The sequence below is a fragment of the Lactuca virosa genome, chromosome 6 (genome assembly GCF_052849685.1).
Source record: "Lactuca virosa cultivar CGN04683 chromosome 6, Lactuca_virosa_CGN04683_v6, whole genome shotgun sequence".
Taxonomy (NCBI): Eukaryota; Viridiplantae; Streptophyta; class Magnoliopsida; order Asterales; family Asteraceae; genus Lactuca; species Lactuca virosa.
The window spans coordinates 28,229,815-28,301,903 of NC_136431.1; the positions used below are offsets into that span (position 1 = coordinate 28,229,815).

Sequence of the window (72,089 nt, forward strand, 5' to 3'; positions counted from 1 at the left end):
TTCTTATTACTTGATGTGACTGGGTCACATGTTGAAGTTTTAAGAATCAAAGAAAGAGAGGAAGCTTAAAGAAGAGTATGTTGATTCTGATCGCGAAGATGGATTTCGATCGTATGGTTCGGTGATCAGAATTTTTGAGCTGCTGCTTAAGAGTTGTGATAGATTGCATAGGAATAGATAACAACACAGTTTTTCATATGCTTTTGCATTGTAAGGATAAGTTTTTCCGCAAGTTTTAAATAAAAGAAAAGTTTTGTTTTATTTATTTTAAGTATCCTTACAAGGACATTTGTGAAAAATTGTTGTTTATATGATTCCATTGATAGCAACATTGGAAAATGGATTTGATTCTGTCGTTTGTGGAAGTGTCATAATTTACCAAATAAGGAAAGATTCTCATCACCCAAGTTTCAGTTGGATAGAAACTTGGAATTATGCAAGTTGTATAGTATGATGAATGAGAATTTTCATCTTTGGAAAATTAAGACTAAATTCCTTGTTCACATGTATATGTGAGTCAAGTGAAGGACTAAGGGATCGAGTACACATTCTTGTGCACTGGTCAAGTCCACCACAAAGATCGATAAGACTATTCGTCATGATTTACAAAAGTTTAGTAAATATGGTTATACTTACAAGTTTAAGTATAATTCTGTAACATTGGAAAAGTTTCAGTGTATGGCAGAACGAATGAGAAGAATCAAATTAGGCAGAAAGATAAAAGTTTCTCAAATCTGAAAAGATGGGAGAGTACTTTAGTATAATGTTTTGTGATCATCTTAATGGTTTAGAAATCATATCACAATTAGTCCTCAAAGGACATCTTAGTGCATTCCCATGGCTAAGAAGAGGAGTCATGAATTGTTGAAGTGGTTAAATCAAGAAGATGAGTCATACTTCGTTCCAGAACAATTCTTAGAGTCATACTCCAAGATTGTAACTTGAGTGACATATCTTAAAGAAAGGTTCATAACACTTGTCAAATGTAAGAGTAAAATGTGTCCTACTCTCGTACATTTGAAGTTGGAAAGTTGTGATGTTTTGGATAAAACAAAGACCAACCAAGGCCAATTGTGTGAAGTGTTTGTCTTGATAAAGAATCCGCACTATCTCTTGAATATTTGGCAAGTGAGTCTTATATGTCAAGAGGACAGTGGGAGTCTTAAAGATCTTGAAAAAGCTTCTAGATCTAATCAAGAAGAAAAAAACTTGTAGTTTATCACTAGCACACGACTTGAGGTTTATAACCTATCGTGTTGACATATTCCTATTTATGTGCCCATTCCAGTTAAAGTTAGCTTTGCATATGAGTTCTGAGAGTTCTCAATTGGTTGCATAACAACTTGGAAGCAATGGCAGGCCCTTGTGCTGCCAGGTGGCAAGAAATTGAGACTACACAAGTTCAATCCATATGAGTTTGGATTTGTCACTAACCTTGTCTGGTGATTATGGTTTTGACAAATTCACATGAATAGGAACACATAAACCATAAAATCTAAGTGTCATAAGGTTTCTCTCCGATTCATGAAAATGGTGGTGAAGAAACACTTTCACTAAGTAGATTTTAAGTAGATAGCACTTGTGATATTTGCATTCTCAAAGTCGTTAGTGGAGCGTGTGTGGTTAACCGGCACACTAACAAGGACTTGTGAGAAATGGAAAAAGTCCAAACAATTGAGATTATGATTATGACATCCCTTTTCATAGTTCTGAAATTGTTTAGACACACATGTGTGCTATCTAAGGAAAGGTGTATGATTTTGATTAAGTTTTATCAAAGCATCTCGTATCAGAAATATGAACTTTGGTAAGAAGGTCAATATAGTATTGATTTCTAGAAGTCCAGCTGATTTCTGAGTACATGTCAAAGCTAGTGGGAGCATAAGTGTTATGCTAATAATCATCATGCAAGTGGGAGCCTGAAAATTATAATAAGTGTTGCAAGTTAGCAATGTTAATTATAGAAAACAAAAGGTTTCAATTGGGAAAAAGTTGTTTTGCTATAATTAAGGGAGAGGAAATTATACTTCATTTTAATTCTAAAAGCTTAGATTGAGGTTTTAATCATCTTTAGTCAAGGATATATATATATATATATATATATATATATATATATATATATATATATATATATGAATTTTATGTTGGAATGGCTCAACACAAGGAAATTCTATATATGGGTCCATCATTTGCGTTCTAAAATTCGATTATGATTACGACATCCATTTTCATAATCTGAATTATGAGAACTTGGCAATAGAAATAGAAATATTATAGCAAAAGACTGGTCCAATATCATGTCTTTATGTGAGACATCATGAATCATGTCCCATATGCTTCGGATATAGGATCGATTGCATGTGCTATAATATTCATCTGTTCTAAATTTTTCCAAATGCCCAGAGCATTAAGAGGGAAAAAGTACTAGAACTAGATATGACTAATTTGATTAAGCAATTGTTGAGGACAATCTAAGGTTTACCAAAGATTGGTTGCTCAGGGACAGTTGGAAGTATAGTGTTAATTCTGGAAGGGCCATATTGACATATTCTGAAAAGAGGCAACTCTTGTTCAGGAGTGATAGTCAAAATGGGAATATGGAAATGTTCCCGTAGGTGGAAGTTATTCATTAAATCTGTGTAAGATTAGGAAACTGAATGCATGAAGGATGTTCAAAGGAATGTACTTTGAATTTGAGACTTCGTTTCCATGGAGTGATCTTCGTTGGAATACTCTATAATGTCTGTTGACAAGTCTTTGTGACTAGTATGCATAATCATTACAAGAGAATCAATGCATATAAGTTTAGAATCTAACAAATTTCAGTAAATGGTAGGAATTTGGAATTCTTACATTTACGATAAGGATTTGGGATTGTGAAATGAGAATCATTGGAATTATGTTCAATCGATCTATTTCACAAAGAAAAGATCATAGACAAACTTAGTGTGAATACTTGGTGTATGGCATAACTAATGTTTGGAAAAACATAGTATGCATACTTGGTGTATGGCATGACTAGTGTTTAAGAAAAACCATAGTGTACATGCTTGGAGCATGGGACAACTATTGTTTTAATTCAAGTATAAAGTTGATAGTTTGAAACAGTATGCAATGGATAATGTGTAATCAATATGGTGATAAATAAAAGGTGTTTTATTTATATTCATAAGTTCTGAGACCATAGTTGATTCGATTATTCTTGTGTTTCACTTTGCATGTTTTGACTTCCAGAATAACTAGGTCATTCTTCCCGAATGACTAAGTTATTCAAACCATCCACAGTCGGTCATATGTTGGAAGTAGATATGAATCAAGACTGTCATGAAGCTGGATTGTAGATGTCCAAGGTATGGGGCATAGCAAGAGTTGCTGCAACATTCATGAGTGCTCATAAGTTCTGAGTATTGGATTCAACCCACGCTCGCTGGTATCACTTCATGGAATTTATCTCGAGTGATCGCGAGACGGTAATATCATATAAGTCTTCAAACCTAAAGATATGACTTGTTGCCTATGAGTTGGTTATGCATTGATTGTACGAAAACGCAATGGTAACTCGATGTTATAAAACGTGCCTTTGTGTATAATTCAACAAGTAGTAGAATAAGCATATGAGTCGAAGTTTATCTGTTCCTTCTTGGATTAGAAGCGATATTTGAGCCCCTCGATGATTTTGTGTTGACCCATGTACCGGGCCCGGTCAGAACTAAATTGATGTGTTCAATTAAGTTCTATGTCAAACAAATCGGAAATCGGGAAACAAACTGCTAGACAATAAGTAAGACATTGTTCCATGTATTTGTCCGGCTGATATCTAGAACAGAGGATTATATTATCACTTATCTTAAATGGCATATCATCATCTCAGTTCCGCGAGACCTTGAAAGAGCTACGATTGTTGATCGGTTCCTGAAGTCATTCTTGCAGTTATAGTTATTAGAATTATCCAAGTGGGAGACTGTTGGATTAGGTGTCTAAGTTCATAACTATTTCTGGAATGTACTTGACCCGATTAGCTTGGTCCATTTGGGTTGCATGGCATTGCAACACTTGGATAGACCAAAATGAGAGAAAGGACACTTAAGGATTATTAATATATTATAAGTTCTAATATATTAATAATATTATTTAATTAGTATTGATCAAAGAATTAATTTGGAATTAATTAAGTGATCAAAAAGAGACTAATTAAATATATGGGGTTGATTGTGTAAATCATCTATTCTTGTATAGTGAGCTAATGATCCATGGTTTGTATGGATTGGGTTAAAACCTATAAGGTGCTCCATGGATAGTCCATGGAGGTTACAACCCATGGATCATGGAATATGGAAAGCCATGACAATTAGGGTTTACATGGTGTAACCCTACTTGTGCCACAACTATATAAAGATCCCTATGCAAGCAACATCGTGCACTACTTGTACAAGTTAGAGGGCAATCCGATTTTGAGGCTTAGTGAACTTCTCTCAAGGTTATTCCAAGTGTTGTAGTGTTGTGTGAGACATTTGAGGCATCACACTTGAGGTGCTAGGCTCACAAGGTTCTCAAGGAATCCAAACTACAAAAGGTATGTTCTTCTTCTAGCATTTATGTTTAAAAGTTCCCCATGCTATGCTAGATAGGTTAAGAACCTTGGAAAAATCAATTTTACATGTATCTTACTAAAACATAGATCCAAGGTTTGTAGGGTTTCATGTACACCTTAGGAGTGTTAGAATGCTTAAAACCCTTCAGTTTCCCCCAAACATCTTCTGGAAATGGTCTTTGGTTGAGTTAAAGGAAAACTCAGCCTGTTGGGGTTTGTTATGGACTTGAAGATCGAAGGACTCGACGAGTGCAAGGACGAACTCGGTGAGTTCAAGGAAATGTCCCAACCACATGAAGACGGACTCGACGAGTTCAAGGAGAACTCGGCGAGTCATAGACTAAGCACCTTCATACGGATAAAGATGAACTCGGCGAGTTCAAAGATAAACTTGGCGAGTCAGTTGAAGAAGGTCCCGATGTTTTGTTGAAGGCGAACTCATCAAGCTCTTGCTAGACCCGACGAGTAGGGACGAGGTTGTAGCATTTCATGGATGTGGGGACTCGACGAGTGGGTGGACCAACTCGGCGAGTCTAGTCAACCAGATGTTGACTTTGACCAAAGTTGCCTCTGACCAGGGTTTTGACCTTAACTTTGACTTGGACTTGAGATGACCCTTGTAAGGGTTATGAGCATGAAATGGTAATTTAGAAAGGTTGTTGTGTAGGTATTGAGAAGTTGAGAAGAGTTGATTTCCATACCGAGGACAGTGCAGACACTACACGACATCGAGGTGAGTTACCTTCTGGTAGAAGTGGGTCTACGGCCACAATGTCGGCCCACTAGTAGGAGTTGGTTGACAGATGATTGTATTTATGATAATTATCTAGGTTTGCTACTACCTGATATGTCTTATGCGATTAGCATGTTGTGTTATATGTGATAGTGGTAGTAGGTGGTTGAGTCCTGGTTACCGGTTGAAAGATACCGAAGGGGTCGTCAGAACCCATGCATGTCTAGCGGTATGTTTATGATATGTTGTTATGTGGTAGTGGTAGGGGGTGAAATAGTCCCCAGTTACCGGTTGAAAGATACCGAAGATGAGGTTAACTCCCGGTTACCGGTTGAGAGATACCGAAGGGGAGGTTAGCTCCCGGTTACCGGTTGAAAGATACCGAAGGGGAGGTTAGTTCTCGGTTACCGGTTGAAAGATACCGAAGGGGAGTCCAGCTCCCAGTTATGCCTGACAGATACCGGTTGAAAGATACCGATGGACAGGCATTATGTGGTATGTGGTATGATGGGGGAACTCACTAAGCTTTGTGCTTACGGTTTTCGGTTTTGGTTTCAGGTACCTCTTCGTCGAAGGGGAAGGAGCCGACACAGTAGCAGCGCATCGCAGACACATGATTTCCGCATTTTGGGACCCATGGGATTTGTACTCTGACATTATTACTACTTTTTGTTATGTTTTTGAGACATGTGAATATGGTTGATGAATTGAAAAGATGATGATGTTGCTTTTCAGTAAATGGTTTTATAAGTTACTTAATTAAAAACAAAATTTTTGGTCTTGAAAATTGGGATGTTACACAACCCCAAAACTCCAAAGCCCAATATAGTCCAAAATCCTAAATAGTACCTAAAACCCATTATGGCCCAATCCAAGAAGGCCCAATGTCCAACAATAGCGCAAAGTACAGAAATGATCCATAGAAGTTAAGGGTCCAAGCCCAATCAAAACATAGCCCAAAATAAACCAAGCCTACACTCCTTCGGCCCACTGACTAGCGTACGCTTGACGTACCAGGCTCGTACGCCCTGCATATGTGATCGATTTCGAAGACGAGGCTTGCACCCAGTACGCTCAACATACTCAGGAGTACGCCACGCGTACTCAGGAGTACGCCCCGCATAGTGGCTTGATTTCAGGTCCTTCGTCAAACGTCTTGAACACTTAAGAACTTATCATCCAACCCACAAACTAACATCATATTAAGGTCCTAACCAATAACGTCGAAGACTTTAAGACTTTGCATGGCTAAAAACACCCAAATTCCAATTCAAGCCATTAAGAAGAACAACAACCGTTCATGGTTGAACTACACCGATTAAATTATCATTTTTATGCACAAAGGACCTCAGAAAAGCCTAGATCTATCATCCCAAGTTGTTGGAGTAGTCCATACTCCCAAACAAGGCTTAAAGGACCCAAAAATGCATAAACAAGGCCCTAAACTAGATCTAGAATAAGAAACCATCAAGTTAGGAGCTTTATACCTCAAATAGCTTGCAAAGTTGATGAAGATCCTGGATCTTCAAGCTCTAAGTCGACCAAAGCCTCGCTACCAAGCTTCACTTCCTTCAATGCGCACAAAAACACCACAAAAGATCTCAAAAAGGCTCACAAACACTCAATGAAGATTAGGGTTTTGTTCTTAGGGTTTGGAGAAGTAGAAGTTGACCATAAGATGCAATCAAGGCAACATAAGTTGTTTAAATAGGGCACAAACCCTAAAAATTAGGGTTTTCCCCTGCTTAGCGTACTCCATGCGTACTCCCATGTATGCCCAGTGTACGTGGGTGCCTCCACGTCTATTTTTCGATCCAGTACGCCCAACGTACTCATAGAGTACGCCCAATGTACTCGACTAAGGACCAATAATGAAAGGAATTTTACACATAGGGGTTAGAAGGAACATACCCATAAAGTCGAATGTTACATTCAGGGTACTATGAGAGGTTCTTCATGTATAATTGGTGTGTCTCCTCCTGTCAGAAATTTAAATAGAAAATATACGGATGAGGCTACGCCTCGGAAGAGTCTTATACCAGTCCTTTTCAGGATTGCATTGTATAGTGGCAGTGTTTGTATTGTTTTGAAACTAAGATTATATGTTTTATACATTTTACTTCGGTAGTCTCTAAGGGTGAAAGGGAGATGTAGGCTTCCTTTTGGTTATACAGTGTGTCTTAACATTATACAACAATGTTGTAGTAAAGAAAATTGTCTATAGTGGTCATCTTAACATTACACATGAAGTTGGTGATATGATAATCACAATGTTGTAAATAGTGTCCAATAGTGACACTATTTCTAGAACACACAAGCACAAAAGTTAGGACATAAAATGTTTTAACTTTTTCTAGAAAAACTAAATCAGGTTTTTCTAGAAAGAAAATGACAAGTTTCAAAACTGGCTTTTCAAACCAGGTTTTTGTTATACCGGTTCAACAAATATATCCCCAAACCAATATAAACCGGTGGATTGGATTCACACATCTAGTTTCTATCAAACCAATCTCAATTTTGGAACGGGTCTGATCTAATACCAGATTCGAATCTATAACCGCTATTTTATTTTTATTATTGTTTTTTTGCACCTCTAACCTGGGAGACCATGTTACAATCTACAAGATTTGATTGTGCTTCAAGTCGAGTGAAACTATACTAGGGATTCCAACTAAACAAACATGTGAAGATATTGGAGGATGAATATACCAGAAACCCAATTTAATCTTTCAAGATCACCAATAAATCATGAAATTAAAGATAATATCATCATACTGAAAGATAAATTTATAAAAATAAATAGATCTATGTATGTCTTGGACACAACATAACATGCATGAAATACTATCACTATATCACTCAAGAAAAACGTAATCATATAAATTATCATATGAAGTTATGAACGTTGTTTTTTTTGTGCTTCATGGATTAAATATGACTTTTAAATCCTATCCAAACCCCACAGAAAATCCATATTATAATCGCAATTGTAGTCAAACAATTGAAATTCGTTAATTGGAATGGTAACAAACAAAGCAATATGTGTTATTCACAAAATCCCAAGACTAAAATCGTAACATCAAGAACAGCCTCAACCACCGCCACAGCCACCTCCGTCCGTCCACCACCACATCCACCTCCACATTTGTGACCACCACCTCCGTCTCTGTGTCCACCACCGCCATTAGTAGAATCCTTCATCAAGAATCCAAACAGTCCTCAACTCCTGACCCCTCACCACGTTTGTTCTTCTTTGGACGTTGCTGAACAGCAGTAGCTGAGGCCGGTGATACAGATCTTTTGGCACGTACATGGAACTGGATTCAACCGCCGTGAGATTCTCCTCCCCGTTACCATAAAATTTCCCACTAAAACGATCATAGAAACTAACACACCCTTTTGGCTTCCCCGAAGGCGTCGTCAACTGATAATTAGTTATCGTCTGCCCTTTCCCTTCGGTTGATACATCATTTCTTTCAGGATCGTTTCGACGACGACGAACTGGCCATGGACTTCTCCCAATTTCTTATCGATGAACATCTCGACGGCCTTGATCTTTATGATGATCTCCACGCGTTTCGTAATCAACGGTAAACTTCATGGAAAAATTCCAGGTAGGGTTGTAACCTCCGTTTGTGAACAGGGGTTCTAAGTTTTTGAATGCTACCTGAGCCGTGAATGTATGCGACGGCGTAGACATTTGAATCTGATTTTCCGAAGAGAGTGGAGCGTTTTTTGAAAGTTGATATCGAGGTTAATATTTATTGTGAAGGGTACATATTAGAAAATCCCAATACTTAATTCTTGTTTTTAGTTCTAGTTAGAAAATCCCAATTCTTAATTCTTGTTTTTAATTATAAAAAAAAGAAGGAAAAAGAAAGTCAGGAGAGAAAAAAAGAGAAAGGAAAGGAAAACAAAATTTTCTTTTGTGTTCCCGAGTTGGAGAGAAGTAGAATGAAAATTAATAATTTTGTTCTTTCTTTCCAAATCCTTCCAAATTTGAATGAAAGTTAGGAAGGGAACTGATCCTTTCATTTCCCCCCATTTCATTCTTTTAATGAAACTCGTGAACACCAATTTTTTTTATTTTTTTTCATTTTTACTCATTTCCTTTATTTTCTCTCGTTAAGTTGAACTCGAGAACGATGTGTTATTGTTAATTCTTGTTTTTAGTTCTAGTTTCACTAGAAAAACTAAACGTGAGCTCGTGTAAAGGAGCAGGGTCGAATACCCTTTTTTGCTAATAGTTTTGTTGGTTTTTAGAGATAACCATTTTTTAAACAGTCAATTAATAGAAAAAATCATTGATTTTTGTCCGTAAGAATAGATCATAATTCATAATACATTTTTAATAAGTTAAAAATCTGTTTTTTTTAACTGGTCTCTTTTTCTATCATTATTCCAAGTCTAAAATTTATTTGAATCGGATTTATAGATAACTCTGATAAATTTATAAATAAATAGATCTATATAGATGATAAAACCTAAAAATACCATCACTCAAGAAAATGTGAACATTATTTTTCGTGCCTCATTAGATTAAAGATAAAATGAACGTGGAAACAAACAAACCAATGCAGGCAATGTATAAACATACAATAAAGGCTGCTGAACTGCCTGTCGGATACCCGTATCTCATCTGTGGAGAATATCCTCCGTACCCCGGCGGTGGTGGCAGAGGGTAACCACCATAACCCGGTTGCTGCTGGTGCAGGTACGCATATCCAGCAACAGGAGGCTGATAGGCGGAACATGATCCAACCACCATCCCGGAAGGGTAACCCGTTAAGGTCTCCAACGAGTTACCGGAGATTTTTTCCCCGACACGATAGGTGACATTAAGATAGCCTTTCTTCTTCCCGGAGGGGCTTATCACCCGAGGACTAACAAACATCTGCTCCGAATTCGATCCGCAATTCTCCATGAACTTGAAGTGAACTTCTCCCAAACGCTTATCACCGAACATTCCGACAGCCTTAATCTCGACGATGAGTCTCAGGCGATTCTGTAAGATGGCGGTGAAATCGAGAGTAAACTTCATGGGACAATTCCAGGTTGGGTTTGAACCTCCGTTTTTGTCAACGGGGGTTCTAAGCATTTGATTGCCGGCAGTACCAGAGATATAAGCGACGGCGTAGACATCTGATTTTCCGAAGAGGAAGGCTTTTTTGAGGTCGTTTGCGGAGATGAGTGTCAGGTCAAAGGTTCTGTAATCCATGACTGATCGGTGAAAGTAGAGATTTGGGTGAATTTGGGAGAAGGCAACAAACAGCGAGGAAGGTGTGGTGTAAGTGTGTAATAATCCTTTATTTATGGTGAAGATATGTAGATCTATAAAAGGAAAATTAAAACAAAGATAAATATGGAATTCGAATTTGTCAAAGAAATAGGAAAAGATAAGCACGAGTGAGTGAGCGTCATGGGATTCAAATCCCGAACTTCCTGGGTGTGATTAGTTGCATGAAATCTTAAGGAAAAAGGGTTAATTAATCCAAACATTAACTCTCAATTGTTGTGAAATAAATTTCATTATTATATTCAGTTATGATGATGATGATGTATATTTTTATATTATGCCTATCATTAAAAATAAAATCTCTGTATTTAACAGTATAACCCTGAGATTGCTCTTTCCCAAACTATATGCTGTCGAGGAAAATAAAGATTGTTTGGTGTTAGGGGTGGTGGGGTTGGTATCGCCAATTAAGAAGAGGGAAGGAGATGGTTGAGTTGTCGTCCCTATCAGCCTATGCAATCTGGTGGAAAACTTCCAGTTCAATTATGGGCATGATAAATCATAAATGGTTATGGATTGGTGATTCTTCTAAAGTCTTAATGGGTTAAGTCATTCAGGGACACATATTGTGGTGAATTCGATGACAGGGTGTACTTGGGTCTAAATGTTAATTGTTTTGTATGGAGATTGTGTAAAGATAGGAATGGAAATCTGATCAAGAGAGGAGTGCATATCCCCACCGATCTCTCTTCATTTTGTGGCAATGCAGAGGGGAGTACAGAGCACCTTTTTTTCTCGTGTGTCTTTGCTTCAGATCTATGCTCGTGGCTCATCAAGTGGTCTAGCTTCTTAGACTAGTTTCAATGGTGTATGTCTCCTACCATTAATTTTGTTGTTTCTTGATTTGAGCTTCCGGCTTAAGTCTTTTTTTTTTTTTTTTTTTTTTGTGCTAATATATTTCTTTTACTCACCGTTCTAAAAAAAATTAAGCGTATGACCCTTTTATAATTAACATTATTTTTTTTTTTGTCTTATTATCATTGGGTTAAATATTCACTTCCAAGTTCCAAATGCAATCCAAAGTCCAAACACACTGATATGTAAAACGAGTTGATTTATTAAATTTAAACCGAAAGTATATTTACAATGGAAATGAAAACAACAAACCAACTCATGCTATATAAGTATCAAATTAAAAAACGTAATATTAAAACCCGCCGCAGCCACCGCCACACCCGCCACCGTCACCACCACATCCACCACCGTCAGCAGCATCCGACACAATATCGCCGATCAACAGTCCACCCAGTGCACCACCTAGCAAACCGGCTCCCAACCCCATACCAAATTTGCTCTTCTTTGGAGGCTGCTGAACCGCCGGATTCCCGTACCCTTGTTGCTGAGGATATCCACCGTACCCCGGCGGTGGTGGCGGAGGATAACCACCATAACCCGGTTGTTGCTGGTGCTGGTACGCATATCCAGTCTGTGGCTGAGGAGGGTAGCCAGTAGCAGGAGGCTGGTAATACCCACCTGCCGCCGCCGCCCCATACGGCTGTGCATACGCTGAACTGGATCCAACCGCCATCCCGGGAGGATAAGCCGTGACCGGCTCCTCCGCCTTACCGGAAAACTTTTCCCCAAATTTATAAGAAAAACTGAGAAACCCTTTCGTCTTCCCGGACTTCGTCCTCACCTGATAACTAACAAGCTGCTGCGTCTTCCCTTCATTCGATACACCTTCCAAAAGCTCTTTAATCGGCACGTGAACTTGTCCCAGATTCTTATCGCTGAAAATCCCCACAGCCTTGATCTTGACGACGAGCGTCAGTCGGTTCTGTAATCCGGCAGCTTCATCGACAGTAAAACTCAAGGGGAAATTCCAGGTAGGGTTGGAACCTCCGTCTTTGTCAACAGGGGTTCTAAGCTTTTGGTTGCTTCGGGCGCCGGAGATGTAAACGACGGCGTAGACATCTGGTTTTCCGATGAGAGAGGCTTTCTTGATACCCTTTGCGGAGACGAGAGTGAGGTCTAAGGTTCTGTATTCCATGGTTGATTGGTGAAAGTGAGATTGGAGATGAATTTTTATAGTGTTTGTGGTGAACTGGTGATTAAGAAACCGACTTTAGGGGAAGGAAACAGCAAGGAAGGTGGCGTGGTTGATCTTAGCGGTTCAAAATATAACCGTCGACCCGCCGTTTCTCTGTTAACCGTAATAAACGGGTCAACCGTTGGAATATGGATTTTTAAACCGAGTCGAAACCGTGTGGATTTTGTAATTTTGTGTCGAATTTCGAGATCATCTATTCTATGATCATCTATTCTATGACACAATCTGTTACGAACATACTTATAAGGGTTATTTTCATAAAAGACCCTATATTTTGATTTTTATTCTTTTTAGACATAAAACTTTTTTTTTTCCGAAAAAGACCTAACTTTTAGCTTTGACTTGTTATTTTAGACCCTAACAAGTAAATTAAGTATTTTTATTTCATAAAAGACCCTATATTTTATATTTTTTTCCAATCTAGACCTAAAATATTTTTTATTTCAAGACTAATTATATAAAAACATGATTATATCCTTTTAGTTTAAAAATAGACATCGATTTAAACAATGTAATTATTATGCCTACATTTATTTATGATTGAAAAATTCTTTTTCCACGTATATTTATAAAAAAAAGACCCTATATTTTGTTATTTTTTTCCATTTTAGACCTAAAATGTTTTTTTTTTCAAAATAAACTCAACTTTAAAATTGGTTATAATCTTCAAGACCAAATATATAAGGTACTTCTTGACTATACTGAAAAAGAAAGTATACATGTATACACAAAAAAATGTTATCTGATCTATTATCTTTTGAGCGAATATAACCTAGAAGAATTACAAAATTTTATTTTTTTCTAAAAGATATAATTAAACTTTATCTTGGATATATATATATATATATATATATATATATATATATATATATATATATATATATATATATATATTATCATTAAACTTGATATATTGTTTATAAAAAATGTTATTATTACCGCTAATAAAAAGTTCGATGTTAATTTGATGTTTTTTGGTAACATAGACAATACATGGCTAAGATGAATCTTTTAGCATAATAACAACTTTTTTATTTGTAGAAAAAAACAACATACCATGTAATTTAATAAACTGTATACAAAATAAGATTTTGCAATTTTAAACAAAACTTGAATTTGATATATCTAAACAAAACTATTATGAATGTTTAGGATTAATATTTTTATGTATGTATTTGATATAGTTATACCATATTATTCAATAACGGGCTAATGCTACAAAATATTCTATGGCTTTGGTTTAGGAGTATGATAGTTAGTTCGTTTGTTAACTGTTCCAAAAAAAATTGATTAAAAAATTCAACCAAAAAAATAATATAGAAAAGTGAGAGAGGGAAATATGTCCAAACTCACGAAATAAGTATAATAGACAAACTAAAAAAAATATTTTGTATACAGTTTTGTTAAATTACCTGGTATATTTATTTCCTACAAATAAAAAAAAATGTTATTATGCTAAAAGATTCTTCCTAGCCATGTATTATCCATGTTACAAAAAAATATCAAATTAACATCGAACTTTTTATTAGCAGTAATAATAACATTTTTTATAAATAATATATCAAGTTTAATGATATAATATATATCCAAGATATATCTTTTAGACAAAAATAAAATTTTGCAATTCTTCTAGGTTATATTCGTTCAAAAGATAATAGATCAGATAATATTTTTTAGTGTATACATGTGTACTTTCTTTTTCGGCGTAATAAAAAAGTACCTTATATATTTGGTCTTGAAGATTATAACCAATTTTAAAGTTGAGTTTATTTTGAAAAAAAAACATTTTAGGTCTAAAACGGAAAAAACTACAAAATATAGGGTCTTTTTTTATAAATATACATGGACAAAGAATTTTACAATCATAAATAAATGTAGGCATAATAATTATATTGTTTAAATCGATGTATATTTTTAAACTAAAAGGATATAATCACGTTTTTTATACAACTAGTCTTGAAATAAAAAACATTTTAGGTCTAAACTGGAAAAAAGTACAAAATGTTGGGTCTTTTATGAAATAAAAATACTTAATTTACCTATTAGGGTCTAAAGTAACAAGTAAAAGGTAAAAGTTTGGTCTTTTTCGGAAAAGAAAAAACTTTTAGGTCTAAAAAGAAAAAAAATCAAAATGTAGGGTCTTTTATGGAAATAACCCTACTTATAAATAGAATCTTTCTGCATATTATTATCATTCCAGAAATAGTAAATTAATTTACGTATAAATAAATCCCTTTTCTATATAGAAGAAATAAATATTATGCTCATTTCCGTTTGATCCACGATCAAGCCTTTTATCAACTGATGACAAAGCAAGTTGTGGGATGGATTGCTCACTACGTAATTAACAAACAGATTTATAGGAATATAAATGGATTAGTGGCATATGAATGTGTCCAGTGCTAAGGAAAAAATTGAGTTTTATTATATATACTCTCATTTATATAAAACTAGGTTATAACCCGTGACACCACAGATGATAAAATTAAAAATAATTTTATTTATAATAATACTTAATAATTGAAGAATCATAATAAATTTTTTAATAAGTAATAAATATAGATGTTTTATCAGTCATGTGATAGTGAAATGATGATTCGTTAAAATTACGAAAGCATAGTGGTTTCAATATCCGATCGGCAATCTGCATTTGTAGATATGTTAGAAAAATATTATTTTTGTAGAATTGAATTAAAATTGAAATAAAACAAAAACAAAAATTGATATAAACAATAAAATTATACAAAGTTTTTATAAATTTCTAAAAACTTCTTTATACACAACATTGGATGTTTTATTTTATAGTCTATCATCCTTATTTAAAATTAACGATTTTAATCCCTCTCCACTTTGAACTCTGGATAAAACAACATACAATTGGTCATGTGTAAAAACAGGATCCTTGAGAAACAAACCAACATTTGATAAAGATTGTCCTTGGGTCTTATTAATTGTTATGAGTTATATAAATGTGAAACATATATTTTTAAATTCGTATATATAGAAATCCGTACCATTTGAAGTATGATGAATACTTGTATGTTGATATACACATGATTTGACTGAGTTTATATTTTGCTTATCTAAGGTAACGTCTGTATAGTTACCTGTAGATATTAATCTAACACGATGATTGTAGACATCTGTTATATAATTAGGAAAAATGGTTAGTAATAATAAAAAATATTAATTATTATAAATACACTAAATTTAATAGTTTTGCAAATTTAATATAATTTTTATATTTGCAAATCAATTGTAAAATAAACGAATATAAATACCTTTATTTGACATGTAAGAAGTATATGTAATAGATGAATTTTGATGGTTTGATGTGCTTGGTAATATTTTGGATTTTCTATTATCCAAATATAACTTTCTAATTTCTCTCTTCTCTTTAGCATTTGTAGATTCTGTAGTACTATTTGAACCTGTAAAATCGTAGAAAACAACTTAAAGACATTTTTTTTATATTAAGTTTAAATATACTTTAATTTCTTTTATTTTTATTTTTTAATTAAAAATGAATAACATATTTAAAATCTTTCAATAATACATATTATAATTATCAATGCAAAATAAAGCAAGAAGATTACCGTATTGGCAAAATTTTATAGCATGTCCGGTAGGTGTACGATGAGATGATGATGTAGTACAACGTTTTTTGGATTTTTTGTTATCCAAATATAACTTTCTGTCTCTCTCTAGCGTTCGTTGCATTCATGTTCTTGTTTGATATTTATAAAATAAAAAAGTACAGTGAAAAACAAAATTAATAATTTGATAGTAAATGTTACATCGATTGGTAGCTTATATAATTTGTATAAACTTCATTTGACGAATTGAATAATAACCAAATAGGAAATAAATGATATTTCTAAATCATAAAATTACATAATTATATATAAATCAAATTTATTTATTAAATTGTGGAGAATGATATATAAAATGGCAATTTAAATAGATTATGTCAATTTAAATTACAATTTAATAAATACGACATATCAATATAAATTCTTAGGTAATTATTTAAAGTATAGTTATTTCAATAATAAATGGGATACATACCAATCCAAACTATTTAAATATTATTGATATAAAAAATTTGTAAAATAAACATATTTCGATATTCCTTCACATAAGTAATAACCCCTATTTCTCCCACGTACAAGATAATCATCAATTAGTAATAAACCCCATTTTTCCCTTTTGCTGTAATAGAAATGGAGACCTAGAACAATCGAATATCGAAATTGATATCTCCGCAATCAAGATTAACATTTCGAAGGCATTCATTTTAGAAAGATATGGAAGTTTGTCCATTGCTATCGTGAAGGAAGATAGGAATATACAATCATCGAATCAAATTTGAAGGGAGTAGAAACTTATACCGATTTTACAATTGAATGTACGAACGAATAGGGTATGAAGATGCGACAATTGAAGGTAAGATGTAAATTTTTGTTAACGATTGTTTTTTTAACAGAACATAGATTAGTTGAAAGAAATTATACCTGATTGTTTTTGGCAGAAATTTGATTCTTATGAAGAAGTTATCGAAAACTGAAATGGTATGAGGAGTAACTCGAAATACTTCAAGAGCGAAGACACAATCAGGTAACTTTCAATTTACTGAAAGTATGATTTTCATATTTTGTGCGTAATAGTTTGAAATTTTGAAATTTGAATTTCCAAGATTTTAGGGTTAAATTTGTGCATCTGATTAATATTAGCAAATAATTTTAATTGAATTTTATATACCTTCCGAAATTAGATAGCGATTTTTATAAAGATTAGCTAGATATTAGGGTTAAATATGTGCAAAACGGAGGACAAACTCATATTAGTGCCTAGATACCATCTGTGAAATTGAAAGCAATGGTTTAGAACAAAAAACGAATCTCGATTGCAATTTCTTGCATTTGACAGCAAGATTTGAAGACAAAAAATGGCAGAAAATGGCCCAAAAAAGCAGAATTTTAAGAATATAACCAGCACATATGCACCCTTTAGATTTAAACCGTATAACACACTGGTATGTAACGAAAAACAGATGGTTCAGGATCTGAAGTTTCACAATGGTATAACACACTAATATGTAATTTAATTACACACATATCCACACACATAGAAAGCAACATGACCAAAGAAACATGTTCCTGTTTTAAAAATGTTTATATGTCTAATGTGTACTTTATTAATAAAGAGACAAAAAATGTAAAAAAATAATGACGTATGGACCATTTTCTAAATTAATAATATATTTGTGGTGGATCAAACATGTCCAGGGGCTGTTTTAGAGGATTGAAGTGCAGCTTCCATGTTTTCCATTATCAAAATTTTGACCTGCAAATAAGACACATATATATTCAAGAAAAATATGAATTGGGTGCTACCAAATCCAAGTTTGAACATTTCAAAATTAAACCAATTAAAATTTTAGTTTATAATTAAAATAATAAATATTAACTAACCAACAGATATATCTTCAGGATGTAGCAACGACAGAACAGTTTGATAGTCAACAAATGAAAATCCAAATCTAGATCCAGAAAATTCTACACATTCTTTGAGAATAGTATTCTGGACAAAGGTTAGTTTTTGATCTTGAGAAGTTATTTTGAAACTACCGGGCTTTTGTGATGCAAAACTTGGACTCGTGATGTAAAAAGACGACCCATCCTTTAATATATTTTTGAATCGATATAGAAATTTTTTCCAAACAGTAGCTTGGATCTTGCTCCCCTATAAAAAGTAATATATCATCAACTATATAAGTAATTGTACTTAAATGTGTATTTGTAAAAAATAATTAATATGTAGAGTGTAAGATACCTGTTCATCAAGTAAGATTAATTCAATGGACCAAATGGCATCCTTGTTGTAGAATGACATATGTTTCCACAAGTTGATGACACAGACTTTTAGAGTCAATCAAATCGTCCCTCAGCACATCTACATCAGCAATCAAAGTGACATTGGGAGTAGCCATTTAACTGAAAAAACACAAAATTATATAAATTTGATGAAAAATATATGTAAATTGTAACATCCGGATTTCCAGGGACGTTATCGTGTATGTTAATCTTGAGATTTAAGGAGGGACTCGACGAGTTGAGGGACCAACTCGCCGAGTCGAGTCGAGTTGATCGCGTGAATTTAATGAATGGACTCGACGAGTCAGAGGAGGGACTCGCCGAGTAGGTGCTGGGTAGAGAAACCCTAATTTCCCGGGTTTGAGACCTATTTAAAGGAACTTATAGCCTCATTTGTGGCTACCCTTCCTTGAGAGCAAACCCTAAACGTGTATGGAGAGCCATGAGAGTCTTAGAAGCTAAAACTTGGAGTAAACTAGTGCATCTCTTGAGGAGAAGAGGAGATCACCCATCAAGGGAGCTAGAGAATCAGTGGATCTGGTGTAACTTCGTGCAAGGGCTTGAGTAAGAGGTAAAAGCTTGCACCTTTCTTGTTATTTTGCTTAGATCTTGTAGGTATGGAAGATTAGGGTTTCTTCCACCATTGTTGGGACTTTGTATGCATAAGGTCTCTCATGGGGCCTAGACTTCAGATCTGGACCTTGTGAGGTCCAGAGAGTCCAAAGATTATAGCTTTAGTTAACCATAGAAGAGTTATTGTGGTTAATCATCCTTGTTAGAGTTATATTGGCATTATGAGCGTTATATGCCATGTTTAAACGTAAAGCTTGCAGCTTTACGTGACAATCGACCCTCAGGATGGTAGATATAGTGTTTGGGGTGATGGATCTGCCTTAAATCGTCTGAATGAACATTTGGTCTGAATGAACTCGCCGAGTCGATGAGCCGACTCGACGAGTTGGTTAGGGTTTGTCCCGAAGAACTAAATCAGGCGATAGCTCGACGAGTTGGGGGTCAACTCGATGAGCTGAGTTGGACTGTCACGAGAATTCTGAGGAAAGTAAGTGGACTCGACGAGTCGCAAGGGTGCACTCGGCGAGTCGGGTCAAACGTGGACTGTTGACTCGAGTTTGACTTCTGTTGACTTTGGGTCTTTGATCAACATAAGTAGTAGGGACCATGGAGGGGTAAAATGGTCTTTTATCCACTTCAAAGAGTTAAAGAGAGGAAGAATAGCCTTCGGTCATTAGAGTTGTGATTAGAGTATCACTTAGAGATATTCATCCCTTGTGTTAGGTGGAGGCTAGTTCGAGATCCGGGAGCGGGGTCTTTACTTGCTGCTGGTCAGGTGAGTCTTCTCACTATACTTTACCTAGAGTGGTAATTAGAGTTATGTGACAGAGTATCTTGTATGTTATTATGTGATTGTGATACACTACATTATTTCTATGTGATTCATGTCGTGTATGTTCCAGAGTTTACAGAGTTAGAACCGGAAGGTTCTCAGAGTTAGGACCGGAGGGTCCACAGAGTTAGGACCGGAGGGTCCACAGAGTTACAGCCTCGAGTGGCTATTATGTGTTATATGTGGTATTTTGGGGAACTCACTAAGCTTCGTGCTTACCGTGTTATGTGTTATGTGTTTCAGGTATCTCAGATGATCGCGGGAAGGCACCGGCTTGATTGTACACACCAGAGAAATAGTCACATTTTGAGGATCCTGGCTTATTAATGGAGTTGTGTTTTGTAATTTGAATAAACGAGATTTCTATACAATATGTTACGAAAAGTATGCGATTTAAAAATGAAAATTTTGTTTGAAAAATTACGGTGTTACATAAATTCAAAGCCCTGACTAAGTTAACAGAAATATTCCAATATGTTCGTATTATTATGATTCAAAATCAGATTGCATTTGAACCATTTAACTGAAAAAACACAAAATTATATAAATCTGATGAAAAATATATATATAAATTAAAATACCTGACTAACAGAACACACATATTCCTATATGTTTTTATTATTTTGATTGAAATTCAGATTGCATTTGAACCATTTTGGAGTATTTTTGGTTTTAACTTTGCTGATCAATCCAAATCAGTTTTAAAACTACGAAAATAAAATGTTTTTCTGCACTTATATCTTCTGTAGAGAATCAATACAATGTAACATATTGTAATGTTGTAAAGCTTATTGTTAATTAAGAAAAGTTGAAAGATATAATTTCCAAATAATATATAAAGGGTAAAATTGTCCAACCTCAAAAATAAAGGGTAAATAATGTTGTAAAGCTTGTTCTTAGTAACTGAAAAAACACAAAATTATATAAATTTGATGAAAAATATATGTAAATTCAAAGCTTTGAGTAAGTTAACATAAATATTCCAAGATGTTCGTATAAGGTATGATTCAAAATCAGATTGCATTTGAACCATTTAACTGAAAAAACTCAAAATTATATAAATCTGATAAAATATATATATATAAATTAAAATACCTGACTAACAAAACACACATATTCCTATATGTTTTTATTATTTTGATTGAAATTCGGATTGCATTTGGACAATTTTGGAGTATTTTCGGTTTTAACTTTTCTGATCAATCCAAATCAGTTTTAAAACTACGAAAATAAAATGTTTTTCTGCATTTATATGTTCTGTAGAGAATCAATACAATGTAACATATTGTAATGTTGTAAAGCTTATTGTTAATTAAGAAAAGTTAAAAGATATAATTTCCAAATAATATATAAAGGGTAAAATTGCCCAACCTAAAAAATAAAGGGTAAATAATGTTGTAAAGTTTGTTCTTAGCATAAGATTTGAATTTTTTACCCTTTATATCCACAAGTTGACACTACAAAATTCAATTCATAACAAATTAACATGTATAGTTTTCAGTTTCTTTTATGGTGATTTATATGATCAAGTTCTTCATTTTGTGTGTACGTAGGAAAAAAATTGAATATCTTCTGTATAAGATAACATATAAAGAAAATAGAAAATAACAGAAGGAGAAGAATATAGATGTAATCAAAATTACAATAAGAATACGAATAAATGATAAACAAAAAAAATTCAACATAGTTGTTTGGGGATGTTTTACCTTCTTTGCAGCGTTTTACAGTTCAGATACGAAACAAATGAGAAGAGGCAAATGGTTGAAAAGAATTTAGGGGTTCTGTATTTATAGGTGGAATAAAACAACCGAAGTTAATATTGTAATTGAATATTGTAATTCATTTAAATGATTTAATTACTATTATCATGCATATATATTTGGAAAAATATCAACTTTATAAAAAACCATTCCTGATTTTATGCGATATGGAAAAATATTTGTTGATTAGTAGGAGAATGTGTGGATTCGTCAAAGAATGTATGAGAGGTAAAACTTTTATAAGAAACATAGATTTTCGTTTTATATGGAAACAAATTTATTTTTAATAAACCATTGCCGATTTTATAGCAAGGTGATTATATTTTAGTTTGAATTTTTCGTTTAATTTGGAGTTTAATATGGAAACAGATTTTTCGTTTAATATGGAAACATATTTCTTTTGAAACAGATATTAACTTTTGACTTTCAAAATTATTGTTTAATTTTTAGGGATGCTTTGGGCGGGAAAAAGTTTCTGAGGAAAATGGAGAAAATGACACGTGTACTTTGGGTGTTTATAATAAGGACATGTGGCACCATAGAGAGGTTTTTATTAGGAAGAGAGATGTCAAAAAGACATACACTTACATAAAGGATACATCAAGCAATTGAGGGTACCTATAAAATAAAAAGTACTATAAATACATGCACTCTTTTTATAAGACAAATAGATCGGTGGAGGGTCTAAATTTATTGAGGTTTTAGAGCTCGAAAAGTCATTGTAGGAATGGATGTAAGACATACACTACTTGCTTGAGGTGAATGCGTGGTTATTTTTCAGTTTGGGACACATGTCTAATATGTTTAAAATCTATATATGCTTTACAAATGCAATGTTTTGAATTATGTCTTGACTGTTTATGAAAACATTTTACTGTTTTATAAATATTGCGTATGTCATATGCTAGCGAATAAATGTTATCGGAAGATAATATGTTTGGAGTAGTGCATCATTGTGTATGAACTTCCATGACCATATACATTTTAGATACTACTAGGGAGGTATCCCCATTTAAAAGCCTAGATCGTAATCCTTTTTAAAATTTTCCAAAGAATCATCGGTCAAATAACATTGCAAAAGTTATCATGTTCGGTCTATCCATAAGGGCATCCACAATCAATTGAACTCTATAGAGTTTAAAGGATTGTCACATCATCCATTAAACATCTATACAACACCACCCACAACTCATTAAACACTTATTCAATCATAATCACCATTTTATTCTTAGCATTCAATGATCATTCAACTTCTCCATTCAACTCTACTCTATGTCATCACCTACACTTCATTCAACTATACTCAATGTCATCACTCACACTCCATTCAACTATCATTCAATCATAATCACCACCTTATTCAATCATTTGATTGAACGGTATTATTAGTATTCGACGAATAATCGACTTTTTTTTAAAATGAAACGTTCTATGGTTTTGAACGGGACAAGTTTGTTTTATTTATTCTCTTATAGTTTTATCCCTTTGTTGTATTTATAAAAATTATCATAAATTTATTAATTATTGACGTTTTATGATTTAATTTCTAAATATTATTGTAAGAATCTTAACAATATTTTTTTTTTAAATGTAACACCCGTTGTCAAGTATTTTATTTTTCAGCCCTTGAAGTTGTTATAAGTTTGCATTTTGGCCACTTACGTTGGACGTACTAGCCTTGTACGTCGGACGTAAGTCTTCAATCCTAATCACCACCTTATTCAATTATTTGGTTGAACGGTATTATTAGTATTCGATAAATAATCGACTTTTTTTAAATGAAACGTTCTATGGTTTTGAACGGGACAAGTTTGTTTTATTTATTCCATTATAGTTTTATCCCTTTGTTGTATTTATAAAAATTATCATAAATTTATTAATTATTGACGTTTTATGATTTAATTTCTAAATATTATTGTAAGAATCTTAACAATATTTTAAAAAAAAATGTAACACCCGTTGTCAGGTATTTTATTTTTCAGCCATTGAAGTTGTTATAAGTTTGCATTTTGGCCACTTACATTGGACGTACTAGCATTGTACGTCGGACGTAAGTCTTCGAGGAGTTAAGGCGGAGGAGGGAGTACGTTAGGCGTACGTGTGAGTACGTCGGGCGTACTGTCAAACCCTAAAATTTAGGGTGTGACCCCTATTTAATCATCTTATTCCTCCCTTGGACATCATCTTATCCAGCCTTCATTCCCTCTAAACCTTAGAACGAAACCCTAGCTTGTGTATGAGAGATTTGAAGCTTGAAAAGTGAATCTTGAGTGTTTGGTGCTAGAAAGAAGATCATTCAAGATGTGGTGGTGCACTCTAGCTTGTAGATCTAGAAAAGTCATCCTCTTGTGCACCTTTTTAAGGTATAAAGTTCAAATCTTGGAGCTTGTTTAAATAGATCTTGTTTAGTCTTGCATTTTGGTTCTTTTTGTCCCAAGCTTGGATCTTTGTGAGTATGGAGTACTACAGAGTTATTAAGTTGTCCTTTCAGACATTCTAAGGTGTCTTGATTCATAAAAATGCTAGCTTGGTCACTTCTTTTCTTTCATGCAAGAGTTGTGGAGGTTTTTATGAAGTAAAAGTTATGGGTTTTGAGTTTTAGCTCCTTATAGCCATGCAAAGGCTTAAAGTCATAGACTTTATGTATTAAGACGTTATTTAAGGGGCCAGATCTGTGTTTAGAATGAATGCCTTAAGGATTAAGACATTTTGCATGAAGATGGTGGGAACAGCGTGCGTACGCTTGGCTACGCCCCACGTAGCCTTATGCGGGCCCGTTTTTTGGTGATTCGCTCTACGCCCAGCATAGAGACAAGTACACCGAGTGTACGGAGCAAGTTGAATTTTGTTGACTTTTGCGGATTTTGAACAATTTAGTATTAGGTGGATGGTGAGGGATTTGTGAAGGGTAAATGGTATTTTACTCTAAGTGTGGACTAGACTTGACTTGGGCTTAGTATTGTATATGAAAATACCTTAATTATTCATTAAGGTTAATTGGTGTATTTAATTAGGAAGAGTCTAGTTTCGGCAGTTCGGGTGTGAGTTATATCAGTCATCAGTGTCAGGTGAGTCTCCTCACTTATCCTTACATGTGTGGTAGAATAAATGTATATATATACATGTTATGACCAGCTGGGTCTAAGTGCTATTATTGTGTATGTGTTGTTTATATGTGTTGAGACTCCGGGTAGTCTCCAGGGTTGCTGATAACTCACGGGGCGTGCTGTTTGTCCATTAAGACTTCGGGTAGTCTCCAGGGTTGCTGATAACCCATAGTTGTTTTCTGTGTTCTGTTGTATGTGATATTTTGGGGAACTCACTAAGTTTTGTGCTTACAGTTATTGATTAAATGTGTTTCAGGTACTTTTGAGGATCTCGGGAAGGCGAAGGCTTGATTGTACACATTTGTCGGGGGATTTTGTTTGGACATTTTGGGACACTCTGATATTTTGATGTGGAATTGTAATTGACATTATGACTTTTCTTGGGTTGGTTTTATGAAAACTGTTTTTCTATGGTTTTAAAAATGAAAATTTTGGTTTGAAAATTTTGATGTTACAAATTGGTATCAGAGCCCTGGGTTGAGGGATTTGGATGAACTCTAGGGGAGTTCCAAACTCAAACTAAGGATCTAAAGATTTTCATAAAACTTTTCAAAGGAACGAAGAAAATTTTACAAAAGAAAAACCCAGTGAAGCAGTGTGTACAATCAGCCAGAGCTCGAGCGATAGTTTCCCAAACTATCTCAAATTATTTTATGAGTAGTGTAGAGTTGATATCTTATGAACTGATAGAACTGCATGATAGTGATAGGCTAAGGATCCTATAGGAAAAGTGTGATAAGGTTGTGTGATTTGTGATGCCTTTATCCTAGGATTTTGCTCTTATAAGATTGAATCTGTCATTGCTATTTGATTGGTGTATGTTGTATAATTGTATATAGTTAGGATTTTATAGTCTTAGAATGTCTGATTTAATATTTCTTCTTGTTCCTTGTCTGGTTGTGGATTTGAGGTAGAATCATTTATTTAACGGTCTATGGAGTCTTGTATTGTGTACAATTGGCATGTGCGAAGCAAATGGTGAGGATAGCGGAGGCCTTGTGAGGCGGAGCAGTGCAGGGGAGCAGCCTTGGATGGGTGACTAGATGCTTTGTAGAGGTTTTGGGGAATCGACAGTGTGGGTGTATAAATGCTCTTGAAGAATAGTCTCCTTGTGACTTAGGGTATTGAGATGATGACTTGAGACAAATACGGGTTGGTGTAGAAGGTAGTATTGGGTCCATACTAGTGAAATCACTGGATCCGTACGTGGCTCAAGAAGGAATCTTAAGGAACTAAGGAGCTTAGAGGAGTGTGGATGTTTGTGTACACGCTTTAGCCTAATTCTGATGGTTTTCTTGTGTGTTTCTGTACCCAAGGTTTAGGTTCTAACGACCCCGAAAAGTCGAGTGCCATTGATGATGAGATTCATAGGATTGTTATTGTCAAGGTGGCACAAGAGAGTTTTATGTTGCTAAAACAAAGTCTTAGATCTAAAAAGATTTACCAAAAAAAATATAATATAAAAACTAAAGAAAAAAAAAAGATGTTTTAGACATGAAAAGCCTATTTTGCAAAGCCAAAACACATTTCCCATGGCAAAAAATCGTAGTAGTTAGTGGTTATACTAGAAAAAAGACTAAGTTTTGGTAAATCTTTAAAACTTGTGGTTATACTAGAAAAAGACTAATTTGTTAAATATTGAAAAAAAATTAATTATTTTGATTAGATTTGTCTTTTTCTTTTTTATTTAATGTTGTAGTTAAATACTACATATAGAGTAAATTACACGAATGGTCCCTATGGTTTAGGGTAATTTGCGCATTTGGTCCCTAACTTATTTTTTTAGCTCGGAAGGTCCCTACGGTTTGTTTTTGCTACTCGCTTGGTCCATATTTTTTTCTCATTGATTTTGTAATTTATTTAAATAAACACACCCCCAACCCCATACCCTCACTTTACCTTACCTACCCCACTGTTTTTCCCTATTTAAATAATAGTCTTTTTAAGTAAGACATGGACCAAGCACGTAACAAAAACAAATAGTAGAGACCAAGCGTGTAACAAAAACAAACAGTAAAGACCTTCCGAGTTAAAAAAATAAGTTAGGGACCAAATGCGCAAATTACCCAAAACCATAGGGACCATTCATGTAATTTACTATTACATATATTTAAATGATAACAAATTATGAGGTTCTTTTATAAAATACTAGTATTTCACAAAAATAAGTATAAACTAGTTAATTTCAAAAACAGTTTTTTTTTTTTAAATGGTCAATAATTAGAAAATGTTATGTCATTTGTATAAATAGCGTTTATATGTTAACAATGCCTATGCCCAACAAAAAGTGATTTAAGCTCCATTCTTCAGAAATACTACATTGACTCTATTTTTATCAACATAGACTACAAACAAATGCAAAATAATAATAACAAACTAGCAAGCAAGGGAAGCAATCAAGCAATGAGAAATGGACATTCCAGCTATAAAGTTAAATAGGGAAAGAGAGAGAAATGATACCAAAGATTGAGAATCTGAAATTCAGTCCTTTGACAATTTCGCATGTACAATTAATTAATTGAGAAAAATTAAGTTAAGTTAGGTTGGTACTAGAGCTAAAATCTGGTTCTTAATTATCCCCATGCATTTCTGTATCTCTGCATATACCTGCACATTCTGTGGGGACCACGGTTGTAAACTAGACACTGCTGAATCCAATATACTCGCTACTTCCGCTGGTGGAAACTCTCTTTCTGTACATTTCTGTAAATTCCATCCCACCAAACTTCTTAAATACCAACATACTCTACTTTTTATTTATTTCTCATTTTGAAAATTCCACCCAGTTATAGCAAGCAGTGAAAAAATGGATGTAGGATGCTTTATTTAACTAATTTTTTACCTGAATGATGAACAGAGTAGCCACACACTGAGTTATCAGTTCAGAGGGGACTGATGCTCTATTTAAATCACAAGGATTTGACTTCATTGACTTAGAATCAGGTGCTTTTACAGTCACAAAGGAATCATCCAACGGAAGCCGATCATTTACATAATCAACAGCCTTGTCAATCTCAACCGTAGGATCAAGCTTCAGCGATGAAATCGCCTAAATTGTTAATTCGAATAAAATATAATTAGATTATTAGAATAATCCACTTGTGATATTAATATCTTTTCTGTATTTCAGGCTTTAAGCCTATAAAATTATAATAAAAATATCTGACCTGTATGGCTATGTCTACCATTGTACGAGCCTTGGTTCTTGATATCTCAACAATCTCATTGACTTGACATTTTGAGTCTTCTGTGGCCACTGTCTTGGGCGAGGTTGTGAGGAGGAAGTTGCCCTGATATGTGTTGCGTTGTCTCAAGCGAAACAAAGCAGAAGAAACCTGAAAAAGGAAAAATACCAACCTACTTTAGGACATGTTAAATTAAATAACAAAAATATTTCTGAGGGGTGGGGTGGAAAGACGATATTGCCCTTGCCTGAGCATTTGCTTCATTTAACTGTACAAGAACAGCTGCGTATTGCTTTTTGAAAGCATCTGACTCCTGAAGAGCAAACTCACCATCCGTTTGGTTTTCCAACACATCATCATTCATTCGCCTCAACTCAAAAACCACAGCCTCCTGCACATTTCAACATGTTTAATAAATTGCAAATCTGGTCCCTTTGCTTTACCCAAAATTGCAAGTTCGGTACAAAATTTGGAAATTTTCCAATGTTTTCCTTACTCCTTATGTTTGCATTTTGTTTGCGGATATGATCCCCGACCCCTATAAAATGACTTCAAAATTTGGACTGAACTTGTGGTTACAGGGACCATATCCGCAACAAAATGCAAACTTAGGGAAGACATTGGACGTTTACAAATTTTGGACTGAACTTCCAAGTTTGAGTAAAGCATAGCGACCAAATTTGTAACTTACTCTGATAATTATTACAATTATTGGTTTTCTCTTTCGGGCTTTTCTTGGTTTTTTCTTCTTTTCCGTTATTAATATTTTTTTATATTTTCGATTTTTTTCATTTTCTTTTTTTAAAAAACAAAAACCAAAGAACAAATAATAATAATAATAAAATGCCACATCACAATGGTTTCTTCAAAAAGTGGATCAAAACTTAATGGTGTTGATGGAAATTCCAGTTTTGCAAATGCCACATCAGCACAGATGACCAGTTAATTGGCTATAACTAGTCATCAGTGATTTTTTTTAAAGAATTTTGAATTTTCGGTTTTCATGATATAAAAAATTAACTAATGGGTTTTCATTTAAATGGCCAAAAAGTCGAAGGCTACTTTCAAATATACTTAACTAATACAAAACTATCAAGAATGTAGATGGAAGAACCTTTTTGTCAAGAGCACGGGTCAGTTCAGCAATGGCTTCAACATCAGCTTCTTTTGCATGAAATTGTGCAAGTGTACCAGGTGCAGAGTGGGTCCCATGATGATTTCTAGATAGCAAATTGGACTTAATTGAAGCAGCATCATACATGTTCTCTAATTGTTCACGAGAAGTGGACTTTGTGTTTGTGTAACCTTCTAATCTCTGATCTTTTATTTTGACCTCATTTAAGCTCTCCAAGAACTTGCCAACAGGTGTTTGACGCATCAGTGATGCAGGCATGTTCTCAAAAGGATTTAAGGGCATGCAATCGGTATCCTGAGTCAATACAAAATCATGTCATGTACATTATTAAGACAATATTCATTATAAAATGTTCTTAGCATAAACAAAGAAGAAACACAAGGACATAATTTCATTCATATCTGGAAGCAAAGTAGAAACTTGTAAGCAAAATTACTATTTAAAAAATAAAAAAACAGTTATCCCACTATGAGCTTTCTATAGTGCCCAAAATAAAGGCTTTTATTAGTTGACCAAAACAAATAAAACGGGTATCGGATATTACAACAGTTCATTAAGATACATTAGAATTAGTACATTTACAACCCAACACCAAATCCCATTTTTTACAACAAGATGATAATGGTAAATATAACACCAAATATGGTCATTTACATTAAACTTTTGTTAAAGTTTCCTTTGTACAATTTGTTCCTTCAATTTTAGATTATATGCACATTTGGTTTATTATTTGTGATACTACATTATATATTAAATGTATCATAAGTTAAGATATATATTTGTTACTTGTCAATTCTATGGAAGCAGCCTCTCTAGTCTCTAACCTCAGGTGGAGATAAGGATTTACACATCTAACCCCCCATTTTGTTATGAGGTTTGGTCTTTGTTCTAGTTGATTATATATTTATATTTAATTTAATGTTTTAAAACTAATTATTTATATCTCCCAATAACTTAAACATGTCACATATTTAAATAAAACACATAATTGACATATATAATATATTACAATACTAGTAATCTAATAAAAACTCCATAAAACATTACATAAGTGTAATATTTGTATAAATGCATGTGTAAACATTCATTTAAATGAGTGTCAAATGTGATTCTTCTTCATTTAATAAAGTGGCTGTTTTGGGTATAACTGCCTAATAACAAAATACATAAAGTTATTATAGTAATAAAAAATTTGTGGGCCAACTTTTTTTTTTTTTTTTAAAACTAATAAATATTAAGATAAAAAAGAATACACCTAAAATATTTACCATGATTTGTTCAACACCTAGCTCAGGTCGATCAAATTGAACACGACACCTGTGATGATCATGATCTACGGTCAATACAGTTCCATCATGAATCTCTCTTGTTTTTGGATAGATAGCTACAACACGTTGCCCTACTGATAATGGCCTAGCAAGATCTGTTGGTAATCCATCTCTACTACCAGAACGAAGCTCAGTATAATGTGTCCTAACAGAATCTTGATATTGATTAAGCTTCTCCTTTTCTTCCTTCAAAAAGTTAATTGAAAACCTCCGTGGTTTCCCAAGAGAACTGCATCAAAAAATGATACGCCAAATAAAATACAAATTTGTATTATATAACATAAAAATCAAATACCTTCTGATAACACCCCATTCAACACGGGTTAATCTTGGAACATGGCCTAAACCAACATGATACAAATACTCAACGAATTCCTGTTTGGCAAACCAAGGGTCGTCTATTGCACTGTAGAAAAATTCACATGCACACCATCTTCGCATCAGCTTGTTTGATAGACAATTAGAAAGTTCTTCCTGAAAATTGGATCAAAACTTATCAACAGTTGAGTTGATATACAGATAGAAAATAACTAATATTTGAGATAAGTACGTTAAGTTTGACTCAGAGAAGGGAAGTGTACCCTTGGCTTGTCTTTTCCAACTGCATCAAAAAGAGTGTCTGGTTTGAACAGCTTATGCTTGCTCCTGACTTTGGTACGTATGTCTACTTCCTTTCTTGTGTCAATACTAGAAGGGGTATGTTTGTCATTTTTGGCCAACTGGGGTATACTTTTACTCTCTGTAGCCTAATTGTATACAATAACATAAGTTATTCCATCATTTTTGCCATTGTGTTTCAAAAAGTAAAGAGTAAATTACATTTTTGGTCCCTGGGTATAGCTAACTTTTTCAGTTTTGGTCCCAAAAAGAGTAAATATAGTTATTTTACTTGGAACAAGGACAAAAAACGTTATAAGAACCTCAAGTAAGACTAAAACTACATAAAAAAAACTTTTTGGGACCAAAATTGAAAAAATCAGCAATACTCAGGGACTAAAAAATGTAATTTACTCAAAAGTAAAAGAAGATAATGAGCAAGCCTACCTCAGACTCCAGACACTCTTTACCAGTTGTATGAATAGCAGCTTCAGATTTTGGAATCTGCAAATAGTGTGCCATAAATATCACAAACACATAAAAAGTCAAACTAATGGGAAAAAGTGTGATGTTCATTCATGCCCATGCTTACTTTGGGTGCCACGATCTTCTGTCTCTTTCTGGAGACTTTAGTAATTAAGTGATGTGATTCCTTTGCTTCTGAAGCAATATTGGTGTCATTAACCGAGTCTTTGCCTGATGTCTGGGCTTTGTTGTCAGCAGCTTCTAATATAGAAATTGACCGACTCCTTTTAGGAACTGATGATTTACGCTTCTCTCCCTGGTGGCTTGTGCTTATAGGGATAGATAGCAGTAGATGAGAGTCTTCAACAAGTTCATCTTTCCCTAAATTAAACAACCAGTGTAATTAATACAAGTTTAGTTTGCAATGATTGAGATTAAGATCAGCAAAACCTAGTTATCTGACTATTATAATTTTCAAATTAGGGGCTGTTTCCTTTTTTTCTTATCAAGTGTTGTACAAATAAAGTGATGAATGGAAAAATGATGTATGGAATAGGTTTTGTATAAACATTGTCTGTTTCTTTTTGAATCTGAATGAATTGTCTGAATAGGAGTAATGACTAGTTAACCATTTTTTTTAAAATGATACTAATAACAAACGACTGTTTGTTTGAAATAGAAATTAATAAGAAACAAATGCAAGTCAAATAAATTGAAAGAAAAAAGGCCATGAGGATCAATGCGTTTTTTTAGGTTGTGAAAATTGGAAAGAATTTAGAAACAAGGGCAATTTGTAACTTGAGGGGGGGGGGGGGGGGGGGGGGGGGGTGTCTTAATACGTAAAGTGGCAAACTTATCACGTAAACCAATAAGTCATTCTGGTTGTATTAGGTAAAAAAGAAACAACATTATCTATCTATCTATGTATATGTATCAACTTTTCTATCCATTAAGTCAAAAAGAAATAACACCTAAGCTATGTCGACTAATATATCTTACCATTTCCATTTGCCTCGGGTAAAATCATCAAAGACAGATTTGCCAAAGTTTCCAGTGCATCAAAGGCAGAATTTTCATCTGCAGGAAAAGGAATCAACAGTAAGTACAAAATTAATCACTATAAATTGTCAAATCAATAGAAAAATCTCTTATCATTTCAAAATGAACATGTAAGGTAGATATAAAGTACTATGATTCACCACACTAGATAAAAACCGTTAAATTAATTGAAACTCATATACTAGAAATTAGGAAACACAATACCTCTGCCAGTATGAGCTCCTTTACTTCTTTTCTTGGAACCTTGAGAAGACTTTGAAGGTTTTGCATCAGAAAGTTCAAAATTTCTTCTTAGTGTACTTAAATTATGCCCTTCTGTGCCACTACAAGCTTCCCGTATATAATCTAAATGTTTGTTTTCTTTTTTATCAACTCGTACTTTTTTCCCTTGTGATCCTTTTCGATCATGTAACACATAACCAGCATTTATTCTTTCTTTACTCTTATCCCTTGGAAAATCTGTATTACAAGCTTCCATGCTACCTTCTATATCCTCACCATAACCACTACCCACATCTGACTCATCATACTGTGTCCAAAAGAAAAGGTAAATCAGTCTCTCAAGTTTCATCTTTCTAGATGTTATTTAAAAAAATATTATATAAATCACACATACCATTCTTTCAGCACTCTGAGAAGGTGATGACATTAGACTGGAAGCTCTTCTATTTGGAGAACTACCTTTCTTTGAAGCTTCTGCCAATGCCATTGCTATACTATGAGCAACATCTTCATCATCATCTGCCTTGGGTTTTATTATCCCTTTCCTTGTTGGCAAAAAAGACTTTTCGCCCTTGACATACTCGTGAGAATGTGAGACAGGGAAACGAGGTGTCCTTTTTCCAACAACACGAGGTCTGCTTCCTAAAAAATTTAAAAAGAAACAATTTCACAATTTACACCTGTCAAAATGATTAAAAGTTAAAACAACAATCACATACCACCAGAGCGCTTCTTCTTTGTTAAAGACATGCAACCATAATCTGACAAAACTGCCCCTGGATGCAAATGAATACGGTCAACAGAGCCTTTAGGTATGGTCTCAGGAACTTTGCGCTGCAAGCGTTTTTGTGGCTTCCGGGATGTTCCCACACCATCATTTTTTTCTTGTTCACTATCTCTATCTTCCTGAAAAATCAAAATTCAAAACAAAACCACTTGATGAGCTTAACGGGTTAAGCACTAAATATGAACAGATTGACTAAATGGGTTAAGCCAAAAAAAAAAAACTGGCTTAAAGTATTGAGACACCAACCATTTACCCATTTGCCCTTCCTTTTTTTCCACCCAACTCCTCTCTCGTTAAAATGGATGAACAAGGGTAAAATGGTCATTTAGTCTCGTTAAGATGGTTTATTCAGTCTAGAAAAGATAAAGACCTTATCTATACAGCACTATATCCAAATAGACATCCACTTTACCGATACAGTGCTTAATGGGAAGAAAAAGAAGCAGCCCCTTAGATGGCAGGTTAGATAAAAATCATAAAATACACACCCGCATCTCATGTTAATGATTTAGTGAGCAATACAGCAAAATATTAAATAAAATGGCTGCTTCTTTTTTATCTTTTTGCTTTTAATTTATTGATTTTTCATGATTCGTTGGTTTGCTGAAACTTGTATTCAATAAAAACAGTAAACAAAAGATAGAGGCTTGATGTACTTGCAGGAAAAAGCAAATATGTGCACCTACAGATGCACAACAATAGATAAAGATTAAAATCTCACCATGTTGCTATAATAATCAGTCATCATTGCAATAAACCCTGCAACAGAGGCTGTTCCCTCTGGAAGAGATAAATATGCCTGAAAGTGCCACAAGTACATTAATTACCAATTTAACAAATGGATTGGATATTATAAAGGGAGGACAACATGAATTGAAAAGGTCAGATAACAAACTACATTAGATTTCATGATTACCTTATTTAGAGAATAAACAGCCTCCACCATTTCCACAGAGCGGTTTCGGAGAGCTGAAGCCACCTAAAAATGCATATGGTATTTGAACATTAGATGTCAATAACAGGTTTCTGATTAATCAACAAAGTGTAAAAGTTATATACTTATATGTTATGTCCTGTTGATTAAAAGCTAACACTAAAGAAATATAAATGTGTAAATTTATTGCCAATAAGTCGCTATGCTATGCCCTATAGAGTCATGAAAATTAAGTGACCTTTCTCCAGTCTCTCCCATGCTTACGATAAGCTTCATAAAAATGGTCCAGCTCTTCCTTGCTCCAGTGTGGGCCCAACATATCCGACAACTTCTTTTTCTGGAAAGAATAAGGCAGTGATTTAATCATCAACAATTAAACATTGTAAGCTACTGCTTATTTTAGCAGTCGCCACTGATCCTTATAGATAATCAAAAGCATAAAACTTTAGTTTGAAAGACTGATGTTTTATTTCTGTAAATTCAAATGTAGCAAGTGCACCAACATCATAATGACACAGTTAGATCATCATAGCCTTGTACCAAAAACAAGAAAGGAATTTATTGACGTGTAAATATTTTGTGATATCATTTTCTGTCAACAGCTGTATTTTAGAATAGATTTAAGGAAATTATTGTGTATTTATTTCTTCCTTACTTAGATAGGATTAGCACGTATCTTTTCCCTGATTTTATGGTTTCCTTTTTCTGGTTTCCATCTTATATATGTACCCTGTTTCTGGTGAATAAAGTATTCAGAAATTCTTCATCATCTCTACCATATTTCTACAGAATTGTAATATAACATTTTAGAGGCTACCATGTTTAGCAGGATCCTTAATAAATGACTTGGTTGTATTCTTCAAAATTATTCAAAAGCATTATAATCTTCTCTCATAATTTGTGTTAGCCTATCTCCACTACGAAGATTCCAGTTTTGCTTCAATCCTGCGTCCCTTGTTAACTACGGATTTCCATTGTTATTTATAAGGAACTAAATTGTACTCTTTAAATTAGAAATATAATATAATAGTCTTCTCTAATGATTTGTAATTTCTTATCATCCACCAGAACAGACCTAGTTTCCCTGCTTCACTCATGAGCAACAAATTGCAATTATTACGTATAAGTAATAGCAAACAATGATTAAAAGATGGTTGTGAAGGTCTTTAAGGGAGGAGGGAGTCATTCCCTCCCAACCCACTGAACCCACTGCCACATCAGTTTTTCTCTTTCATTTTTCTTCATCTTTCCCAACCCACAACACATGGAAACCCTATCTTTTTCAACCCACTCAACCCATTCAATTAAAAAAAAATACAAAACAATCAAAGTAAAATCGTAATTAGCAATAGAGTTACCACCGGTACCACTCCCTCTTCAGCGGGTTGTTTAATTGGTTTCACTAACCCACTTCATTCTCTCTCTCATTTTCTCTTGTACCATGTGTTTTAAAACTTGTATCTTAGTTGTTTTGTATTTTTTTTTAATTGAGTGGGTTGAGTGGGTTGAGAAAGATAGGATTTTTCCGTGTTGTGGGTTGGGAAAGATGAAGAAAAAGAAGAGACAAAAATTGATGTGACAGTGGGTTCAATATTGCAATTAATTATACTAAACCCTAGTATTCAGTTTTGATGATGTTCATGTGTGAAGTTGGGGTTTCAATTTCAAGGTTTTGAGCATTATAGTGAATGTATAATTTGGGTTGGTGAATAATGTGACATTATGTTGTTTATGGAAGAAATGGATATGTGTGGTGAGGATTTGTCTTAGAACACCATTATTGGGTGGGTGTATGGGACAAGTCAGGGTTTTATACAAAAGGATATTTCTAGGGTTTGAAGGCCCGTTTTCACCACCACTAGAAGGATTTCCCAACGCCTATGGAAATCACCAAAACATGGCATATAATCATCTAGCAAAGTGTACACATTATTCTACCAATATGCCTCCTAATACATAAGGAACCCAATGGCTTGCATGATTATCTATGTGTCACAAAACAGTTTATTTATGTGCATCGAATGTTTATAGTTTATACAATGTTATTCTTTGTATAATCCTTATTCTCACACTTGTTTCTTAAATGGATGTGTATGCAGTGTATTTTAGGTAAATAAGTACTATTGGGAAGTACCATGAATAGTCTTATGAAGAAATGGAGCGGGAAGATAAGCTTACAAGGAGGATAGATATTGTGTATCTATTTTAAGGAAGTAGATAGATATAGCAAATTCAATTATGTCACGCTCCGGGAGTTTGTTAGTAACACCAATTTATTGTATGTAATTATTGTTCGTAACTAGAATATTATGTTATTGGGATAAACTTTCGCATAATCTTGATATCACTGACATTAATCCGAAAAGTTTTTGTTATATGCTATATTTCAAATTTTAAGTGTGATACAATGAGGTTACAACTTACAAACAATGGTACTTGTCACATGGTGAGTTAGTAATATGAAACTAACAATCATAGTAAATTTAATAGAAAGGAGTTGAAGGGTTATTGAACTTTTTATAAGAGTAAAATTAAATGAATGCTTCTGGGAAGTTAGAGACTAATGATGTGTTTGGTATGAGAGAATGAAAGCACATACGAATGTAATAAAGTAATTGAACGAGTAATAGACACCCGAATGTAATTAGACTGATAAATAACGACAAAACTATCATTTCATAAAAATAAATTTTAATCAAATTAAGTTATACCACTAAACAAGTTACATATAAATATATCTCATGCCCATTTGAAATACATGTTATATCTAACAAACAATCAAACAAAAGTTCAGTTATCATTTTGAATTTCTTTTCTTAATTTGATTTTTAACAATCATTACAACAATAACAGAATGTATTTGCACATAAGATAATCTATTATGTTATTTCTCTCCCGAACTATTGCCAATCTTAACTTAATGAGGGAAAGATACATTAATGTATTCATTATAACTTTTCTATCGGCTATGTGTTTACCTTTATAAAACAAAATTTAATAGAAATATATCAAAAAATAACATCTACTGAGAAAAAGGAATCTAAAAAAAAGTAAATTGACATGAAAAGTCAAATGAAGTTATAATAGAAATAATTTTAGCTTTTTTTAATAAGAAAAGTAGTTTTGAGATATTTTAAAAAACAATGGTGTTTTTAAAGATTATAAAATGAAAATCAACCCATAGGAAGTAATCACATTCCTAAAGGAATGATCCATTCCACTCCTATGTGGCAACCAAACACCTCAGTCCATTGTAATGACCATTCAATAGTCCATAGAGAACCTGGTAACACCATGTGAAATAAAATATAGCCACTGCATTTAAAACAAACAATCATTTCTAATGTTGAAACTTGAAGTAAGGAACCTTTTGATAAAGTTGTCAGCAATAAGTCATTTTAGAAAGAGTTATAAGTTACAACTGTTGAGTGAACAGGGAACCTTCATAGACAGTAGGTCATTATATGAGATTAAACTAAATTTATATTAGAAGTTTAGAACCAATAAGATTAAATTAGATTTAGAGAAAGGATTAAAGAAGAACTAAACTCACCCGCTGGTTTTTCTTGTAGGTGTTATCTCCATCTTTAGTTGGTGGTATCTCATTACCATATGAAAATCGTTTGTTCACACTTCTAGACTTTTTTGCTGGGCCCATCAGATCTCCCTTTGCCACTGAAAAAAGAAATAGAGAATCAGTGAAATTAATATCTATTGTCTAGTGTCTACATACCATGTACAACTAGATAGCAAGTCTCCAAAATGAACAAATTAATAGATAGCAAACACTTCATCTATCCAAGTTACTACTTTATTCATTGACTTCATGTAAGCAAGTGTCTAGCTAAATAAATGACCTTGCAAGAATGACATGTTTTTCAAAGCTTACGCAAAGAAATTTATGTCTGTTTTGGTATGAAAACAAAATATTCATGGTAAGCTTACCAATGATCACAAATGTATCTACTCCAGCTATCCCAAAATAAGTATCACAAATGGTTTAAGCCGCCAAGACATACTACTTAAAAATACTTCCCAAGTTGCAGCACAAATGACATATATTAAGTTGCCAGTTTGAAGACTAATTTTGTATCGAGTAACCTAACCTCATCCTGGAATGTTCAAGTAAAAGAGAGCTAGAATTTGAATTTGAAATATCATTTTACATTTCAACTCAGGAAGGTGCTATGGATTCCAAAACATCTGGAACTTGATAAACTTTAGAGTTTTGACAAACGCTACAAGTATGATAACTTGGGTGCTTGGTTTGCACCAGAGCCCATAATGTAGATCCTTTCAGAAATTAAAATATTAAATAAACAAAAAGATTAAAATCAGTAAAACAATTCATAATTCCAAACAACATTGATGAATTAAGCATCAAGCTGAACAGCTCCTGAGAATAATAAATTTAGTAAGATTGCATATGCAAATTACGTCGCCATGAGCAAAGATCAGCTCATCCTCGTTGAGCCAACAGTAAAACCACATACTACATATAATTGTGAATGAAACTAAAAGATCAAAAACAATCCGTTGATGATGAAAGGCGATTTCATAAACAACGTGTTAAATCGGTTTCCGACTATCCTGTAACGAATTACAGCAAAAAATTGAACTATGATTGCGATTCAATTCGCCAAAGCACAGAATTCAAGAGGTTTTATTTTAACTAGTTGGCAGCAGCAGCAGAAGCAAAGAGACGCATAGGAAATTCAAACTACGAAAACCTAAATCGGAATGAAAACAAAAGAAAGATACAGATCAGTATAATAGCTGAGTTTTGATTACCGATTCTGAAGCTCCAATCTAGTCAGAGCATTTGATGTCTGCGAGAAGGATAATCGATCAATGAATATGATGGTTTCAACGAAGAATTTCAGTAAAGGGGGATAGAGAGGAAGAGAGAGAGAGGAGGATTTGGGGCAACAACCGCGAAACTTGAAAACAAAATATTGAGGAAACGCCCAAACCCACAACCAGAAGAGCATTTGTGTGACGATGATTTTTGTGATTTTAATTTAAAATTTTCAAATATATATATATATATATATATATATATATATATATATATATATACTAGCCGTCTATCCGCGCAAAGCGGCGGTGACAAATAGTTTCATTCGCCAATTAGTTCTATTTGAAAACATGTTATATATTTCAAGAAAGACAAAACATATACTTGTTATTATCAGTCAGTTTTGCGGAAAGAATAGTTTTCTTGCATCAAATAGTTTCTTTTGGCGATTATATTCGTTTCAACGATTAGTTTCTAAACAAAAACATATGATCTTCTAAAGAACATATAATACATCAAAATTTGATTGCATCACACAAAGGTCGAACACACTGTTTTGGTATTATGTTGTTATCCCGAATTGCGCCGCCATTATAAAGTTCTTTGGGTTTTTAAGAACTGACTGAAATTTGTCTCATTTCGGAAAATACTTTCTAGGCGTTAATTAATTTCCTGTCTTCAAATAATTTCTTTTTGAAATTTGGAGAAAAAAAATATTTGAAAGAACAATACCACCTTCACCATGTTTTTAATTTGTTTTTTAGGTCTAAAAATCATTTCGTTTGTTTCTTGAGTTTCACCGTATCATACTTTAGAGTTATGTTTTTCTTGTTCTATTTTTTGTTTTAAATTTTATTTTTTAAATTTTAGATAAAAAATTTCCTTCTAGTTGTCATATGTACATAAAACGTAATGTAAGTTTGTAGTTTTCGAACTGATAAAACCAATTCGTTCCTATTTCGGGTCTTTTTGTAATCATTACCAGATATATATTTAGAACAGTAAAATCTAAATTTATCGTTGTTAATTATATAACTTCGAAAGTATAAACCATAAACATAAAAATTTTAAAAGGTTGATAGAATTACATGATATTAACTATGTAACCTCTAAAATATGAAATAAACCATGGTTTTGTAATTTATAAAGCAAAGTATATGGAACATGGAAGCCCATATATTGTTAAACATATATATACCAAGTTCATTTTTAACATATTAGTAGTGGTACTTGCATTATAAAACTTAAATTTATGATGTTGAATTTTAAAACTTAAATTTTGAATTTATAATGTTATCAGGTTAGGAAATGACGTATGCTGACTTTCCAAAATTCAACTCACACGGAGATGGTATAATTGCCGAAGGATCAAAAATCTACTTATTTTGAAAATATAAAAATGAATGAATATTGTTAATCCCAGAGTCATCTTAGAATATGCAAATAAAAATAACTTACAATATTAACTATTATTCTATTAATATGCAAATTAAAATAACTTATCAAATTAACTATTAGATTCCCACGTTTCTTGATGACTAAAACACAATTTGATCAGTTATAAATATTTGATATTGATATTAAAAGAATTCAAAAACCAAAAAAATAAAGCAACAAACTCTTAATGAAATTGTGATACTTGTATCACTACTATCAAATCAATAAATGTTTCAATAAACAGAGTTCATAATTGGAAGGGATGAAATTTGATTTCAAGCCCAATACACAAGCTACTTCCATTTTAGCTACATATAAAAAATCTCATAATAGCAAGCTACTTCCATTTTAGCAAAATTCCAAACTGTAGTTTAATTTAACTCATAAGTCATAATATCAGTTAACTTTATTTTATCAACAAACTTAAACAATATCCTATTTTTTACTCATAATAGCAAGCTACTTTAAATTTAGCAACCCAACATTCTTCTGAACATTTATGGCTGTAGGGAGAAAAAGAGAAATAAAGTTGAGAAAAAATAAATTGGTACGAAACCAGATATTGAAATGTGCTCAAGAATATATAAAAAATTGCTTCGTTTGGAGCACCAGATATACATATATGCTCTGTTTGGGCCGTTGTGAATATACAAAGTTATATATAGAAAAGGCATAGAAATCAGCCCAAATAATGACAGTTATCAACAATCAAGAAAATTAATAAACATAACTTTTCTACTTAAAATGTCAAACTATGATTGGATGATTATGGGTTGTCTTTGATCCAATAGCAATGAAATACTTCCAAAACCATCATTTTAATACAATGAAATACTTCCAAAACCATCATTTTAATACAATGAAATACTTCCAAAACCATCATTTTATGGTCAAAATTAGCCTACATGTCATAAACTAAAGAAATGTCATGAATTTACTTATGAAAAGTTTTAAAGTTTGAATTCGCATAAGGAAAAAGAAAGAGGAAATATGCTTCCAGGAGTTTACTGAATGTATGGTTTAATAATTCACATTAACAATCTGTGTGTAAATTAGGTAGTAATAAACATGTTTGTATGGAGTAATTTCATCAAACAAATGGTGTCCAGAAAGAAAATTAGACACATAAATACATAATATACCTTCTATTAAACATTTCATAAAATGAAGATAAATGTCATCCTTCATTGGTTGGTCCTATAAAAAACAAGATTAAGCACTTATACTTGTTTGTAGCTAATATAAACGATTCAAGTGGGTGGATAGATAGAAAAAATGAATAAACTTACTTTAAGTGTCTGCAAATCTAAATTGAAGAAATTAAGATTAAGCACATATCACTTCTTTTTGTATCCACCATAGGAGCACCACCTAAGATATCAATCATAGTAGCCAGCCAGCCCACCCACCAACCAACCAACCTAAAAGTATTGATGATTATTCATTAGAGGAAATGATAAATATGAAAGCGTAGACATTAAATATAGGAACATACATTAAAGCAATAACTAAGATATGAGTCATGTTCGAATCTGTCTGCAGATCATAGACCTACTATCACCGCTCAATCATCAGAGAGCAGGTGCTCTAACTTGCCTACGATTTCCATCTTTCACACACTCCATCAAAAAGTATCCTTCAATAGTTCATGATTTTGCACATCATTTAACAACAACAACACTCCATAAACTACATAGCTTCTTAATATCAGACAAAGTTTTAAAATGCCCAAAAAATGAAAACGAAATAAACAGAAATAAGGATAGAGATGACCAGGAAAACCCAACTCTCCTTTGATAATATTTTTGAATCATTTGACCTGCAGAAAAGAAAGAAAACAGGGTTAAGAGCAAAAAATCCGAACTGTGAAACTACGATTTACAACCTTGATCAGTCAAAAACATCTCACAATAATAGCAAAACAAACGCTAAAACACAAGTAAAATGAAAAAAAAAATCGAACCTGGATGTATATTAAGGTTTGCATATTTCAAAACCTTTCAACTCTTCATCCAAAATTTCCACATTTTGATATCGAAAACATAAAAAGCAATTACATGAAAGAACATCTAAAGATTAGTAAGAGTCATCTTCAGAGGCTACATACACTAATTGAGAGATGAAGAAAGCGGTGGTGGCGGAGAGAATATCGTGGCAGCTGCAAATGGTGGTTGTGAAGGTGGTGGTCGCTGTAAACGGTGGTTGTAGTGAAGATGGTGGTGGTGGTTGTAGTGAAGATGGTGATGGAGGGGAGTTGTGGCGGCAGCCGTATTGTTCGAGGAGTTTTGAGAGAGAAATTGATAAAGAAGAATTGTTAGTTCGGGACTTTTGGTTTCATCTAATCTGCAGGGTTTCCCACTTTAAATGAACTGGAGTCGTTTACTTTCAACTAAAAAGAAGGGATTTACCGAGATATATGGAAAATTGGTAAGCCGGGTTGATGGGGGTGTTACTGTGATACATCATATCAAAGGTGGATAAGATTTCAAAATATAGATGGTTTAAAATTTTAATATTATTTTAATGAAAGATGGTTGTACTTTCACCTTAAAAATTTGGTCGTCTTAAAAAAATATTATTATTTTATTCGATCTATTTTTAGAAAGGTGAGATTTACATTATAAGGTAGTGTATATATATATATATATATATATATATATATATATATATATATATATATATATATATATAGGGTGAGGTTCAATAGAGAACCATAATTAACCAAGGAACCAATCTTTTTTTCAACTTTTAGAACTTATTTTTTATAAAAAAAAAAACTAAAAATACAGAAATTCATAACTTTTTATCCTTTTTCCAATGATATCAAATTCGAATTTTTTTTTTACGTCAAATTCACAATGTGAATCTTTGAAAATTCACTATGTGAATCCGGATTCACAAGGTGAATCCGAAAAATATTTTTCACATTCACAATGTTAATATATAAATTTAGATATTTTTAGATTTTTTTTCGATAAAAAATAAGCTCTAGAAATTGAAAAAAAGATTTGGTTCATTGAAGAACCAATAATTATGGTTCTGTATTGAACTTTTCCTATATATATATATATATATATATATATATATATATATATATATATATATATATATATATATATATATATATATTCTTTTATTCCTTTGCAACTTTTCTCGACACCTCCGTTCACGAAAGACGTAGTCCTGGTGTGATTTTTTTCCCCGTCTTTGGCTAAACAGGTTTGGTCTCGGACGGTTTTCTTTGGTTTTCGGTGTAGTGTGGATCGGTCCTAAACCCTATCTTATGTTTTTTTCGATTGAAATTCATAAATAGTTAGTGTTAATATTATTCAGAACTTTGGATACATGCCCTTTAAAACACAAAATATTTTTTAATTTCAATATTTTACTAATATAAAAAACGTAAAAATTGTTCATGCTTATAAGATACGTAACTTGTATAACATAAAATATAACATATAATATTCGTAAAGTTCAATATTCCGTTAATATGAATGTTATGATACATATTTTTCCATAATCGTCATTATGCCTCTCAGGATTCATTAAATACCTCAATCAGAGTATAATGGGCTAAATATAGAATTGGGTTTGCCTAACCAAGCCAATTAATAAAGATACAACATATAAAATACATATATACATATACATCTAACAGCCCCACGCAGTCCAAACGGGAGAGCAAGAACGAACATTCAAACTGGATCTGAAGTCAAGAAAAAAAGAAGATGGAAGTCCTTTGGTGAAGATATCATCATACTGAGACGAATACATGACATGAAGAACCCGAATTTGTCCCATGGCAACTTTGTCACACACAAAATCAATGTCGATCACAATATCTTTAGTACGTTGGTGTTGAACTGGATTGGTGGACAAGTAGACTGCACTAACATTATCACAATAAACCAAATTAGCAGTTAAAGGTGGATAGAGTAGTTCTCGTAGAAGGTTGTGAAGCCAACTTGTCTTGATAAGGGCATTCGCAACACCGCGATACTCAGCTTCAAGCAACTCAGTTGGTGGACTGAATTTAGAAGTTTGTTGCAAACTGCATATCCATTTGTCTTTGGAGATCATATATGAAAGCTCATTGATTGCCAATATCACTTAGGGGGAGATTGTTAGTTCAAAACAAGTGATCCCTTGGTAATCCGAATTACCAAGTTCCGAGCTAATTGCTTTTCTGATAAGGTGTAAAGTGAAGTGATATGAGATTGAATGGAAGTCTGAAGTATTGTATATTCCAAAGTATGAAGACTGAGAGATTTTAGGTTTGTACTGTTTAGTCTCACTCTCTTTCTATGTTATAATATATATATATATATATATATATATATATATATATATATATATATATATATATATATATATATACTAGGCGAATATTCGCACGTTGCGCAGAATAAAATTAAAACTTTTGGTAATCTTATGTTATTGAAAATATTTATATCATTTATATTAACTATAAAATAATTATTATTACATTAAGTTTATATAAAATTATAATTAATTTGAACAATAGATAATTTAACGCTTATTAAAATCAAATCATTTAATGGTCTCTATTCATGTTTTACGTGTGTATAACATTAGTTATATTTGTCAACTATTTTAATTTACTACTGTTATGATTTATTAAATTTATAAAGAAAAAATAACGGTGTTTTAATTTCATCATGATGATTATTTAAATTATCAACAACTGTTTGTAATCTAACATAATTTAATTTCTAAGTTTCTATTGTTTTTTAACTATTATTATTATAAATTAATTTAAAAACAACTGAAATGAATTTTAGTTATTATAAAATATAGTTTCCAGACACCTTTTAATTAACTCGATTCATCAATTTATGTTCTTTTTATTTATTATATTTAATGTTTTCCTTTTAACTATGTTAAAAAATATATATATTGAACTTTTTTAAAACATTATTTGATATTTTACTTTACATTTTAAATTTTACACTAAATTTTTAAGTTTATTTGATATATTAATGTAGGTTCTTTATTTAACAATATATTGAATTTAACAAATTAAGTATATCATATTGATAAGTCATAAAGTCTTCCATTTATGATAATGTTTACAACTAAAAACATATTTAAGTTAATAAATTAAGTATATTATATGGAAATATGAAAAGTTGGGAGTTTCAAATGAATGTGGTGAAAGAAAAAATGTTTCTTTTATGTTTCTATTATTTTTTAACTATTATTATTATAAATTAATTTAAAAACAACTGAAATGAATTTTAGTTATTATAAAATATAGTTTCCAGACACCTTTTAATTAACTCGATTCATCAATTTAGGTTCTTTTTATTTATTATATTTAATGTTTTCCTTTTAACTATGTTAAAAAAAATATATATTGAATTTTTTTAAAACATTATTTGATATTTTACTTTACGTTTTAAATTTTACACTAAATTTTTAAGTTTATTTGATATATTAATGTAGGTTCTTTATTTAACAATATATTGAATTTAACAAATTAAGTATATCATATTGATAAGTCATAAAGTCTTCCATTTATGATAATGTTTACAACTAAAAACATATTTAAGTTAATAAATTAAGTATATTATATGGAAATATGAAAAGTTAGGAGTTTCAAATGAATGTGGTGAAAGAAAAAATGCTTCTTTTATAATATAGTATGATATGATATGATATATATATATATACATATATACATATATATATATATATATATATATATATATATATATATATATATGTGTGTGTGTGTGTGTGTGTGTGTGTGTTTGTATGTGGGAGTCATGTATCAGAGCATGACAAAGAGAAAGAAAGAAGAGGATTATATGCATTGTAATCCTAAGTAAGATTATGTACTTGTGGCTATACACTTAATATCATGTATCTAAGCATGTATGTATAACAAAAGTATTTAGAGATTAATAGAGAAAGAACAAGGGTGTTATGAGTAATGCCCTTAAGAGTAGATAAAGAAAGTATGGGATTATATGTCTTACAATCCTATGTAGGGGTAGATGATGAAAAAAGGTATATGTGGACACCTAAGAGAGTTCAGATAAAGATATAGAAGGATTATTTGTAGTATAATCATAAGTGTATGTATCTACATCTAGACATATTCGTATTGTGTAGAATACTTATTTGTTACTAGGCATAGATAAAGACTAAGTACTTAATGATTTAAGTACTAGAAGTGTAATAAGAGATCTTTTGATGAGATAAAGAGATAGAATGTATGTGGGACAAGCATTATGTGACGAGTCACATAATAGAGATAAAGATGTGTCACACCCCAAAACCGGAACGGCGGAAACGTTCTGGGGTGGAGGACGTCATGTCAAGTATCACAACACATGCAGTATAGTAATCAAAGTACAACAACCATTGCATTAATAGTAATAGTTTTACATAGGTTACACTTAGCAACAACATCAAAAGTAGATATAGAGAATAACCTAAAATGCAGCTCGGTATAAGGTTGTCTTCACAAAAGCTCTCTGAGTGTACCTGTCTACTGACGACCTGAGGATACAAGTTATTTTGAAAGAGAGTATCAGCATTTTAATGCTGGTGAGTTCATAAGTATTTTAATGACATTGATATAAATATATGTTTTTCCTCAAAATAATCTCATTAGATGATGGTGATAAAAGTTTATAGCGTATTTGAATTCCTTCCCGAAAATCCTATATTTTCTATTAAAAGTAGTCTTCTACCAAGACCAGGCTGTTTTGAGTTTAAAGAAATGAGTTTATCTAATAAAAGCAGTCTTCTACCAAGACCCGACTGTTTAGTGTTTAAAGAGCATTTTTCCCTAATGTTACTATCATTATCAAAATATAGTTTTACATTAATGAGTATGTGGGAAAGCCACAATTAAATGTAATAGGGAAGATAATGCTTTACTTCAGCAATGACATTGCTGCTTATAAGGTAATAACAAAATGCAGACTCCGGATAGTATTAGATGGTCAATACACCCCGAGGAGTCTAAAGTAGTAAGATACAGACTCCAGGTAGTATTAAATGGACAATACACCTCGGGGAGACTAAAATAGTAAAATACAGACTCCGGGTAGTATTAAATGACAATACTGATGGGTTTTGAGCATTCTAACACTTCCTAAGTGTACATGCAACCCTAATAACCTTGGATCTATGTTTGTCTAATAATCATGCAAAGTTGAATTCCAAGGTTATATTCCTATCTAGCATACATGGGGAACATTTTTAACTTGAATGAAAGATAGAATAACTTACCTTGTTGTTGATTATGATCCTTGAAACCTTGTGAGCCTAGCACCCCAAGTGTGATGCCTCAAATGCTTCACACAACACCAAATGCAAAGGAGTAAACTTTGAGAGAATCTTACACTTGCAAAATCGACTCTAGCCCTCTTGTTTCTTATGTGTAGCCAATTTTGGTGGAGAATGGGTTTCTTATATAGTGTTGACACATCTAGGGTTACACCATGTAAACCCTAATGTGTCATGACTCTTCATTTCCATGACCCATGGGTTTGTAACTCCCATGGAGCATCCTATGGGTGGAACCCAACTTGATAATCCATGGAGCCTCTTAGCCCACTATATAAGACATGGAAAATTTACATAATCTACCCATATATTTAATTACTTATCTTTTGATCACTTAATTAATTCTAAATTAATTCTTGATCAAACTAATTAAATAATATTATTAATATATTAGTGATGGGTTTTTATGCATAAGAAACAATCCTATGTGCTCATATAAACCCTAATGCTTGGATCTAGATTTCTCTATTGTACATGCTTTGAATCCAAGACTTACAAACCCTAGATCTATCAAATAAGAACTGAAATAAAGGGTTTAGTAATTACCTTTGATTGTTATATAGCAATACCAATCAATCCTTGCTTTGATTTGCTTCAGAAAGCTTAGTGCCTCAAGTGTTGCACCTCTAATGGAGTCACAAACACCACTAAGCAACTTGGATGAAGAGGGAGGAGAGAGGAGGTAGCCAAAACGTCCAGAAACCCTAATCTCAGAGTTGTCCACGTTTTTGGGCATAAAGGGCTCTTTATATAGGTGTAGGCTATTAGGGTTTACAACTAGGAAACCCTAATCTGACTGCTTAGGCCCTAAGCAGCCCATGGATCCCTTTCTTTAGAGTCATGGACGAAATCTTATGGGCGTCCCCATAAATTTTGTCCACTCCACTCTATGGAGTCCATTAGCCCACTCTTGCAATTATCTTATGATTACAATTCCAGTCCCTTAAGTTTAATTAATCTCTTTTAGTCACAAAATTAATTCATAATTAATTCTCGACTAATATTAATTAAACAATATGATTTCTCCTTTAATATATTATTCTTATAATATATTAATAAATCATAATTCTCCTTAATTCATCCTACATATTGCTATGGTGAAGGCAACCCAAAAGGACCATGCTCATAATCGAGTCAAGTACATACCAAAATAGTTATGGACTTAGACACTAATCCAACAGTCTCCCACTTGGATAAGTCTAATAACTATTCTGCGTATGACTTCAGAACCTGATCAGCAATCGTAGCTTTCAAAGCCGTTGTCAACTCTGATCTTATCAGATACGCGTGTCCTTTAGATAAGCGATTATATATTCCTCCATTCTACAAGATATCGTATAGACATGAGACATGGATTGAAATCATTCTCTCAGTCTATGTGTCGTTTCCCGATTTCCGATTTATGACGACTGACCAATTGAACAAATCAAATCAGTCCTGGCCCGGCCGAGCACTTTCCTTTGTCATCACTAAATCATCGAGGGGCCCACAGATATCGCTTTTATCCCACTTTGGGTAAAAGGAATGGATAAACTTTGACTCAAATGCTTGCTTGCACCTACTAATCGAATCACACACAACAATAAGTTTTATAACACCAAGTTACTGGTGCGTTTACTTATCATCAATGTGCAACTGATCAGCAAGTAACAACTCACACATCTTGGTTTCAAGAATATACAATATTATCGTCTCACCAATCACTCGTGATAAAACCATGAAGTGATTCAAGTGAGTGTGGGTTTAATCCAATACTTTAATCTTATCAAAGCACTCATGAACTCTGCAGCAAACTTGTGCTATGTCTAAACACTTTAGACAATCTACAGACAGATTCATGACAGTCTTCCTTCATACTTACTTCCAACGTATGACCGACTGTGGAGATTCGAATAACCTAGTTATTCTGGAAGTCAAAACATGCAAAATGAAACGCAATAATAATATTAATCCTATATGGCCCCAAAACTTTTGAGCGTAAATAAAAACACTTTTATTTAAACACCATATTGATTACTCATTATTCATTGCTTACTGTTTCAGAAAATCAACTTATTACTCGAATTATAACCACAATTGTCCCATGCTCCAAGCATGCACACTTTGGTTTCCTATGGTCCATACTTTATGAAATAGATCACTTGGAAAACTTTTCCAATGAAACTCATTTCACAATCCCCAATATGTCAGATTCTAACATTTTATGCAACGATCTTTTCGTAAAGTCATAGCACAAAAGACATCAAGACTTGGCCAATGAAATCACAAAATACTCTATCTGAAATTGTTACAAAACAATTATATAGATGTGATGTCTCTCACTCAAAGTACATTCCTTTGAACATCCTTTTTGCATAAAAGTTTCTAATCTAGACATATTTCTTAATATCCAACTCCCATTAATGGAAACATTTTCATATTTGCCATATGACACCTCATTCTTCATAGAATCTTATCTATTTATAATAATGTCAATATAGTCCATCAAGTACTATACTTCCAACTACTCACAAGCGACAAATCCTCAGTGAACCTCAGATCATCATTTGATGGTTGTTTAATTATTTTAGTCAGAACCAGTTCTAGTCCCTTTTCCCTCTTAATGCCCTAGACATTTGGAAAATTTTAGAATGGTCAAATATTATAGCATATGCAATCGATCCTATACCCGAAGCGTATTGGACACGATGCATAATGTATCATATAAAGACGTGATACTTTATCAGCCTTTTGCCATAATATTTTATGTGCCATGTTCCCGCAATTCGAACTATGAAGAGGGATGCCGTAATCATAATCGAATTTTGAGAATGCATTATGTATCCTTGACTAAATTTATTAACATTTCTCGATCTAAGCTTTAGAATTTTGAAACGAAGTATAATATTCTCTCCCTTAATTATAGCAAAACAATTTTTCAACCCTTGCAACTTTGCAAAGTGAATCTTTGTTTTCTATAATTAATATTGCTAACTTGCAATACTTACCATAATAATCATGCTCCCACTAACATGATGATTATCTTCTTACCAGCATAACACTTATGCTCCCACTAGTTTTGACATGTATTCAGAAAACAATTGAACTTCTAGAAAACAATGCTTATTGAATTCCTTAAGTTCATATTTCTAATACCTAATTTGATAAGCCTTTATCTAAGCTTTTTAAGCTCATACACCTTTGCCTTAGATATCTCACATGTGTGTCTAAACAATTCAGAATTTATGTTACTAAGTCCCAAATGTTCAGATCAATTGCCAAATCTCACAATTCGAACTATGAAAAGGGATGTCGTAATCATAATCGAATTTGAGAATACAATTTTCTCAATTGCTATCTTCTTAAAATCTCTCTTAGTGAAAGCATTTCCTCACAATCATTTTCATGAAGGAGGAAAACCTTATGACACTTAGATTTTATGATGTATGTGTTCCTATCCATGTGAATTTGTCAAAACGAAAGTTTGCGGCAAATCTAGAACCATATGGACTGAACTTGTTCAATCTTGATTTCTTGCCTCATGGTAACATGAATGCCCACCATGTCTTCCAAGCAACTCACCCTTTCGTATCAATGTACTTTCCATTGATCAAGGTGCTTTGTCTTTATGCATTCAAATGAGAACTCAAAGAACTCACATGCATAATTAACTCAATTGGAATGGCACAGAAAAAGAGTATGTCATCCACGATAGGCTTTAGACCTCAAGTCGTGTGCTAGTGATGATCAACTAGGTTTACTCTTGATTTGTTCTTGAAACTTTTCAAGACCATTAAGACTCCCACTGACTCCTTGACATATAAGATTCTCTTGTCAAGAAACATTTCTTGACAACAAATATTCAAGAGTTAGTGTAGCCTTTTGTCAAGTTCAACACTTCACACAATTGGTCCTGGTTGGTCTTTGTCTTATCCAAGACATCACAACTTACCAATTTCAAATGTGCAAAAATAAGAAAACTTTTCCAAATTCCACATTTGTCGAGTGTTATAAACCTACTTAAGACTTGTCACTCATGTCAGAATCTTGACTCTAAGACTTGATATTGGAACGAAGTATGATTGACTTCTTGATTTAATCATTTCTACAATTCTCGATTCCTCTTATTAGACATGCAATTGCACTAAGACTCACTTAGAGGATCTATTGAGATATGGTTTTTAATCATTAAGACTTATCATAAAACACAATAAAAGGTACTCTCCCTTCTTCTTGGAATGGAGAAACTTTTATCTTTCTGCCTACTCGATTCTTCTTATTCGTTCTGCTATTGATTGAAACTCTTTCAATCAACTCAGAATTATACTTAATCTTATAAGTATAACCATATTTAATAAACTTTAGTAAATCATGACGAATATCTTTATCACTCTTGTGGTGGACTTGATCAACGCACAACCTAGTGTACTCGATCTCCTAGTCCTTCTCTTGACACTTTGTCAAAGAATTAGTCTAATTTCCAAATATGAAGTTTCTCATTCATCACGCAACAAAGTTCCATGATTCCAAGTTTTTGTCCAACTGAAACTTGGGCGATGAGAATCTTCCTTTATTTGGAAAATCCTCGACATTTCACAAATAACATAATCAAGAATCACATCCAATTCAACATTGCTAAAATTAGAAATACATAAACATCCATTTTCACATATGCCATTGCAAGGATAAATAAATAGGACGAAATCAAAATTCATTTTATTGCGGAAAAACTTGTCCTTACAATGCAATTCAAATGAAAACTATGCTATTTCAATTTCTAAGCAATCTATCCTAACTCTAAAGTAGTAGCTCAAAAATCCGATCTTCAAGCAATGCGATCGAAATCCATTTCTTCACGATCAGATTCAGCTTACTTCTTCCCTTAAGCTTCCTCTCTTTTCTTCGATCCTACAAAACATCAAAATGTAATCTTATCACATCATGTATTGAAAATCAAAGAATAGGAACTTATAGAGTTAGTTATTGGATTTTACCTGAAGTAGAGCCATACGTCTTGACTCTCCCATCTCTTAGATCTCTCAGGTAAACTGGACAGCTTCGTCTCCAATGCCCCTTCTCTTGGCAGTAGAAGCAGATGGACTCTTTTGGAATGGCACAAGGAACTATCTCAGAATTTACCTTTTCTGGATTTCCAATGTCACTATTATCAATGTCCATTGAAGTTTGGGAGTTTGATTTGCCAGACAAATTTGCTCGATTAGCACACCAAATCATTTCTGATTCAGCAGCTATAAGCAAATAGGTCAAATCAATGAGGGTCACGTCATGGTCCATCATATAGTACTCTCTAACGAACTTACTATATGATTCAGGAAGTGACTGAAGAACCCAGTCAACAACCAACATTTCTGAGATATCGACACCCATCATTCTTAACCTATCAATGTGTGACTTCATCTCTAAGACGTGTGCACACACAGGTTTCCTATCTTCGTGTTTACTTACCAAAAGGGCTTAGTGAGCTTGAACTTTTCAAGCCTTTGAACTTGTGGGTTAGGGAGAATAATTGGAGGAGGTGGAGGAAGTGAAGCATGACTCTCATTTCCTTGATCGTATCGAGGAACGTCATCTTCATTTGGAAAGCTTGTTCCAAGGGACTTGGGAAGACCATTGTAAGATTTAGACATCTACAAAACGGGAGAATATTCAAGTTAGTTGATAAGAATCCTTGATGTAACACCCAAATGAAACATCAAGGCTAGGATCCAACACAACATTCTACAACCTAGAGGAGGGATGTCGTAATCTAGTTGCAGAATATTTGAAGGTAGGTAAATGACGATTTACCAATTTCCACCATGAAAAGCGAAAAAGAAATTTAAGTTTTAAATGAATTGAAACTCCTAGATCTTTTGAGATTCATTGAACTTTTCAATGGCATGTTTTATCTCGATTATGCCCTTCTATTTGTGACTGGGATGCCGAGGATCACAAATAAGGTGTGAATAACCATGCGAATGTACTTGGTGCACTCAATGTCATGCTCACCTAAGCAATGTGCCGGTTAACCACACACGCTCCATTGATCTATGACAGACATCGAATCACCCTTCGCCACCAATGCCAAACCCAAATTAGTGTGTCGGTTAACCACACACGCTCCACTAACGTTTCGACAAAAGTACAAAGTGTAATTCCATGGATTAGCATACAATTCCACATATTTTCCTAAAGTAACTATGATTTGGGAATTTATAAAAACATTTAGTTACTTTGTACTTCATTATACTTATAATGGAAGGTTTCGTCCTATCCTACCCGTTCGGCTAACGACCCTCCACTAGTCAAGAGTGCGGTGGGTAAGAGTGGATACCCATTCAATCGCCATTTTATAAGCAATTTCCTTAAACACCCCTTGTAGACCAGCTTCGTGAATGAGGCCTACTAACGGTAAGACTGACTCTTTACTCATATATAATATTAGACTTTTAATGTTACATATATATAGTATAGGGTGTATTTTACACTTTTAAAATACTGGGTGATTTTATTAACTTTCTCTTTTAATTAAACTTTTAATTAACTTAACAAAACCATGAGTGTGTAATTTGAACTTTTCAAAATACTAGAGTTTTAGAATTTAAATATTACATAATTAAACTATTAATCAAAATTTTAAATTCCAAAACTTGAGGGCAAGTTTTGAAACATTTCAAAACATTAGGGTTTAACTATTTAAATTTCAAAAACAAAACTTTTAAGTTCAAATTTAAACTATAAAACCTAAAGGGAGTAATTTGAAACTATTCAAACTTACTATGTATCAAATAACAAATAATATAAATCAAATAATTAATTTAGTGATTATCTATATTTGACCTAATCTAATTTTAGTCATTAGATAATTACCAAATAACTTTAAATAATCCATATTTATCAAATAAACAACTAATATTCAAAAGATTTGAAATTATCTATTGTTTTGGCAAGGATAATCATTTAATTAAGATAAAATTCGGATTTTAACTTCAAAAAACGATTTAGGCATCAAATCCAAGTCAAAATAGCAACAAAATCTCGAAATATCCTCTGCCTGACGCACAAACTCGCCGAGTCAGCTTTGAACTCGCCGAGTAGGGCCAACTCGCCGAGTCCAGATACTGACTCGCCGAGTTGAGTCGGGCAGAGGCAAGAAAACATTTTTTTTCAGCAAACAAAACAGTTAAGCATCACATACAATTGAAACCAATCAAGGCTCTTATACCACTGATGGGTTTTTATGCATAAGAAACAATCCTATGTGCTCATATAAACCCTAATGCTTGGATCTAGATTTCTCTATTGTACATGCTTTGAATCCAAGACTTACAAACCCTAGATCTATCAAATAAGAACTGAAATAAAGGGTTTAGTAATTACCTTTGATTGTTATATAGCAATAACAATCAATCCTTGCTTTGATTTGCTTCAAAAAGCTTAGTGCCTCAAGTGTTGCACCTCTAATGGAGTCACAAACACCACTAAGCAACTTGGATGAAGAGGGAGGAGAGAGGAGGTAGCCAAAACGTCCAGAAACCCTAATCTCAGAGTTGTCCACGTTTTTGGGCATAAAGGGCTCTTTATACAGGTGTAGGCTATTAGGGTTTACAACTAGGAAACCCTAATCTGACTGCTTAGGCCCTAAGCAGCCCATGGATCCCTTTCTTTAGAGTCATGGACGAAATCTTATGGGCTTCCCCATAAATTTTGTCCACTCCACTCTATGGAGTCCATTAGCCCACTCTTGCAATTATCTTATGATTACAATTCCAGTCCCTTAAGTTTAATTAATCTCTTTTAGTCACAAAATTAATTCATAATTAATTCTCGACTAATATTAATTAAACAATATGATTTCTCCTTTAATATATTATTCTTATAATATATTAATAAATCATAATTCTCCTTAATTCATCCTACATATTGCTATGGTGAAGGCAACCCAAAAGGACCATGCTCATAATCGAGTCAAGTACATACCAAAATAGTTATGGACTTAAACACTAATCCAACAATTAGAACTTATAATATATTAATAAACCATAAGTGTTATTTCTCTCATTTTAGTTTATCCAATTGCATGGTGCCATGTAACCCAAATGGACCATGCCGGGTCGGGTCAAGTACATACCAGAAATAGTTATGGACTTAGACACCTTATCCAACAGTCTCCCACTTGGATAAGTCTAATAACTATAACTGCAATACTTCAGGAACCGATCGGCAATCGTAGCTCTTTCAAGGTCTCTCGGAACTGAGAAGATGATGATACGCCATTTAAGATAAGTGATCATATAATCCTCTGTTCTAGATATCAGTCGGCCAAATACATGGAACAATGTCTTACTTTGTGTCCAGCAGTTTGTTTCCCGATTTTCGATTTGGTTGACAAAGAACTTAATTGAACACATCAACTTAGTTCTGACCGGGCCCGGTACATAGGTCAAAACAAAATCATCGAGGGGCCCAGATATCAGCTTCTAATCCAACAAGGAACATATAAACTTCGACTCATATGTTTGTTCTACCACTCATTGAATTGTACACAAAAGCACGTTTTATAACATCGAGTTACCAATGCGTTAACGTACAATCAATGCATAACCAACTCATAAGTAACAAATCATATCTCTAGGTTTGAAGACTTATATGATATTACCGTCTCACGATCACTCGAGATAAATTCCATGAAGTGATTCCAGTGAGCGTGGGTTGAGTCCAATGCTCAGAACTTATGAGCACTCATGAGTGTTGTAGCCATGTACAACAACTTAGACCCCTGCAACCAATCATGACAGTCTTGATTCATACCTACTTCCGACATATGACCGACTGTGGAGGTTCGAATAATATGATATACCAAACATAATTATTCTGGAAGTCAAAACATGCAAAAGAAATATAGTAAACGATCGACAAGAGATAGCAACACTTTACTCATAAATAAAACACCTTTTATTCATCATCTAATGTCAATTACACTTTACAAATTTCAAGGTTATCTAACTACTAAATCTAATATCATCCTTCAGCCCTATGCTCCGAGCATGCTGGAGATGCTTAACCCGAGTCAGTCCCTTCGTGAGGGGATCTGCTGGATTCTCATCCGATGATACCCTCTTTGCCACGAGGAGTCCTTCTTCTGTTCGATGTCTGATGAAATGGTATTTTCTGTCGATGTGTCTGGATCTCCCGTGATCCCTTGGTTCCTTGGCTAAGGCAACTGCACTTTCACTATCACAAAAAAATTCCATTGGCTCTTTAATAGCTGGTACAACTCCAAGGTCTCCAATGAAGTTCTTCAGCCATATCGCCTCCTTTGCTGTCTCGCTAGCTGCTATATACTCTGATTCGCAAGTTGAATCAGCCACTGTCTCTTGCTTGGAACTCTTCCAAGAAATTGCTCCTCCATTTAAGGTAAAGACCCAGCCTGACTGAGAGCGGAAATTATCCCTATCAGTCTGAAAGCTAGCATCACTATACCCTACAACTCTCAAGTCTTCACTCCCACCGAGGGTAAGGACCCAGTCCTTAGTCCTCCGTAGGTACTTGAGGATATTCTTTACCTCAGTCCAGTGTGCCTTTCCAGGGTTCCCCTGATACCTGCTAACCATGCTCAAAGAAAAGGCTACATCAGGTCGATTACACGTCATAACATACATGATCGATCCTACAGCCGAAGCATAAGGTATTCAACTCATTTCTGCTATCTCAGCCTCAGTACTAGGGCTTTGTGTCTTACTCAATCTGGCATTACTCTGGATGGGTAACTCTCCTTTCTTGGAGTCCTGCATGCCGAATCTCTTCAACACCTTATCCAAGTAAGTACTCTGACTAAGTCCAATTAGTCTTTTACTCCGGTATCTCAAGATCCTTATCCCTATAATATAGGCAGCTTCTCCTAGGTCCTTCATAGAGAAACACTTCCCAAGCCAGGACTTAACTTCCTGCAGAGTTGGGATGTCATTTCCTATGAGTAGTATGTCATCCACATACAATACCAAAAAGCTAACTATACTCCCACTAGCCTTGACATATACACAAGATTCATCTTCACTCCTAGAAAAGCCAAATTCCTTGACTTTCTCATCAAAGCAAAGATTCCATCTGCGAGGTGCTTGCTTTAACCCATAAATGGATTTCTCAAGCTTACACACTCTATTAGGGTACTCTGTGTTGACAAAACCCTCTGGCTGACTCATGTAAACATCCTCAGCCAACTTTCCATTAAGGAAAGCGGTTTTGACATCCATTTGCCATATTTCATAGTCATGAAATGCGGCTATGGCTAACAGAACCCTAATAGACTTAATCTTGGCCACTGGAGAAAAGGTCTCATCATAATCAACTCCCGGAGTTTGTGAGAAACCCTTTGCAACCAGTCGTGCCTTATAAGTGTGTACATTACCATCCATGTCGGTCTTCTTCTTGAAGATCCATTTGCACCCTACAGTCTTACGACCTGGTACATTCTCAACCAAGTTCCAAACTTGATTGTCATACATGGACTGTATCTCGCTGTCCATTGCCTCTTTCCACTTGGCTGACTCAGGGCCTGCTATGGCTTCCGCGTAACTGTTAGGTTCATCCAGACCTATCAATGTCTCATCACTGATAAGTGTATCACCTTCCGCAGTAATATGGAATCCATAGTAATGCTCAGGTGCATTCCTAACCCTTGTGGAACGCCTCAGAGGTACAGACTTGTCAATTGGCTCAACAGAAGTTTCATCCTCAAGTTGAGTGCTAGGGTTTGAAGTTCCTTCACCACTTGACTCTTGAATTTCTTCAAGGTCAACTTGCCTCCCACTGTCTCCTTGGCTTATGAACTCTCTCTCTCGAAAGAAAGCCCTCCTAGCTACAAAGACCACATTCTCACTAGGTCTGTAGAAGAGGTAACCAAAGGATTTATGTGGGTAGCCGATGAAAATACACCTCTCACTTCGAGGTTCGAGCTTATCATGAGTCTCGCGTCTCACGAAAGCCTCGCAACCCCAAATCTTAATGTGGTCTAGTTTGGGTACTTTACCAGTCCACATCTCATGAGGAGTTTTGGTAACTTTCTTTGTGGGAACTAGATTAAGGATATGGGCGGCAGTCTCTAAGGCATACCCCCAAAATGAGATTGGTAGCGAAGCTCGACTCATCATGGAACGAACCATATCCAACAAGGTTCGATTACGCCTCTCAGCTACACCATTCAACTGCGGTGTCCTGGGAGGTGTCAATTGTGAGACAATCCCACATTCCCTAAGATAGTCGAGGAACTCTGAACTAAGATACTCACCACCTCGATCGGATCGAAGCATCTTAATGTTCCTGCCCAATTGATTCTCGACTTCCTGTTTAAACTCTTTAAACCTCTCAAAAGTCTCTGACTTAAGCTTGATTAAGTAGACATATCCATATCTACTGTAATCATTAGTAAAAGTCAAATAATAACGATTAGCATCCCTTGTGGCATGTTTGAAGGGCCCACACACATCCGTGTGTATAAGATCCAACAAACCTTCACCCCTCTCACAAGAACCTGTGAAGGGTGACTTTGTCATTTTTCCAAGTAAGCATGATTCGCAACTATCATCTGACTTTAGGTCAAATGACTCCAATACTCCATCCTTTTGGAGTTGGCCTATGCGTTTCTTGCTTATATGTCCAAGACGACAATGCCATAATGATGCTTTATCCAAGTTATTATCATTAACAGAATCAATACACAATACATTATTTCCTAAGTTATCAACCACAGATACAGTTTCATACACACCATCACAAGGTAATGCTTTAAAATAAAGAACATTATTAAAGAAATCATTAATCGAACCAACTTCATTATCAAATGAAAAGGTGAAACCTTGTTTATACAATGCATGAAAGGAAATAATATTTCTTGCCATTTCTGGCGAATAACAACATTTATTCAAATCTAAACTAAACCCACTACTTAGCGATAAAGTATAAACTCCAATCTTGGTGACAGGTAAAGCTTTCCTATTCCCCATGATTAAGTTTATTCTTCCATGCTCCACATTCTCACTTCTTCTTAGTCCCTGCAAATCAGAACAGATATGAATACCACAACCGGTATCAAGGACCCAAGAGTTAGAATGGGGTGAGTTATTAGATAAGATAGTGTAAATACCTGCATGGTTGGGTTTAACTTTCCCATCCTTCACATCTTGCTGGTACTTTGGGCAGTTCCGTTTCCAATGTGACTTTTCATGGCAATAAAAGCATTCAGCCTCTTTAGGGTCAGAAGAAGGAGTGACAAAACCTTTCTTGGTTCCACTTGAAGAAGAGCCATCAAGGGTCCTAGCCTTGGTACCCTTCGAAGAGCTCTTCCTCTTCTTCCCTCTACCTTTCCCGATTGCCAAAACCGGGGCGGAGTTTGGAGTAGGAGTGTTAACAACCGACTTACCCTTAAGACCTGTTTATGCGGTCTTGAGGAGTCACTGAAGTTTGCTGAGTGTGACCTCTTCCTTATTCATGTGATATGCAATGCGGAATTGATCATAGCACGATGGTAAGGAGTGCAAAATGATATCTATTGCAAGCTCCTCAGTGAAGTTCACATTAAGCTTCAGCAACCGATCCACATACCTTTGCATTTTATGCATGTGGCTCGTGACGGATTCCCCGTACTTCATCATGGTTGTTATGATAGAGCATATGATTTCATACCTCTCTTGTCGTGCACTTTGATGGTATCTTTCCATCAGATCTTGGTGCATTTCAAAAGGGTAAAAGTCCTCATAGGACTTTTGGAGTTCCGCTGTCATGGTGGCCAACATGATGCATGCCACTTTTGTAGCATCCCTTTCATGTGCCCGGAAGTCAGCGATCTCCTGGGGAGTTGCAGTGGTCTCATCAATCTCCTTAAGCTCCTTGTCAAGGACATATTCTTTGTCCTCGTAGCGGGTAATCATCCTGATGTTTCTGATCTATTCATTGAAGTTTGATCCATCAAAAGTGACTTTCCCACACAAGTTCATAAGGGTAAAGGAGCCATTAGGATTAGAGCCAGAAGCAACATTGTTTGAAGACATCTGAAAGAAGAGAACAAGATTAGTTTAGATATTAAGAGAGTCCTTAATAAAACACCCAAATGTAATATTAAGGCTAGGATCCAATCACAATATATTATAACTTAGAAGAGGTATGCCGTAATCCAAGCTATAACATATTTGAAAGGTAGGTGAATGACGATTCACCAATTTCCACCATGAAAAACAAAATATAAATATTAGGTTTTTAATTGGTTCTTAGAAATTCCTAGATTTTTTTGAGATTCAATGAACTTTTCAAAGGCATGTTTCAATCTCGAGTGTGCCCTCCAAGTTTTGTGACTGGGATACCGAGGATCACAAAACGAGGTGTGAAGTAACCATGCAAATCACTTGGTACCCTCAAGGTTTATCACTCAATCGTTGTGCCGGTAAACCACACACGCTCCACCGATGCTATGGTAAACCTTAAGTCACCCTTTACCTACCTTGTTAAGTCCAAGTTAGTGTGCCGATTAACCACACACGCTCCACCAACGACTTAAACAAAGTGTAAAGTGTAATTTCATGGATTAGCACCTTATTCATATTTTCCTAAAGTAACTAAGATTGGGAATTTAATAAAAGCATTTAGTTACTTTGTAATATTCATCATACTTTTAATGAGAATTTATAAGTCCTTGTCTTACTCGTTCGGCTAACGACCCTCCACCGATCAAGGAAGCGGTGGGTGAGAGTGGACACCCATTAAGTTGCCATTTTATAGGCAACAACCTTATACCCCCCTTATAGACCGGCTTCGTGAATGAGGCGTACTAGCGGTAAGACGACTTGTTGTTATACATATATATTAGTAACTTATAATATTATAAAGTATAAGGGTTGAATTTTAACTTTTAAAATTCTAAGGGTTGGAACTAAAGTTTTAATCAAGACTTTACATGTTCCAAAACTTGAGGGCAAGTTTTGTAAACTTCCAAAACTTTTCATTTCTTATAACTTATGAATTAATTGAGTAATAAAAATGAAGACTCTTCATTTTTATAACTCTTGTGTTCTTTTAATGGCTTTAATAAAAGTGAGACTTTTGGTTTTCCATAACTTGAGGACAAGTTATGGACTCCATTAAAACACATTATGATCATGAATTAAACTACCATGAAGGTTACAAACAATTCCTATGATCATCTAATCTTCATAAGTTCAAGAACATGAATATGAACACTTTCAAGAATCAAAAATTACACTTAAAAAAAAAACTTGTAATTTTAATAATTGCCATTGTAAATGGATTAGCATAAACATTACACCATCTAAAACAAGCTTTAAAACATCAAAACAGTTTAGGGTAATGTTTCTAGTCCATTTCCAGCAACAAATGTGCAAACTTTCATACGAGCAGAAAACAGAAAAACGATTTTTTTTTCAAGCTGTTTGCACACAAAAAAAAAACAACAAACAAACCTAGGCTCTGATACCACTGATGGGTTTTGAGCATTCTAACACTTCCTAAGTGTACATGCAACCCTAATAACCTTGGATCTATGTTTGTCTAATAATCATGCAAAGTTGAATTCCAAGGTTATATTCCTATCTAGCATACATGGGGAACATTTTTAACTTGAATGAAAGATAGAATAACTTACCTTGTTGTTGATTATGATCCTTGAAACCTTGTGAGCCTAGCACCCCAAGTGTGATGCCTCAAATGCTTCACACAACACCAAATGCAAAGGAGTAAACTTTGAGAGAATCTTACACTCGCAAAATCGGCTCTAGCCCTCTTGTTTCTTATGTGTAGCCAATTTTGGTGGAGAATGGGTTTCTTATATAGTGTTGACACATCTAGGGTTACACCATGTAAACCCTAATGTGTCATGACTCTTCATTTCCATGACCCATGGGTTTGTAACTCCCATGGAGCATCCATGGAGCATCCTATGGGTGGAACTCAACTTGATAATCCATGGAGCCTCTTAGCCCACTATATAAGATATGGAAGATTTACATAATCTACCCATATATTTAATTAGTTATCTTTTGATCACTTAATTAATTCTAAATTAATTCTTGATCAAACTAATTAAATAATATTATTAATATATTAGAACTTATAATATATTAATAAACCATAAGTTTTATTTCTCTCATTTTAGTTTATCCAATTGCATGGTGCCATGCAACCCAAATGGACCATGCCGGGTCGGGTCAAGTACATACCAGAAATAGTTATGGACTTAGACACCTTATCCAACAAATACACCTTGGGGAGTCTAAAATAGAACTATACAGACTCCAGGTAGTATTAAATGACAATACACCTCGGGGAGTCTAAAGCAGCCTTTAATCCTAAGTAGGTAGTTTAAAAGTTTAAAATGTGGCCTAGTGTATAACTAGGAAAATATATTATGATGGTTTTATATGTAGAAAATACCGTGATAATACTTACCTTAAGGCCATGAATTATAAGGTAAATGTAAAGATACTCGTAACCATACTGATTGACGGATGTAAACACGACGACCTGGTGGCGTCGAAATGAATGTGACATTTGTCACCCCTTGGCTTGGTCGGTCGGGACTGTAGCTAGCAGTCAGGATGTGGGATGGTCTGTCCCGTATTGATCTATACACACAATGCCCGCTCTCCCTCCAGGAGACTCTGGTTACCAACTTGACAACGATGAAATCCGCGTCATGAGGATGTATCTAGTGTTTTGATTTCAATATACCTTTCTTTTTACTAAAAGTACAAGTTTTTATGAATACAGATATAACTAAGTTCTCCTTCATGAAGTTATGGCTGGTTTCTAAACTATACCTATTATAGTTTACTTGAGAGGTTATCTTGGTACCTTTGCTACCCAAAGGTATTGAACTGGAGTAAGAATTTTAATATCTATCCAGATATATATAATATATAACTAGGACTTCAACGACACTCGGACAAATAACCGGATGCTCTAAGTCCACAACCAAATAAGGAACAGGAAATAAAGCGGGCTATCAGTCCTAAGTCCTTCAAACCCTACTTATATAACTATATCTATATAGACATGAATCTATCAAGAATATAAGTTTAAAAGACTTTGATAAAAGCTTAGTAATTTAAAAAGAGATTTTAGTGTTTTAAAAGAGATTTGAAAACGAGAATTGAAAACCTTTAGCTGAATAAAACAGTTTAACATGCAAAAATCTATTTGCTTGACAGTTATTAATCACATGTGATTGATATAATAACTTAGCAGTTCAACTTGTATTCCCCCCCATAAAAGCATTTAAAATCATTTCAAAGGTTGATTAAGGGGTATGAACTCACCTGCAGTGAGTGGTTTGGATGGAAGTGCCGGATAGGATGCTAAGTGTCAAGTGAGGACTTGAACACACACACGGATCCTATGTAACATGTAGTGATACATAAATGTATCTAATTAGTCATTTAACAACTAATTAATCAAGTAAATACATCCTAATACATGGAAACACTTTGTTTCAAGTGCTAGGAGTGCTAAAGGGTTGCATCTAAGGAGATTATGGCCTCATATTGGAGTTTAATTCTCATTTGGTAACCCTACATGTGTTTACGGTTTTTGGTCATTTCCCCCATGAGTTTACGGTCGTAAACTCATGGTAAATTGTACCATTGTGTGATTTAAGGTCTTATACCCCTCAAGGAAGTGTTATAGGTTTGTATTCAAGGCTTAGTTAGGGACTAGGGCTCAAAATGGCTCATCTTTGGAGTTTACGGTCCTTGGACCACTCCCTTGGAGTTTACGGTCGTAAACCCATGTGTTTACGGTCGTAAACCCATGAGTTTACTGCTGTAAACTCATGGTCACTCCTACCATTTCGTGTTTTGGGGTTTCTAGCTCATGCATGCAAGGTTCTAGTCCAATATCCAAGCCCTAGAAGGTGTTAGTGGCACTTAAACACCACTTGATGGTGTTTACGGTTCAAGGAGATCCCTTGACCGCAAACACATGTGTTCTTGAGGGTTTTTGATGTTCTTCAATGGATTAACAAGTAATCTAAGTAAATAACTAGCTAGGAGGGATGTACTTACTTATAGGAAGCTTGCAAGAGTGTTTTAAGCCCACAAACACTAGTGTGTGTTCTTGGTGTTCTTGAAGAACACTTGAAGATCTAAGAAAATAGGAGATTTCATGGATGAAATCGTGTATAAACACTAGATAAAGTGTTATATCAACAAATCTAGGGAAGAAACACTTACATTTTTGGAAGATTGGAAGAAATGTGATATGATACTTGAGAGAGAATTGTGGGTGTTCTTGAGCTAAGAAGTGAAAAATGAGCCGTAAACTCCATGTTTGGGGCCGTAAACTCCAAACTCTTGGAGTTTTGAGACTTAAGTGATGCACGACAACCTCTAAAGTATACTTCCTTTTATTTGTTCGTTTGACGAATATAAAATAAAAACACCCAAACGGACTGAAAACCGGCCAAAAACGAACTGAAATGAATTTGGCTACTATTTGAAGTGCTTGACTGTAGAGTTTATACAAATGAAAGTTTCGGGTTGTCACAAGATGTGTATAAAGATGATTCCTTTAGGAATAAGATATATGTTCCTTTAGGGCCAAGATTATGATTAATCCGGGAATGAGATAGAGGTTCCTTCGGGAACAAGATTATGATTCCTTCCAGAATGGGATAGAGATTTCTTTAGGGACAAAACTATGATTCTTTCGCGAATAAGATAGATGTTTCTTCGGGGAGAAGAGTATGCTTCACTTCAAAATGAGATAGAGGTTCCTTTGGAGGACAAGAGAATGATTCCTTCGGGAATAGGATGATAGATCCTTAGGGAGCATAGATAGATGATCCCTTTGGGATGTGGATAGATGATTCCTACGGGAATTAAAGATTATGTATGAGTAGAAAAGATAAAGAAAATGTTCTATAACAAGGTAATGAAGTTATTTTAAGAACTAAGAAATGATATGTGAAGGATTAAGAGTAACAATTTTGTAGGGGGTCAAGAGAAGAAATAAAGTATCAAAGGGATCCACGAGGGATCGAGAGGATAAGTATGAGATGAAGAAAGAAGCGTAAGAGAAGAGCATGTGTAAAGCATAGATAAGAGTAGCGGAAAGATGAGATGAGATAGAGTATGGACGGAGTGTCACACCCTCGAACCAGACGGCGGAAACGTCCAGGGGCTTGGGTGACTTCATTTTTGTAGTATCATCACAGTGTATATAATTGAAACCAAACATCATCATCATCACTCATGTAATATTACAATTGTCATTGTTTACATCAAGTATTGTATTTTAATATTACATGCCAAAATATCCAAATATAGTACTAACAAAACACAACAAAATATCCAAGTATTCTTGTTGACCAACCTGCTCAACAATTCCCTGAGAATACAAGTTAATTTAAAAAGGTCAACATAAATAATGTTGGTGAGTTCATAAACATGTCTTGAGAAAATGTTTTGTATTGCTTTGTAATTACCAGAAAATCCGATATTTTCTGAAAACGGTTTGAAAGGTTTGTGTCAGATCTTGAATTAATGCATGTGTGTTAATGTTTGTGAGTGTATGAAGTGAATAGTTCCAGGCAACCCGATGTTGTCTGTTTATAAAAAGACGTTGTGATTTCATTACCCTAAAACTGAATACAACGAGTGTGTGTTCCCGTATTATCGACAAATGTTGTATTCTGTAAATTTTATGATGGTGTTAATTCCTCTAAGTGAGTCGTTATAACCATACATGATAATGACTAATCTGCCTGTCATGACGTTTTTGGACGTCGACGAGTTGATGGTAAAGTTTGTCACCCTAGACTGGCCTAGTCTAACTGTAGCGAACAGCTCAGGTGTGGGGTGTCACCTCATATAGATCTATACACAAACTCTCGCTCTCCCTCCAGGAGACTCTGGTTATAACTACAGGCTACGATTGTACACTCAATAAGTGTCAACCGAAATGTCTCACAAGATCCTTAACCAAATTTACGCGAATATGAAGTTGCAAAGAGTATATTATTTTCATATAAGTATTTAGTATTCATATCCCAACGTGTACGTTTGTGAATGTGTGAAGTCAACAAGCATGTAGATGGACCACGAAGGCCCAATGAACATGTAAGGTGTATTCTAGGCCCAATTAAACATGAAAAAAAGACAACTAAGGCCCATTAAACATGTAAATTATATTCCAGACCCAATAAGCATGCAAAGTGTATTTTAGGCCCAATAAACATGTAAAAGGGACAACTAAGGCCCATTAAACATGTAAATTATATTCCAAGCCCAATAAGCATGTAATTGACGTAATTGATCCGTTTGATGTTTTGCTGGTTGTTAAGTTTAGTTGTTTACCAAAATGACATTAAAAGGCCCATTTTTAGTAAAAATACGTTTTTGGTCCTTAAAACCGAAAATTTTACAATTTATGCTCATTTTTGGTAAAAATGACACTTTAGATCCTTTAAGGCAAAAAGTTTGTACTTAAGGCTAGTTTTAAGTAAAAATAGCATTTTTAACCCTCTTTTGTCAAAAATATAATTTTTGGCTTAATTTTATGAAAATGTGCATTCTCGGCCCATTTATAAATAAATTTATCTTTTTGCCCAAAGTTTTAAATAAATTTACATTTTTAGTTATTCTTATAAAAAATTTACATTTTTGGCACAACTTTGCTGAAAATGACACTTAAACCCACAAAAGTCCGAAAATTTACAATTTTGGCCCAAAAACCGTGAAAACCCAAAAATGAGGCCCATTTGTGAAAATTTACACTTTTAACCCTTTTAAAATCACAAATTCCATAAGGATTCATATTTACCAAAAATAACTCTTTTTGGTCCCTTAAAACCGTGAGTTACATATAATAACCTCATTTTTGATTATTTTGCCATTTTTGGCCCTTTTATGTAATTTTCTTAATTTTAAGCAACTTTGAAGTATTTTAAAACCTTTATTTACATAATAAGTTTGTAATAAATGTTATGTTCTACAAATATCATCATATTTTAACATACTTTCAAGTTCATGGAGTTTATAACACATTATCACACATATATCATGAAAAACACACAAAATCATGCATACACACATAGATCTTCACAAAACAACTTGTATTCTCCCCCAAAACATAGTAAATGAGTTTAACATGGATATTAAGCATGGATACTCACCATGCAATGGTGAGGTGTCTTCCTCATAATTTTCCCATATTATTTCTTTTTTTTTTATACATGTATATATATATATATACACTCAAATTCGAGAATGAAAGGAGAGAAAGGAAAAGTTTGGGCCATTATTGAGTATTTTCGAAATTATAAGGCTCATTATAGGAGTTTTCGGCCCATTGGGCCCATATAAGGGTTTACGGCCTAAAATGATAAGGAAAAAGGGTTTACGGCCCAATGAAGCCCAAGAAGTTAGTTTACGGCTCAATAGGGCTTATGAAACCATTTACGGCCCATTAAGGCCCATGATGACAAAGTGAGACATTTTAGGCCCAATAAGGCCCATGAGAAGTCTTATGGCCCAAAATGCTATTATTTAATGAATATGGGTAAAATTAGGGCCCAACTGAAGACTCTTAGCTTAAAAGAATCAAGTTGAGGTTTTATTGGTCCATTAAGCCCAATAGATGATTCATGGCTTATTAAAATGTTTGAGCCGGGATATTAGGGTTTCAAACCCATAGTTGACTATATGAGATGTGTTGAATTAGGTTTTGAACTTCACTCAGGAGTTTTGATTCAATTGGTTGATTTTGAATGAGCATAGTACTTGACATCAGCTTAGATTACAAGTTATACAAGAGTTGATCTTTACATGAAGACAGAATTTCCTAGCTAAAAAGGCTAGTTATGACAGGGAGATTACAACCTTAATAAAGATGAGATGAGATAGAGTATGGAGGGAGATTACAATATTAATAAAGATGAGATGAGAAAGAGTATTGAGGGAGATTACAACATTAATAAGGGTCATCCAAGATTTGGTGTCCATTAATAAATGCATTTTGGGCGTCACTAATAATAGATTCCAATACCAATTATGCCACAATTTTATACACCACCTTATTAAACTAATAGATATAAAACTGTAATGTCCCAAAAATAAGACCATAAAATTTAATTTTTAATCAAATAGAAACAGTGCTACAAACATTATCCATACAAGTTTAACAAAGTAAGTGTATGAGTAGGGATGAGCAAAAGGACCGAACCGGCCGGAACCGGCCCGGGAACCGGCTTCGGCCAAAATCAAGAACCGAACCGGCCCGACGGTTCTACCGGTTCTGGTTCCGGGTCCGGTTTTTGCCGGTTTTTCGATATTGGAACCGGCTACCTCCTATTTTTGCCAAACACATTTAGAGATGATTTTTCTATAATTGTGATGATTTTGGAACCGGCTACCTCCTATTTTTGCCAAACACTTGCTACTAACTTTTGTCTAATTAGGAAAAATCCAAAGGCGGAAAATTAAATTAAAGAATATCATATATTTACAATTTACTACAAAGACAGAATATATCTTGTGTTTTGATAAGTTTGTTAGACTATAGTCTTTGTTCACAAGGTTGTGTTTTATCCTGTTTGTGTTTTGCTTTTGTCAAATACTAGAGTAAGAGATGTTATGCGCCTGTTGTGCTCCAACTGTATGCTTTTTGTGCTTCAAGAAATCTCACAAAATAAGCTTAATAGTAATTAGTAAATACACACAAACGAAACGATTGTGTGGTTTTGTTTCATAAACATTGATTAAACATATTATTTGGGAGTGATTTTTTGTTGATTGTGATGATTTTTATATGATTGTGATGATTTTTATGATCTAATAATAAATAAACTATCCAACATTCAAACATTCAACATTCAAAATACACTTTTAACATTCAAAATATACTTTCAAGTTTCACCAAAAAAAAAAAACAAAGTCTAATATGTGGATTCGAACATCTCTTTGACATTTTGACTAATTCCCCGATCTCTTCCCCGTTAGCTTCAAGTTGTGTACAACATCCACAATGTCTATATATAATACAAAAGAAAAACGTTATTACTTACTAAAATGTAACAATTACTAATAAGATGTTAAAAATAAGATGTAACAAGTATTAGTGTATTACCGATAGCGAGGTCATCGTCAGCTAACACATCGTGCACTTCGTCGTAGTCATATATAGGCAAGCTACTCTTTCTTAGCCAATCTTGAGTACATATCAATGCCTCCACAATCACAACGGACAGATTAGTACGGTAGTCGGTAATTACTCGACGACCGTTACTGAATGTGGAATCGGATGCTACGGTGGAAATTTGCATCCCCAAAATATCTATTAAGAAACAAATTAGTGTATAATACACAACACAAATTTATAAATTAAAAATGAAAATTAGAGTAAAAGAAGGTCGATACCTCTTGCCATTCGAGCAACGATGGGGAACCGCACCGCGTTATTTTTCCACCATGTGAGGATATCATATCCTTTGTCAAATCCGATTGGGTCCTCGTTTAAGTACCGTTGCAATTGACTTTCTGACGAAGTCGAGGGGAAACTTCCCGAAGTCATATAGCTTCCAAAGAATTCGTTTTCGTCATCAAAATTAACAACTTCTTCAGGAGTTTTTTGTTGAGGCGATGAGGTCGTGTTTGACCTTTCCAAGTATGTCTTGAAAAACTTGTCCAATTTGCATTCGATATCAATAACCTTAGCATGTGCTTTGGATTCTATCTCATCAACGGACATCTTTTTATCCTTGTTCTTGGCTTTAAGCATTTGGGTAAAAACAACTTTCATAAACTTTGACTTGCATTGAGGATCTAACAATGTCGCAAAGAAGACATAATCACTTATAGTATCATAGTCACCCCAATATTTGTCATATTTATCTTTCATATCTGGTACCATAAACAAAAAATCCGGGATGCTTTCATGTTTCCTAAGATGTTGCTCTATGTCTAGGATCTCCCGGGTATACGTATGGAAGATAGGTTTTGTTGAACACGAAACTTTTTCAGTTTTCTTCTTAAACTTCTCAAGGAAACCCATCATCTTTTTAATCATCTCGAAGTCTGAATGTGATGGTATCCTTCCCACAGTTTTCTGAAACATTGGATCTACAAAAAAGAACAAAGAAAATACAATCAAAGTTTCATGTATGTTGCTGAAACAATAAACAGATTTGGTATGGTATATTCGAAGACATGTAAGTCATTCAATTTTTAACCAAATCAAGCGTTTTTATAGTCTAAACTCAACTACAAATCCTAATCTACATGTAGGAAAAAGATTCAGATCAAAACAAGTTAAACTGAATGAGTTATGCACATTTGAACAACAAAGTCATATTACGTTTTATTGCTGTTACAAAAAAAAATCAGATTTGACACTCTTCCTTGCGGGGCTTGTAACTCATTCAATTTTTAACCAAATCAAGCGTTTTTATAGTCTAAACTCAACTACAAATCCTAATATACATGTAGGAAAAAGATTCAGATCAAAAAAAGTTAAATTGAATGAGTTATGCACATTTGAACAACAAAGTCATATTACGTTTATTGCTGTTACAAAAAAAATCAGATTTGACACTCTTCCTTGCAGGGCTTGTAACTCATTCAATTTTTAACCAAATCAAGCGTTTTTATAGTCTAAAATCAACTACAAATCCTAATCTACATGTAGGAGAAAGATTTAGATTAAAACAAGTTAAATTGAGTGAGTTATGCACAATTAAAAATTTGGACAGATTGTTAAAGAAGTAATATTGCTGTTTTTTAGTGCTGAAATATATTTGATTTTATTTACCTTGATGGCTATATTCGAGAAATGCATCTTTCACATCGTATGCTGATCTTAGCAATTCAAAGGTAGAGTTCCACCTTGTTGGAGTTTCACCATACAAAAACCTTTGACTTTCTACAGCCGCATCCTTCATGGCTTGTTTAAAGGTCTTGATCCGTTGCGGGGAGGCTCTAATGTATTTCACCGCATCCTGTATGCTTTTTACATGATAATCTTC

The 72,089-nt window shown here is 34.0% G+C and overlaps 3 protein-coding genes across 3 annotated transcripts; all 3 read right to left on the reverse strand.

The window, feature by feature from the left end:
• Positions 1-9,858: 9,858 nt before the first annotated feature.
• On the reverse strand, positions 9,859-10,725 carry LOC145119652 (protein SRC2-like). Its single transcript, XM_079055355.1, has one exon. The coding sequence runs from the start codon at positions 10,540-10,542 to the stop codon at positions 9,859-9,861; it is 684 nt and encodes a 227-aa protein (XP_078911481.1). The 5' UTR covers positions 10,543-10,725.
• A 934-nt stretch (positions 10,726-11,659) lies between these two features.
• On the reverse strand, positions 11,660-12,796 carry LOC145119651 (protein SRC2-like). The gene has a single exon (XM_079055354.1). It carries the CDS (start codon positions 12,608-12,610, stop codon positions 11,768-11,770), a length of 843 nt encoding a protein of 280 aa, XP_078911480.1. The 5' UTR covers positions 12,611-12,796; the 3' UTR covers positions 11,660-11,767.
• A 14,488-nt stretch (positions 12,797-27,284) lies between these two features.
• Positions 27,285-39,524, reverse strand: ALY3 (DNA binding protein). Its single transcript, XM_079055326.1, has 19 exons — positions 39,322-39,524; positions 38,084-38,205; positions 34,769-34,867; positions 34,513-34,575; positions 34,318-34,395; positions 33,529-33,715; positions 33,204-33,451; positions 32,792-33,116; positions 32,528-32,605; positions 31,656-31,909; positions 31,511-31,567; positions 31,048-31,212; positions 30,762-30,940; positions 30,407-30,695; positions 29,118-29,432; positions 28,251-28,394; positions 27,986-28,153; positions 27,661-27,867; positions 27,285-27,521 (listed from the first exon to the last, which is right to left on the reverse strand). The coding sequence occupies exons 2-19, from the start codon at positions 38,186-38,188 to the stop codon at positions 27,357-27,359; spliced, it is 3,126 nt and encodes a 1,041-aa protein (XP_078911452.1). The 5' UTR covers positions 38,189-38,205; positions 39,322-39,524; the 3' UTR covers positions 27,285-27,356.
• Between the last annotated feature and the right edge of the window lie 32,565 nt (positions 39,525-72,089).

What these genes read in the sequence shown, in the direction of transcription:
- LOC145119651 (XM_079055354.1), bottom strand. Translation starts at nt 12,610, where the DNA reads ATGGAATACAGAACCTTAGACCTCACTCTCGTCTCCGCAAAGGGTATC.
- LOC145119652 (XM_079055355.1), bottom strand. Translation starts at nt 10,542, where the DNA reads ATGGATTACAGAACCTTTGACCTGACACTCATCTCCGCAAACGACCTC.
- ALY3 (XM_079055326.1), bottom strand. Translation starts at nt 38,188, where the DNA reads ATGGGCCCAGCAAAAAAGTCTAGAAGTGTGAACAAACGATTTTCATAT. An exon ending in ACCCGAGGCAAATGGAAATG is followed by an intron (nt 31,910 to 32,527) that starts GTAAGATATATT and finishes TGTTTAATTTAG; the next exon opens with GGAAAGATGAACTTGTTGAA. An exon ending in CTACTCTGTTCATCATTCAG is followed by an intron (nt 27,522 to 27,660) that starts GTAAAAAATTAG and finishes TGGAATTTACAG; the next exon opens with AAATGTACAGAAAGAGAGTT.